This window comes from Thamnophis elegans, chromosome 3 (assembly GCF_009769535.1).
Source record: "Thamnophis elegans isolate rThaEle1 chromosome 3, rThaEle1.pri, whole genome shotgun sequence".
NCBI lineage: Eukaryota > Metazoa > Chordata > Lepidosauria > Squamata > Colubridae > Thamnophis > Thamnophis elegans.
The window spans coordinates 44,244,174-44,316,262 of NC_045543.1; the positions used below are offsets into that span (position 1 = coordinate 44,244,174).

Here is a 72,089-nt window from a genome sequence, read left to right on the forward strand (position 1 = left end):
TTTATAATCCTTATTATTATCTTCTTTATATTCCAAGTTTAAGAAAGAAAGAAAAACCCTTAAATGGAGATCAAAAACAATCCAATCAATCCAATCAAGCATTATAAAAAAGAAGGAGAATTTAATCCATAGGTGTAAGCAAAAGTGAAAAAAGAAGAAAGAATTAATCCATTCAGTTTAAAAAATCGGGATCCTTTGCAAAAGCTCCATCCGTGAAAAAATATTGGAAACAGGATAACACACTAAGTTTAATGTAGATTAATTTCACCGCTTACAGTCTTCTGTCTTCAATTTTAATTTAACTTAATTTTTGGGGTGGTAGTCTCTTTTTCTAATAATAAAATTTCCTCACCAATTCGACACACTTTCTCTTTCCACTTTCTTCCCATTCCGGAGCTGTCCCAACTTCAGCAGCTTCATTAGTTGCATTTCTGTTGCCAGAAAAAAAGGCTATTTCTGGATCTTTCAGGGACTTTGTGGTATCCCTGAGATCAGCAGGAGGTGCCCTTCTCATCACCATCTCTGCGGGACAGTTTTGGTCTGAATGAATCGTCCAGTGGCAGAAATATCGACTGCTATCTCAGAGCACCAAGATCGCACGTCGTGGCATTGCGACGTCAGGTCTCCAGGTGACTCCCAGGTGAGATTTTCTTCACACACTCATGCTGAGTTGAGGCATGAACTCCCACTGGCCTTGTTGCCAAAACCTGCTTTCCTTTGAGGTAGAAGAGCTGTTCTCTCTTTCTCTCTCCTGTTCAATTCACTCCTTGCCTCCTGTTCCTCACCAGAAAAAAGTGATACATAAAAAAACTTGTGTCCCCTTTCCAAGACCAGCCAATCAGTTTATCAATCTTTTTTCCCTGCTGCAAGCCCTTTGTGAATAAGAGGTGGTCCCCATTGATTGAGAATCTGCAAGAGATGCTATCTCCCCCTCCCAAAGACCCACCATGCCTAGGTTTGGGAGATGGTTTTAGTACCTGGATTGCAGCACTGAACAATATTTCATGATGTTACCCAAAGACACAGGGCTTTATAGGTAGGGTCAGAGTGCTGTACCTTCAGCAAGTGGGGAGATACCAGTATCCCCATTAGCCACTTTTTGAGCGTACACAAAGAAGACAGATCTTTAGGTGGGTTCAAAACCTAATTCCATCAGCAATTGGGGAAATATTCCCAATGGCCATTTTTTGAACTTGTACAGGAATAACAATTTGCTTGGGATGGGATGGGCAGCCTGGTGGTCACAGTGCCCTGTGTCCTCTGGCTTTTGTATGGGAAGCTGTCCTTCCTTGTCAGGCCCAGATCAAGAAGTATAGAGAACAATCCAATCAAAGTCCACTTCTTTTTGTTCACATCTAATAGGCAGAATCTTGCCAGACTAAACTAATATTCTTACTCTGACAAATGTAGTCCAGAATATTCTAGGGGGTGGATATCCTAACTCTCTTCCTTTATCTCTGATCCAGCTCTAGGCTATAGTGCCTTTTGTCTTGGAATTCTCCTCCCTCCTGGAAAACTGCTGCTTCATTGTAGTCCATCCACCACCTCACCCTTCACAGATACCATTCATCACAGTTCATGACCAATGCAAAAGCCCAGTCACATATGACACAAACCTCATAGCAACTTGTTTCTCTGCAGTGCCTCTTGGACAATTTGATTTTTACTTCCCCTTTGGGCTAGCATAGCTTATTTCCTTCTCCAATTTAGTAAGTCTAACTCTTGCCTACTCTTATTCCTGAAAGGGGTGTGTGTGAGGTCTGGGGCACAAACGTGGAGACAGGGTTTGGAGGAAGTGCAAGAAAGGCAAGTTGGTCTTCTGATGTCATTCAAAGCCACTTTCACTCAGGCTTCCAAGTGAGGAGTATGGCAAACTAAGATATCTCCAAGATATCTCTGCATTGCAGTGCAGACCAGTGACCTGGCAACAAGTCTAGGCCAGGGCAGTTCTCTGGGCAAGGAGAGGTGGTAAGATCACTTACTTAAAACTCTGTACCGCTGCTCCTCAAGAGAAGACTACAGGATTTGATGATGCTTGCAGCTATTTTATGACTTATAAGTGAAGATATTGGGAGACAAAGAACAGAAATCTAGGTTTCAGGCACATTAGAATCTTTTAAGAACTCTGGGCTCAATTAAAACTTCATTTTCTTAAACACATTTGGATACAATTTAAGGTTAGAGATATTCGGATCAGCAGGAGCGGGTGGGGAAATCACTTCACGAGTTCCCTTCATTCCAAATTCAGCACCCTATGAAGACCTTTCCTCTTGGGGAAAATGCCACAACATCTTCAAACTAAGAGGTGCTACCTGTGTTAATGGATCAGGACTCACTCATCACATCCTTCAGGCTTCTGGTCTTGTCCAAAGGCAAGATTTCTTGATTCTTTAAGTTACAACCCAAAGTTTTGTCATCTGAATGCAGGCTAAAGGGATCTAATCCCTGCTTGGGAAAATAAGATATGCTATTTTCAATTTCAGATTGTCAAATAAGGGCTGGCCACATTGATTGAGGGAGACAAATCAAGGTCAGGGACATCTGGCAATTGAATTGGGGGAAAAATTGCACTAATTGGCAGATGCAACTGTCCTCAATTTGCCATTGTGATGTTTTAGAGGAAAAGGGAGTAGTGAGGATACTTTGCTTTCCCAAATCATGCAGACCCTCAGCCTCTCTCTGGTTTGTCATCACTGGGGAGAGATTGAAGGAGCCAAAGATCAAAACTTGACGGCTGTGACCAGGGGGGCTTTCGCCCAGGTTCGCCTGGTGCGCCAGTTGCGACCCTACCTGAATCGGGAGGCTCTCACAACAGTCACCCGGGCCCTTGTGACCTCTAGGCTGGAATACTGCAATGTGCTCTACATGGGGCTGCCCTTGAAGAGCATCCGGCGACTTCAGCTAGTACAGAACGCGGCCGCGCGAGTGATTGTGGGTGCACCTCGGTTCACCCACATAACACCTATCCTCCGCGAGCTGCGCTGGCTACCTGTCGATCTCCGGATGCGCTTCAAGGTGCTACTAGTCACCCATAAAGCCCTACATGGTAGTGGATCTGGATACTTGAGAGACCGCCTTCTGCCAATTACCTCCCTGCGACCAATAAGATCACATAGATTAGGCCTCCTCCGTATTCCATCGGCCAGCCAGTGTCGGCTGGCAACTACAAGGAGGAGGGCCTTCTCAGTAGTAGCCCCGACCCTTTGGAACGAGCTCCCCGTGGAGATTCGTACCCTCTCCACCGTCCAGGCCTTCCGCACAGCCCTTAAGAACTGGCTAGCCCGTCAGGCCTGGGGACAAGGATAGCTGCCCCTCCCGAATGATGAATGTATGTTGCTGACTATTTTATTGTATGTTTCTTTGTCAATGTTTGTTTTCCCTTCCCCTGATTTTGTGTGAGCCGCCCTGAGTCCCCTCAGGGAAAAGGGCGGCATACAAATATTAATAAAATCAAATCAAATCAAATCAAACTAGCCATGGGCCCTCTTTCAAGAGTAGCCATGTAGATGCTCTAAAAAACCCATCAGCTAGTCTGCCCTGAGCCATTCTTTCTTTTTCAGAGAAAAAGGTAGAGAAGGAAAGGTGAATTTCCCTGAAAAGGTGGTTCCAACAACCTTGCAACTGGCTAAGATGGGAAGTTTCCTGTTTATCTTTTTCCAACCCTCCCTTTTTCTTTTGTGCTATCATTTTAAGTTAGGTACTTACTTTACTGAACTTTAATCATGCACTCCATGTCCAAGTGCCTTCATGGTCTAGTCCCCTTTGGCCCTAAATAGGCCCCATCCCATTAAGGAGAAAAGAGAAAGGCTTCCTGTCCATGGATATAGCACCCATCTCAATTAGTCATAGATTAGATGTTTCTCGTAGCCTTAGTTCTTCACAACTGTGATGCAACAGTTTTCTTGCGGTCTTAAGAATCCATAGTGGGAGCAATTGTTGAATCTTCCAGGCTGTGGGTTGTGGTGAGCCCATGGACTTTTATCGAACATTAAAAATGATAATTGTTTGTTTCAAGGTATAAATCCAAAGTTCTCTGCATATCAAAACGATGGCCAAAGCCTATGGTGCAAAGTTCAGGCCCTAAAGAGTAGTGTATTCAGAAGCCTTAGGTTAAGAGAATGTTCTCCTCGCTTGAGGTTTAGAAGGCTTTGGTATCTGGCAGGTGGCACAGGAGGGTCTTCTCCCTGGTGCCTACAAAACAGGAACCTGGACACCTTTCAAAGATGTTCTGTGAGGAGAGGGGACAGAGAAAAAGACCTGAGTAAAGTAGAGGGAATTGGGGTCCTTTCCCCCCTACTCTCTGGTTTTTGGCAGCTGAGGGCACTTTCCTTAATAGCCCTCTTAATGAATGAAGATGTCCCATGATAATGTTGCAGGATCCAATCTGGGTCAGTCACCAGGATCCAGGGTTTAGTCTTCCAAGCTTTTGGACTTGTGCTGGAGTGCATCCTCAGGTAACGTCTCTCTAGCAGTGTGTGTGCCTTGGGCTATTCTATATGGTGTTTGGTTGTGTGTGGCTTTTTAGTCATTAATTGGGGTGTTGATGGATGACTATTAAGTAATTGACTGTTGTTTTCTTGTGCTACCAAGCCCTCACCTCCTAAGTACTTGATAAGTTGATGGTAAATCAGCAGTCCTGTGCACTGACAGGGGCCCATTTCCCAGGTTTCAATCACTTCCCTGGCTATTTTTGTACCTGCTTGCCCAACAATCTTAGTAGTTCCTACGCCTCAATGTATATCCTTGTTGATTGCAAGATTAGGCAATCCAATGAGTTTGGGTCTCCTCATCTGACTACTTGTGTGTGTTCTTGCAATCTGGTGGTTAGCTTCCTCCCCATTTGTCCGACATAATCAGTCATAGTCACAGCCTTCTTAATGCCATAGCAGAGACCAGACAGACCTACAGGGAATGTGGTAGTAGAAGGAGAGGCCACAGCAGGAGAAACCAGAAGAGGTGTCTATATGCTACCAAGCCAAGCAGGAGTGGGCACTGGGTGATGGCTTTGTAAGCAGGCATACAACTTCATTCCCTCAGTAACTGGTCTTTCACCATGGTCACATTCATATCTACCCAAAGATGGTGGTTGTCTCATAGTAGAGTGGATGAGCAGTCCGTGAATCTATTCTCTTGGTTGCCTATGACCTCTACCTTTCATATGAGAAATTGTCTGTTCATTTAACAATATAAAGGCACAATCACACGTAGTACAAAAAAACAGGGAAATCAACTTATTTTATCTCTAGGCCTGCTGGGAAATTTGACCTTCCTTTTTCCACCCCTTTCTCCTGCCCATCTTTGAATGGATCTGAATCCTGTCTGCTCAAAGAACTTCATTTTTTCCCACCAGAATGAGGGTTTAAAATCCAAAATTGGCAATTGAATATGGGTGTGTGTGCAAGAGGGGGGCAATCTCTTCAAAGTAATTCAAATTGGCCTCCCTATATGCAGCCTAGAGGTCCTATAGATCTTATAGAATGCCCAAGAGACCAGTCATACATCATAGATCCAGAGCAATGGCAGAGCAGTGGGGGCTGCCATGACAAGAGCTGCCGTCCTCTCTTCATAATTCAAAACCGGCTACATCCAGCCCTTGCCTCCTCTGGCCTGTCTGCCCCTTTTTTCAAAAGAAGCATAACAAGAAATAAAAATAAAAGACCACCTTTCCCAATGTGATAAGAGAAGTTTGCAATATATGTTTGAAATGAATAAATCCTGCTTGGGAGATCATTTGGGGAATGAACTCAGGACGATCCACTACATTGCAACCAAGGCTAGAAATCTACATCATTTATTGTATGCAGCTCAGTTTTAAACTCCACCTTAAATTTTGATTTGTTACCTGTAATTTTAAGCTTTGTTATTAGCTTCTTTAACAAAGGTCATATTTAGCAGGGCATCTGTGCCTCTTTTTGAAGTGTGGGAAGCCAGGTCTGGAAGTTGAATCATGGCAACTGGGTTTATTTTCTTGTTGGTTTGAGATATTTTGCTGTCCATCCATCCAAACAGCTGCTTCAGTCTGAACAAGTTGGTTAGAGGAGTCTGAGTAAGCAGAGAGTCGTTGGAATGTACCAATTCCTAAAAGAATTATGGTAGGGGAATTCCTGCATCCATTTCAGGGTTTCTTCAACGTGTGTTTTGATGAAAACAGTGGTGGGTTGCAGGCGGTATGCCCCGGTACGGGCCTACTGGAGCCAGTCCAGAGCATCGGATACCGTTCCGGTATGGTGCTCCGGAGGGCCCGACCGACCGCCCTCGCTTCTTACCATCCTTTTATGTTTTCAGTGCTTCCACACATGCGCACAGCGCCTGCATGATGCTCCACTGAGCAGCTGGAGTGTCGTGGAGGCTCACAGAAGTGCCAAGATGCATGCACATGCTGTGTGCGTCCACATGGATGCCGTCAAGCTGGTTGGAACGGAATCCGCAACCCACCACTGGATGAAAACATCTCAAACGAACAAAAAAATAACTCCAATTGTCATGACTCAACTTCCAGACAATTCTATCTGGATGACTGAGAATCTTCACTGATATATTGCCATGCACTTTGAGGAAGAAACACTGAGGTTGGTGTGGGAATACCCATAAGAATGTTAAGGGTTGGTACATTCCAACAACTCTCTCCCTATGCAGATTCCACTCTGCAAAGGAATAGTGTTTTCTCCTTCAAATTCAGGGACTAAGCTCCTTGTATCCCCATAATCACTCTTGTGCCTGAGTTTGATAGGCAACAGGCAGTCTGGGGTTAAGGATTAACCATTCCTAACTCTGTCTATCACCTGATTTTTATTTAAGTTGGAACAGGTTACTATATCTGTACCTCTGCATATCAAGGACAAACAACGGCAACAACAAAATTCTTTGCAAAGTTTTTTTTGTAAAGCTTAAACTTATAACCTTAAGTTTTATACCTTAAAGCTGAATTGTGGGGGAGTCAAATTGTTGTGGGCAAGGAGAAACCAATTGAAAGAGAAATTCAATCAGTTCAAGCTGGACTACCAGACTTCCAAGGTCCTTTCCAGCTCTATTCTGATTCTAATTCAATTTATCACTATCCTGCAGGGCAGGACCAACCCCAAGAAATGTGTCCCCCAGCTGCCTTCTCTCCCAATTTCCTGTATAGACCTTTCACTTTTGCACCCAACCGCCATGGCCAAAGCAGAAGTCTCTTGCTGCCTTTGCTGTCTTTTTTGGACCCAGCTTCTCCAGCAAATGTTTCCTACACAAAACTCCCTGACTCTTTGGAAAGCTGTGCAGTCTTCAAAAAGCTTACTGAGTCTAAAGACTGGGATGGGTCCTTGTGGACAAGAAATGGTCAGCGGGCGAGAAAATGCAGGTTTCATGACTTATTTAGGGCGCCATACCATATCTGAGGGTTAGGAGAAGTTCTTGCTTAAGGTTTAAGAGAAGTCCTGCAGGTAGCACAGGATGGTCTTCCAACCTGATGCCCACAAACCAGGAAAATGGATAACTTTTGAAGATGTTCTACAAGAAGTGAGCAATGAAAAAGAGCTGAGTCAGGGAGAGCGAGCCAGGGACTTGATTTTCTCCTTTCCTCCACTGTTTCTTGGTAACCAAAAGCACCACATTTACTCTGAATAGACTTTGTAGTACTATACTAAAGGCTGCATTGCCTTACAGGGAAAGAGGCTTGTGGCCCAAGAAGAGGCCACCAAGCAGGGATGATTCAGAGGAGTATCTGCCGACTTGATAGTCAGAGATGCCAACTTGCTTCCCTGCTGGACCACTTAGGCAATTTGATCTTCTTTTACTCTTCAAGCCAATACAGTCTGTTGTTTCCTGCCCACTTTTAGCAGATTGAAGTCCTTGTCTGTTCAGAAGCGAATTCCTTTCTTTTTCCCAGCTCAGAGTCTGAAAAAGAGAATTTGGAGAGACATACAAGAGAGTTGTGGCAACCTCTCCAATATCATTCAAAGTCACCTATCCCACTTATCTCTTTTTCAAAAAGATGCCTGTAGTTAAATCATGGGAAGTTGTCCTGCTAGCAATTCAACTACCAACAAGTAGCAGCTTATCCATTTCCCATAGTGCCAGAGCATTCTTCAAAGTTCCCACAGAGGCTTTAAAAGAGATCCTGGAAGCAATGAGATGGTCATTCACATGCTGGTAATATTAGGAGCACATGTTGCCATCTTAACTGTTCAGTGTCCTTTTTCATTAAATGGTTCTCATCTGACCAGAAGACCTTAGCTGTAAGGAAAATAGGTATGTGACTTCAAGAGTTCTGATTCACCAAATCCATCTCAGTGGTGCTAGTAGATCTTGATAAAAAGATAGCAGTGTTTTTCTTTTCCTCACTTCTGCAAATGTTCCTAAAGCACAATTCATCTGTCTCAATTGTAATGGCTCATCGCAAATACCTGGGGAATCACTTCATATATCAGATTGTATGTCATAGAATGAATAATTAAGGAGGCTTTGCATGTCAAGAAAGAATTTATCCATAATTCTCTGGCAGAATTTTACAAGTCATTGAAAAGCAATTTATCTTTATTATAAATAAGTAAAACTCAGCACACAGTATTACACATCTAACTTTCCTTGTCCCAGCATGCATGGTTGCAACATAATGTATATGGGAGTCAGTTTGTCCTACTTCAGTCTGAAAAACCATTTCTTCATGACGTCCTTGCTACCAAAAACGTTGTAACAAAACATTATTTTTGATTTTTATTATTCTAAATGTGTCTCCCATTTCTTCAAATTCTAAATATAGATTTAATAGGACAATGTTTTATTGGTTGACACTGTACTGGATAATTTCTAGTGGTATGCACAAAACCAACCAAGTAAATAAGCTTTGTTCTGAGTTTGGAATCAATGAACTCACTTGAAATGTTTAATCATTGTAAGTGGCCTATATGCTAATGGCGAAGGGACATGGTGGCTCGGTGGCTAAGATGCTGAGCTTGTCGATCAAAAGGTCAACAGTTCAGCGGTTCAAATCCCTAGTGCCGCATAACAGAGTGAGCTCCTATTACTTGTCCCAGCTTCTGCCAACCTAGCAGTTTGAAAGCATGTAAAAATGCAAGTAGAAAAATAGGAACCACATTTGGTGGGAAGGTAACAGCGTTCCATGTGCCTTCGGCATTTCATCATGCTGGCCACATGACCACGGAGATGTCTTCGGACAGCACTGGCTCTTCGGCTTTGAAACAGAGATGAGCACCACCTCCTAGAGTCGGGAACGACTAGCACATATGTGCAAGGGGAACCTTTACCTTTTTTATGCGAATAGCATGCAAAATATTTTGAGTACAGGAAATAATGAAGATTTTAAAAAAACCTTCCTTTTTTGTATTCCTGTGGGAATAATTGCTGGGATCCTGATCAAAAACAGGCCATGATCTGCTGTGTCCTCAGTGTGCTAAACAATTATTAAAGCCAGTCACATTTAGGTTTCAGGAACTCAGATTCTGATTTAATGTTAGAAATAATTTCTAACAGGAAAACCAGATTAATAATAGAAACATTATTCAGAAAGATGATGTGCTTCCCTTTCTTAGATCTGTTCAGAGTGATTTTATGGTAATTAATCTTATGGTAATTTATTTATTTTATGAATGAGTTATTCCAGAGTCATTAAACATCAGGGGGGCAAACAAGTTGTTTATTATTACCCCATACTGAAAGTAAAGAACATAGGAAGATGTGGAGTTCAACTGCAAGAAAAGTATTTCAAAACTAACTAAACATTAAAGTTCATTATTAAACCTCCTTTAGTATACAGATGGAGGCAAGAGGCATTTGCCACAGTTTCCTTTCAATGTATTCCAGTACAACTTTTCTGAATGTTTTGGGGGTTCAAGTTTTTTCCCCACTGGGAGATCTAATAAAATTCTCAAAAGCTTTACAAGAAATTTTCAGAACATCATCGTATTTATCATTTATGTATTCCATAGTTCTGATAAATTCAGCAACTAGTTGTGCTGGATACACTATCATGTTACCATGGGGGGGGGGGATTTTGAGTTTTTAATATCAAAACATTAACGAGATGTGTGCTTGATCTATGTGGTCAAATGAGATTTATTGAATCTAGTAAATGCTCATTTGAATCCTGGCATTCTAAATTTGTCCTTTCAAGAGGACAATGTTTCCCACTCGTGATTCTGAATCTATGATTAGGAAAAATGAACCTAAAAAGCCAAAGAGTTATAACTATTTCTCAATATCCAATTTGTTATGAAACATATGATATCTAAATATTCATATCATTCAAAGTGTTTTTTCTAAATTTATTTCAATCCTAATTTTGACACTAAACCTGCTCTGCTTGCCTATGGAATTATCTTTGCCTAGACAAATGTTAAGAGAAAAGTAATCCTATTGATTCTCTTGGACCTCTCAGTAGTTTTCTGTATCATTGTCATTTTCACTATCATAGAAACCTAAAAAAATCTAAGTTACAAATGGATAGAAATTTTTTGAAATTTTCTCTTATCCTTGGACTGCTATCTTCAGAAGAAAGTGCCGGGAAAAATTCCAGCTCAATCCATATTTGCACTATGTGGTTCCTGGGAACTTTATATTTTCTTTTTAAATATCTGTATGAAGCAACCAAAGTGAGATCAAATAAGAGATTTAGAGTAATGCCCTATCAGTACACTGATGACATGCAATTACTTTTCTTAATCAGTGTTGAGCTACAATAATGAACTTTACAAAGGTCAATAAACGTGAGATCAGTCTATACAGAATGAAAAGTCTATTGATTTATCTGTTTTATCAACTGCCTTCAACTTGCTTCAGAAAGGGGTCTGCTCTAAATGTTTACTTTTGTAAAATGTGAATGCTTTAGATTCAAGTTCTTCTATAACACTATAAGCCTTCTAGACTGACCAGATAGGTCTAGTTATGTTTGAGTATACCATAAATTACTAGAGCTGTAACACTGCATACACACAAATCATCCCACCCTACTTCCTCATCAAGTTCAAGATTTGTAGTGTGCCTTAGGATATTGGAGGGAGTGGTTTAATTAATATTGTTTATATAACTGCCAAGATGGATACTGAAAGCTATTTCTTTATGTATGCGTTCCTTTATTAATTTTCTATTTGTTTTCTACGTCTTTATTATTTTTCTTTTCTTCTTTTTAACAGTTTTATTATATACTTTTCTTGGGATGTATTATTTACATAAAATCTCTTAATAAAGATTATTTTTGAAAAAAGAGTGTGACCCTAATTATGTAATCTATTAAATTCTTCATATTAATAGAATAATACAATATAATAAATATAATATAATAAATATATGATATATGATACGATATGATATGATACAATATATAATAAATATAATATAATAAATATAATAAATATAATATAGTATAGTATAGTATAATATAATATAATAATATAATATAATATAATATAATATAATATAATATAATATAATATAATATAATATAATATAATATAATAGTAATATAATGTATGTAATATAATATAATATAATATAATATAATGTAATATAATGTATTAATATAATGTAATATAATATAATATAATATAATATAATGTAATATAATATAAATTCTCAGTACTTAAAAATGAAGGCAGTTTGGAAAACAAAGCAAAAATTTGTGATGGCCACAAATTCTAAGACAAATTCAAAGATTAATTCCTAATTGGACACTAAAAGTGGCCAATTAGATCACTATCCTAGCAACTCAAAGGTAAATTGGATTCTAAAAGTGGAAGCATCTAGTTGTCAAGATTGCTGTACAGTAATCTAATTTCTTACTGCTTTCAACAAATGCAAATCTTCATAAGAACCTTCATAAACCTTTACCAAGAGTTTGATACCTTCAGACAAAAACTGAAGGAACTCATCTGTATGCTGCTTCAGATTTGCTTAAGCATGCTTGCGAAAGTAAATAAACACCGGTCTATGACTCATTAAAACATCCATGGCAAATTCCTTCATGGAATCTAACAGCTTCTTCTGAGCTTTGATGCTTAGCCACTCCCCATACTGAGCTACAGTGATTACAGACCCTGGAGTTTATCTTTTTAGCTGTAGTACTGCAGCTTTGGAACAGCTCCACTGACTCCAGGGTCTTTCTAGCACCAAACAAGTTTTTATTTTCTCCAGCTACTTAATATTTTAACATTAATTTTTATGCAACTTTGAGAGTAATTTTATTTCTATTCATTACGTTCATTTAGTTAAGAAGTTCTTAACAAAATAGGCATAACTTAAAACTTAAAAACATGTTAATTTTTTTTAAATCTGTCTTTAGAAAACGTATTTTAAACATCATGTACATAAATTAAATAAAACAAATGAAGTATACTTGGATGGAACTTTTAAAGCCTCAGATCAGGGTGGCAACTCACGTCGTCATGGTAGCATCACGTGACGTATTGGGACTTTTCCTCCCTTCGCTCCCTCCCTTGGCATGGCCAGCGCGTGATGCATCTGGCCGGCGGGCTGGGAGTTTGACAGCCCTGCCTTAGATGGCTTGGTGTTCACTGATTTTGTTCTTGGGAAGTAACTGTTTCACCAGCAGCTTTTTACCAGCAGCTTCCAGAAGCTGAATATTGTTTCCTCTGCTTATCTATTGAAGACCCAGAGTTTGGTTATTGCAACGCCACTTGGCCAATAAAGTTTGTTAAACTTCACTACAGACTTTTTGGCAAGCAAGTCAAGTCATTACCTGGACCAAATAAAGTATGTTTAAAAGCCATTCTCATATTATGCAAGACTTGTTTTAAAATTAACTTGTTGGCCTCCATGAAGATTCCAATTTAGGACAGACCTTGAGAAGAAAAACACCAAACAATGTAAATTTATTCTTTGGTCACGTCCAGTGACTTGGAGGTAATTTGTGTACTTGTTTAATCTGGTCACTCTTTAAATAGCTGCCAGTTTTCAATAAGCCGATGCTTGTTCATGGTGAAGCAATTTCAAAAGCTTTTTGTAGAGATTTAGAGTTAGACCCAAAAAATGGCAGGACATACACGTAGTGTGTTGATAATTCAGAAAAACAAAACTAAAAGGCAGCGGCAACCTTAAGGATTTGACATTAAGATTCAACTTTTTATTAATCCTCTCCACATCTCAAAAATACTTTTAAGTTTTATATCCATTCTAAACTGACTAGTGGTGATGAAATTTCTTTGCGCGTGGCTGAGGCGAATGAACTTTAATTGCCCCCAATTTTGAAAAGGCCAATGCAGTAAGCAGCAGCAGGGGACAACGCATCCATTAAATACAGTATGACCAGTATTTCATATGCAAAGTAAAATACCTTTACTCTGACAGAATAATTTGAATCATCTACTATTTTTTCTATTGAACAGGCAATTGTAAGCATGTGCAGGTGTATCATATACTTGTACTCACACTCTTAAATCTAGCTACCTGGTCGCTATGAAAAAGACTTGATAGACATAATCGAACACATACTCTTAAAAAACATTCTGTATTTCATACACCTCGCTGAATTCCTTTATCGTAATATTGATATTCCTACATCTTGAAACAACGTGTGTTTGTTTACTTTATTTATTTATTAAATTTAGTGGCTGCCCATCTTACCATAAGGTAACTGGGTGGAGTTTCCAACAGAGATCTACACCTAGGCAGAAGAAATTCCTTTTTCTCTGACCAATAAACGAGAGATAAAGTACAAAGCAGATTGGTACAGGTGGCATTTTTTGAAATTGTGATTTGTGCAAGTTCACAAATGCTCAGAATAACTATTGGGTTTGAAGGGTACGAAGGACATTGGCAATTGGGAGAAAAAAGGGCAATCAGCATCATTGGCATGTGAAAGCCTCATCTCTTCCCCTTGAAAGGAACAGCATTCGGTGGAAAATATGCACTTTTGAGTCTTCTTACACCTTGCCATTAAAAGAAAAAAAATGGATGAAAGGAAAATAGAAATGGGTTAACAACCACCAAATAATGATAACTGTTAGTGGAAAAATATGGTATTCCACAGAATACCATTTTTTTCCCTGCCGGTTTTCTTAAGTGATTAAAATGTGCCGAATGCGTGGATAGGCAATAGTTAAATGATACGTATTCATAGGATAAATATAGCAGAAAGTTAAATATAAATGACACATTTGTATAGCACAAATATAGCAGAAAGCTCAATATTTGTATATATTACTTTCAGTACTTTTTACAGTAACCTGCTAAGACAAATTGTATTATCATTCCCTTTCTGCAAGATGAAATTGAAAAAGCCTATAGTCATCTCATCAATATACGTAAAGCTTTCTAACACAAAAAGTATTCTTAGCTATTACATTATGCTAGTTATCTTCTGTCATTTCCTGCTCTAATACTTTAAAGATTAGTAGATGCTTAAAAGATGCTTATTAAAGACCTCCCATGAAAACAAACACCAACCTTAATCGAAATTGGAAGAAATATAGCACCTTTATCAATCTAGTGCCTTCACCCTGATTGACAATTTTCCTCCCCAGAGGTTATGAAGCATACTAAGAATAAGACTCACTAAAGCCAAATTAAGAGAGTATCGTGTTCTCCAAGCATAGTCACAAATCTAAGTGAGTTTAATGGCCTGTGGCAGGGAGGAAGTGATGGCCTTTTCAGCTTATATTTCAGTTCACGAAGTTGTTTTTGGTAAACATACTGAGCATCATTACAAGCTCCCCCAGGATCAGAGCAATACTAAAAGCAAATCAGGTGGGAGGCCTACTATGCTGTCACATTCTGATCACATATTAAAGAAAGCCACTGAAAAGGGTGGCTTTAGTAAACCTCAATTTCAGACCAAGCAAACTGAATTCTTGAGAGTTACGAAGAACATCTTTCATTGCAAAATATCACATACCATTTTATTCTTTTAAAAATCCTAAAGTAGATTAGAATAAAGTATGCAATGACACATGCAGCAATATACATACCTTTAATAGAATACTCTTTCCTGTACCAAAAGCAACTTTGGGATTTTGAGTTTCAGTGGAAGAATAGAATGGAGCAGAAAGATATTGCTTAAAAGGTATTCAGGATAAGTGGGTATGTTTCAGGCTACTTTTCAACTCAAAAGTGTTCTTTTAACTGTTTTTTGCTACTAAATTTTATACAATACAATACAATAGCAGAGTTGGAAGGGATCTTGGAGGTCTTCAAGTCCAACCCCCTGCCTAGGCAGAAAAACCTATACAATTTCAGACAAATGGCTATCCAACATCTTCTTAAAGACTTCCAGTGCTGGGGCATTCACAACTTCTGGAGGTAAGTAAAAAAAAAAAAAGTTGTTCCACTGATTAATTATTCTGTCAGAAAATTTCTCCTCAGTTCTAAGTTGCTTCTCTCCTTGATTAGTTTCCACCCATTGCTTCTTGTTCTACCCTCAGGTGCCTTGGAAAATAGTTTCACTCCCTCTTCTTTGTGGCAACCCCTGAGATATTGGAACACTGCTATCATATCTCGACTGTTTTGACTAACATAGTGATTGCACCAATTTTCTGAAAGTGTTGCTGTAACTTTCATTGTCCAAAGGGCATTGCATACTGTCAATATACATCAATCCTACTGCAAAAGGACATCAGAAGATACAGGAAAGTTAATTGATTAAGATCAAATAGTATCAGGCCGGGTCCCCAGTGACCAAATAGAAAGTTTGATAAACTACTTGGAAACTGTTGAATTTACCCTTAACTATTTCATTTTTTTTAATTCCAAGTCTATATCAGCTCTTTAATCTTTCTTTTGTTTCCAAATGCATGCCATTCCTTATTGAAAATGTTTGTCAATCATAATTATATAGATATTCATATTTCAGATCAAACAATGTGACTGCAAACTCCTCAGGACACAGAACTGCTTGTTTCTATTCTGTGCAATGAATGAGGATGGTGTGCGCTAGTATAACTGGAAGAATGTACAGACATAGATACTTGAATGCATGCACTTCAAGATAGTCAATCCTCAGCTTAATTAACAGGTCATAAAATTAACTATCAGCTGCTATGAATAGAAACATTTAATTAAAACTTTAATTAAAACACTGTAGTAGAGAAAGTTGATATTGAAAGACAACATTTCATCACAATTCCATTCAGTGGCTTAGAGTGACAGTAATTTGCCCAAGGTTAACCAAACAAACTTCATGGCACAACATGAATTTGAACTCAAATAATTGTCTGTAGTTCATATGATTATCCTTTGATTTCCCCACACCATCTGCCAGTAAGTTATGTTTTAGTAAAAAGGAAAACTTTAAAGGAACAGTTGTTTGCATCTGAGATATTCTACCTGAGACAGCCTCACACATGAGAAGCATCACCTTTAATGAAATCCACATATGAAACATTCCTAAGAGAGAGAAAGTCTCAATGGAGATGTTCCTGAACGTCTTATGTATCCGATAACAACTGCTGGAAACCTGAAGTTAAATTCAAGCAGATTCAAAACCCCGTTCAGCCATGAAATTCACCCAGTTAATCAGGGTCTGGCATTTACACCCAAAGGATTGTTTCAGTTTAAAGAAAAAGAGGGTTGAGCAAGAAATTTATACAGCAAATTTATATTGAAATATACATATAATCTCCTTCCTTCCTTCCTTTTCTCTTGATGAGTGCCTGGACAAGTCCTTGCAGTTTTCTTAGAAGAAAAAAATTGCCTGCTTCCTAGGACTGAAAAGAGAGGGACTAGCCCAAAGTGTCTTTGTGCAAAAGTGAGGACTATAAGTTTCTAGTCTGGTGCCTGAACTACAAGACCAAAAAGTCTGTTTTCTCTCGAATTTAAATTGCCATTTTTGGAAACATTTTAGAAACTCCGAATTCTCATGCACTGCAATATGTTCATACAGTATTAAAACGAGGCTCCCGCGTTTACCAAACATTCCTCTGGGATTACACCCCGAGTGGGCTGGGAAAAGGCCTGAGAAAGCTGTATTGTACACAGCAACCTTTTCAGTTCCCCTATCGTTGTATGAGAAGGATGGGGATGGGGGAGTGGGCTCCGCACGCCGGACTTCTCCGTCAGGGGTGGCTGCAGCCCCATTCCGAGTCGCCCCGCAACGCATAAACCTTCACCGCTTACTGGAACCGCGGTCACTCCCACATAGCCAGCTTGGCGTTCACGTGCTAGCCTGCTGCTCTTCCACGGGAAAGCTCCGCCGCCATTGGTTGGGAAGGAACATTCGAAGCGCCCCCATTGGCTGGCACGCAGCTCACACCCCTGCAGGAGCGTCCTTGGAGGAAACTGGTCTACTTCACAAGTTCTGTAATGAGATCGGAGCTGCGAGGGGAGCAGGATAACCCAGGAGGAATTGGTTTGCTAGGACTGAACGGATCATCTTTGGCAATTGCAGTAACCGCTCGCTCTGCGTATAACTCCCAGTTAGAAGGCACTAAACGCTGCTCTGTCGGGGGGAGGGAAAGAAACAATCGGAGGCCTTGAAGTGTTCTTTAAGCATCCTGAAATTTCCAGGTATTAAGTGGGAGGCGAGGAAAATGTAACCTCTAGTATACTTGTTTCAAAGTGGGCTGAGCCGGTCATTTCTCATTGTTTGCTTCCGATGTTGGCTTTACAATTGAGCCATAGAAGAAATGTAAATTTATTCTCAGATAACGTATCCAAAAGCAGTAATCCTATATCCAGGTTTGCATAGCTCGTGTTCTTGGTGGGTGGGTGAGCACGTGAAAAAGTCTAAAGTCAATGAATAGAACAGGAACCGGCTACGCTCTTAGGACGATTGAATGGAAGCTGGCGTAATTAAAAGTCGTGCATTTGGAATGGATCGCCTTGGAAACGAAACCGCTTGAGTTCCTCAAGTGGGTTGCCCGGGTAATGTATGTTATATTAAATGCTGCTTTCCGCAACTGGTTACTGCGAAATAGTTTGGGAAGGGGCTTTTTGATACTTTTATTTCCTCTCTTCTCTCCCCCCCCTCCCCCTATGCTTGGATGGATTCTCTGAATGTTAAAAGAAAGGGACGCGGTGAACTAGTTGCTCGGGGGAATTAAAAGCAGCGGCCGCTGAATAAAAAGCGACCTGACGAGTTGCGGATCGCAGGTTTGGGCTGCATCTTGGAATTTCTAGGTGGGCGAGTGAGGCCCCCGTCTGGCAACACTTGTCTTATCTGCAAGTTCGGAGCAAGCTATAAAATTTACTCGGGGTGGTGAATGATTAAGCTGAGGTTTGTGGAGGGATCCAATGGAATTTTTCCATAAACCTATCTTTAAAAGTCGTGCAAATAGCAAAAGGGTTTTAAGGTGCAAATGGATACCAATTAAGCCCCTCAGGCTTAAGAGTACTTCTTTACAGTTGTGGTATGACCTTCTAACCTTCATTTTAAAGAGTTTGTTCAGCCATAGGGCCGGCTGAAATGAATGGGAGCCCACCTATGAGAAAGCATATTGAGGGAGTGAGCCTGGTGTCCTTCAGGCAATTTCTTCCAGAAGAGCTTCTTGTGGCTCAAAGAAGGTGGGCAATCCCTGGGGAAAATGGAGATGTTTCTTGCTCTGTATCTTGCCTCCTTAGAGCTTTGAAGATAGTTTCCTTTGGCATGGATGTAAAAATGGGAGGGACTGATTTGATACTTGATTCAGATATACTCACCTACCATACCTTCTTGTTTTAGGGAATGAATTTGTAATGCCTGCAGGATGTGAAATTCTGGTATACCTCTGTCCTCTGCCCCACAGTTTGAAGCAGCAATCCAGTTCATCTCCTTTGCCCCTATGAGGTACGTCAAACATTTTTTAAGAAGCAAGAGGAATCTGCTGAAAGTTAATTATGTCTTGTCCACAATCGCTTATATATCAATAATTCAATGAGATTTACTCCCAGATAAATAGATATATATCTGTAGATGTACGACCCATATCTTTCTATATATGTATGTATATATATAAAATATGTCAATATCTTGATGTATTTAAATCACCCCAGAGAATTCTGGAGTTCTTTGTTCTTTGAGATACTGTCAGATATCCATAGTCCTTTACTTAACATATGACTATATTCTCTTAACTGTAAAGATGTATTTTGGGTTTGTGTGCCATATATAGGGCCAGTCCGCACTTCTGTATTATGAATATGATAGAGCAGAGGGTTACCCGACATCACAAATCCTTCCTTCAAATATCCAGGATGTAGATTTCTTGCTGCTGACTTGTTTGTATTAGTAGAAAGGTAAAACCCTTAGCAAGTCCCAAAATATAATACCCAATTTAATCAGTGAACTATTTTTAGTAAATACCGATAAGATAAACATTTAGTTTTAAACAAGACTGGTAATCTGTCTGAGATTGTATAAGTGGGAATGGATGCTATCATTACAAAATGTTACATTTCCACACTAAGAGTGTCAGCTTCATAAAGTTAACCATAAATCCCATTGTTCCCTTATGTTTTCATTCATTTTCATATTCCAAGGGGGCCAAGTCAGGCACATTTATAATTAGCCAAGAAGATAGTAAAGGGATGCACCACTCCTGGTTTTGTCCAGATGTACAACAATAGTATGCTTTTTGATTTTTAGTTGCTGTGTTTAAATGGGAAGGCTGCTGTTTTCAGAGGTAGCTCTTTTCAGAGGTAGTCTTGCTGGAAATCAACATGACGGCCTAAAAGGATCTTGACATACTCTAGTCATTACAATTTATGGTCAAAGACCAAAAAAGAAAAGAAAAAAGCAATACAATCCATTAAATGCAATGGAGAGCTAGCATGTTAGCGGGAGAAAAGTTAATGCTAATCGTTAAATGTTGGTGGCCTTCTACCACAGTTATAATTAATTACCCAGCATATTCTAATAGCAATTGAAATTTATCAAAATGGAACAACTTTACAGAAATATTGGTTGGTTGAGCCATTCATAAAATGTGCATTTCAAGCCAGCCCACTCACTTAATAAGGAGGACAAACATTAATTCATAGTTCCATGTATGGTATAAAAAGGGTAGCTTATAAAATTGTCCTGATGGCCATATCCAAGCAGGACAGAAGTGTTAAGAGTAACATCCCTTTTAATAATATCCCCTTCCAGACATGTAGGAGTTAAAAAAAACACAGTGCTTGCTAGTGTAAGTGCCTTCCTGTGCAGAACAGAGAGAGTATAAGAATTCCAATTATGTCTCGATAAAAATCTGCTGCAAAGGCCCCCATAACAATGGGTTGAAACTTTGAGTGTGCAGATCCATATCAAGGATCCTTTGTTTGACCTCTAGCATGGTTTTCTCTAATCCAAGCATAAGTAGTGAATGAGCTGAGAAGTTTGAGTTAAAAAGTAAAAAATCCAAGGATACATTTTCTTGTAAGAGGCAGAAAGGATTGGTTAAATCAAGAACTCAACCCAGAAATTTAATCTTAGATAATATTCAAATTTTCCATAGTGTCACAGCCCACGTTCAGCCAAAGAAATATGTTTGGCCAGGATCAATGTACATAAAGCATTCTGATGCATTTTGATTGAATTACTTCTGTAGTCTTTACAACTTTGTTTACTTATTTCCTTTGATTTGCAAAAGCAATTCCTAGACCAACAATGGCCTCAGTAGTTTGATACTCTTCTCTCTGCTTCAAAAAGTCAGCATAATGACCTAAATTGCATAAATTTGGGGTATGTAACTCTATGGTTATCTAGGTTTTTGACTGATCAGAAATAGGAGAAGTTGATGAGAGAAGAATAGAAAAAAATGGATTTGCTTAACAACCATGTGATTCGCTTAACCACGGTGACTCACTGTACAACTATCGTCAAAACAGTCATAAGAATCAAGTCTGTTCATGTGCCTCGACTTAAGACCAAAATTCCAATCACAATTGTAATCATAATTCAAGCTCCTTTAATTATAAAGCTTCTGGTTTCTCTTAAGATCATTTATATTTTATTATTGTAATGTTCATATTTCTTAGAATTAGGACTCATCAGGTAAGATATCTTTTAACTGTCTGTAAGCCACCTAGTATAATATATGTGAAATGGGCAGCTGTATAAAATTATTTTATAGGGACTTGGTAGCTCAGTGGCTAAGATGCTGACCTTGTCAATCAGAAAGGTTGGTAGTTCAGCGATTCAAATACCTAGTGTCATGTAACAGAGTGAGCTCCCGTTACTTGTCCCAGTTTCTGCCAGCCTAGCAGTTCGAAGGCATGTAAAAATGTAAGTAGAAAAATAGGAATTACCTTTGATGGGAAGGTAACTGTCAGCCTCTATTTCGCTATTCGCTTTTGGCTGCCATTGAAACGGGGAGGGGGGCATGGTATTTGGGAGGGGAATATTTGGTACAGGAGAGATTGTTAAGAGGGAGTTTTGTTCTCACCATCTACTGCGCATGCTGATGGCTGGTGCTTAGAGTTGGTCAACGCCAACCGTCCTGCATACCAACCTGATGATGCTTCTTGGAGATGCAACCCACATGACATCTGAGGGATTTGCAGATTGGACAATGGGATGGGGGTTGCCGGGGGGAGGGGGGTTGGACAAATATTGATATGTATGATTTCACACACTTTTGCCTCAGACCTTGTTTTACTTAGTTGCTATCTTTTCATAACCACTCTTAATTGTGCAAAATGGAGTTAAGTGGTTTCTTTCTTGGTTGCTGAAGGAGGCTGGTTTGACATTAAGCAAGATCTCACTTTCGCACTCATCCCGGAGCTAACACCTTCTGAGGGGAGTGTAATAAAACCAAAACCTTCAAGGAAATGTCCAACCCAGGCAGCGACCAGGAGGATGACATGGGGGTGGCTGGATCCTCATGTCCCTTGGAGATGGAGTGGATGGCAGAACTGATTTTGGAGGAAAGATCCGTCTGCCCCAGGTGGTCGTTGGGAGTGGGACAGAAGTATGACCCTGAGGAAATTCCAGCTGGAGTTACAACAAGGCGACATCGGCGACTGGCAGGTGCCTGGCAGGAAGCCAAAGAAGAGGATCTCATGATGTCCCACGCTATGAAACTCTTTCAGGAGGCTTGGGAGAGATGACGTTTTCGTGAGAGCAGGTCCGAAAGAGAAGCTGATTTCCCTGATCTAGAGGAGAGACCTGCAGAAGACCTGTCTCGCCCACGGGGGCAGACAGTGGAGCTGATCAGGATGGGGGAGCCCTGGCAGCAGCAGCTGCGAGAGCCCCTCCAAGGGAAGGAGCCCCCCCCCCCCCCCCGCAGATGCCGGATGGCAAAAGTTCCTCCTCTTGGTGTGAAATTTGGAGGTGACCCAAAGGTGCTAGGTTTTTCCCTGGTCCAGGTCTGGGATTTCATGCAACAGTTCGGAGAGGATCTCCCCACCGAAGAAGCCAAGGTAAGAGTTGTTACCATGGCGTTGGAGAAAAGGCGGCGGCATGGATTGTTGCTCTGCATAACGATGACTCCCCCCTGCTGAGAGACTATAATAGGTTTATGGCCACCCTGAGAAAAAGCTTTGATGACTCGCTCACCGAGCGAAAGACCAGAACCAAAATGAAAACCCTTACTCAGGGAAAGAATCCAGTGGCTGAATACATCAAAGAGTTTCATAAACTATCCGTTTATATGTGGATATTGTCAGAAGAGGCTTTAATGGACAGTTTTATGGATGGTCTGAACAAAGATATATACCAGAACTTTCACCGCTATATAAGGGGTGGAACCAGTTGTAGAATTCCCTCCCATTCTGAGGGAAGAAGAACCCTCCTCTCCATCGGGGGAAAGTGAAACCGATTCCGATGACAACCATCTTGTAAGTTCCCGATTGGGCCCCATGACCATCCCAATAGAACTTAAAATGCCCTCTACTGGCACCCAAGCAAAAATGCTGGCCCTTTTAGACTCTGGATGCACACATTGCATTATTAGCCCAGAAGTGGTGGAAAAAATGGGCTTAAGACTGAGAACTTTGAAAGTCCCCATTGCCTTTTGCCAGTTGGATGAGTCAGTAGCTGGGGTGGGGGCTCCTGACCATTTTGTGACTGAACCAATAGATATGTGGATGGGGGATCACCAAGAAACTAAGTTTCATCGTTGCACTTGGGATGGATTGGCCCCTCATACTGGGCTTATCCTGGTTATGGAGATGGAACCCACACATCAACTGGAGGAAAGGGCGGTTGCACATCTGATCCGCTAAACCCCCAGAGGGAAAGGGGAGGGTCTCCCACATAGCCAACGCTGAACCTAATCTGTTTGCTGCGGTGCAGGAAAAAATTGAGGGGGAAAAGAAAATCCCAAAAGAATATTGGGACCTAAAGGACGTTTTCAGTGAAAAATCTTCTGATAAATTACCTCCCCACTGTGCAACAGATTGCAGCATTGAGATCCTCCCAGGAGTAAAACTCCCCAAACCCCAAATTTATTCAATGACCTCACGCGAAATGGAGAAATTACAGAAGTTTATTGACAAAAATTTGGAAAGGGGGTTTATAGAACCTGCTAGGCCACGGGTGGCTGCTCCTGTATTGTTTAGAGAAAAGAAAGATGGCTCTTTTCATTTATGTGTGAAGTACAAAAACCTCAACAGTGTTTGGGTAGAAAATGTAAACCCAATCCCGCTCATTTATTTATTTATTTATTTATTAGACTTATATACCGCTTCATAGGGCTTTCAGCCCTCTCTAAGTGGTTTACAGATTTTTTAGCAAATTGAACCAGCCACAGTCTGGGTCCTCATTTCACCCACCTCGGAAGGATGGAAGGCTGAGTCGACCTTGAGCCGGTGAGATTTGAACCGCTGAACTGCAGATCACAGTCAGCTGAAGTGGCCTGCAGTACTATACCCTAACCACTGCGCCACCTCGGCTGTTCTTTCTCATGAAAGACATGTTGGCCCAATTGGGTAAAGGGAAATTTTTCACGAAATTGGACCTAAGAGAGGCCTACTACAGAGTCAGAATCAAAGAGGGAGATGAATGGAAAACTGCTTTCAACTGTTCTTTGGGATGTTTTCAATTCAGGGTATTCCCTTTTGGTCTGCAAGGGATGCCAGCAGTTTTCATGCAATTAATAAAAGAAGTTTTGCATGAACACCTGTACAAAGACGTGATGGTCTACTTTGATGACATCCTTATCTACATGGAAACACGTGATGAACACGTGACTTTAGTGCAATCAGTACTCAAGAAACTCCGGGCCGCCGAACTTTATGCCAAATTGTCTAAATATGAATTTCATCAAGAGAAGATTGATTACCTTGGCTACCGCATCTCCCACAATGGCATCGAGAAAGACCCAGCAAAAGTCCAGGCTGTCATTGAGTGGGCACCTCCTCGCACCCGCAAACAATTACAGAGTTTTTTGGGATTTGTGAATTTTTATCGTCAATTTATTCCCTCATTCGCCAGCATTGCTCTGCCCATTACAAATCTCCTAAAATCAAAAGGGGAGGCCAAACCCAGACCGGGTAAGCCTTTGAATTGGACTATGGAGTGTCAAGCCTCTTTCAAAAAATTAAAGCGACTCTTTGCAGCTGAACCTGTTTTGAAACACCCTGATATGGAGGCACAATTTATCGTTCAAGCTGATGCCAGTGATGTGGCGGTGGGGGCAGTATTACTTCAAATGAACACTGATGGAAAATTGCAGCCATGCGTGTACACCTCACATAAGCTTACAGAGACAGAGAGGAGATGGGCTATTATGGGAAAAGGAAGCTTTTGCCGTCAGATGGGTTTTGATGACCTGGCGACACTTCCTAGAAGGGCAAAACACCTTTTGAAGTATGGACTGATCATAAAAATTTGGAGGCATTGAAGACCCCGCGTAAGCTATCTCCTAAACAGGTGTGTTGGGCACAACACTTCAACCGTTTCAACTTTACCCTCAAATACAAGAACTTTACCCTCAAGTACATGTCTAGGCTTCCCCAGTACAAGAGCTCTAAGCTGAGCGTTGTTCACCAGTCATCCCAGCAAAAAGTCTGGCTGCCCCGGTGGTTACTAGGAGCCAAGGCACAGTGAATTTAGAGTCACTATGGACCTAATGTACAAACTCAAGGAGGGCCTTGAGTCTGATGACTGGTTCAAGAAACATTCAAACGAATACACCATAAAAGATGGAATGACTTGGGTAGTAGTTAAATTGTATGTTCCTGCTAACCTGAAACCTATTGTTCTTCAAAAGGCCCACAATTTGAGAATGGCGGGCCATTTTGGTTTTGTAAAGACTTTGTATTTGATTAAAAGGCAATTTTGGTGGCCTTCATTGAAAAAAGACATTGAGTCCTACATAGCCAGTTGTCCCATTTGTGCAGCTGCAAAATGACCACCAGGGAAGCCCCAGGGCCTTCTCCAAAGTGTTGCCCACCCTGAGGCCACATGGAAGGAGATATCGATGGACTTCATTGTCGAGTTGCCAAAGAGTCTAGGAAATACCATGATTTTATCACCGACCTGTTTTCCAAACAAGTTCATTTTGTACCGTTCCAAAATCCCATCAGCTAAGTTTTTAGCTAAGTTGTTTATTTCACATGTGTATCGGTTACATGGAGTGCCTGAGTGCATAATTTCGTATAGACAGGTCCAATTCACCTCTCTCTTTTGAAAGGAGTTTCTGAAGTTAATTGGCTCTGCCCAGGGGCTAACCTCCGCCCACCATCCTCAGACTAATGGGGCTTGTGAACGGACTAATTCTGTTTTGGAACAGTACCTCTGGTGTTTCATCAATTATCAACAAGATAATTGGACTGAGCTGTTACCACATGCTGAGGTGGCGTACAATAACTCTGTGCACAGAAGTACAGCTTGACCCCTTTAGAGTTGTGTTTGGCCAGGACTTTGTACCGATTCCTGAGTTACCTCAAGAGAAACCACAAATTTTGTCCCTCTCTGAGTGGAGTGATCAACTTCGCCAATTTTGGCCCATGACCCGCAAGGCTATGGAGGCTGCTCACCAGGCGCACAAGAAACAGGCTGATAAAAAGAGGGGGAAGCCTAAAGAGTACAAAGTGGGGGATCGAGTGTTTTTGTCCATCAAGTTTCTGCAAAACACCCAAAAATAAACAAAACTGGGAACAAAGTATGTCGGTCCATTTCCTATTGTCAAAATCATGACTCCTGTTTCTTTACGATTGGAGTTGCCAAAGAACCTTAATCGGATTTATCCTGTGTTTCATGTGAATCTGCTGAAACCAGAGCACACTTCTTCCTTTCGTCTGCCTCAACCTGCACCTCCAGTTCCTCTTCTTATTGAGGGAGAGCAACATTTTGAAGTTAAAGAAATCTTGGACTCCAGGAAACATAGGAGTCGAATTCAGTATCTGGTGTCCTGGAAACATTTTCCCCCTCCCATACTGAATGGGTTGACAAATCTCATGTTAGGGCTCCTAGACTTTTACAGAAGTTCTACGCCAAGTACCCTGATAAGCCTTGATATTATTTGAAATGTACATATTTATGTTGTCTTTTCTATTGTTTTTTGTTTTTCCTGCAGGGATGACTTCTCTTACTGAAGAAGGGCCGGATGTCAGCCTCTGATTTGCTTTTGGCTGCCATTGAAATGGGGAGATGGGCATGGTATTTGGTACAGGAGAGATTGTTAAGAGGGAGTTTTGTTCTCACCATCTACTGCGCATGCTGATGGTTGGTGTTTAGAGTTGGTCAACACCAACCGTCCTGCATGATGCTTCTTGGAGATGCAACCCTCATGACACCTGAGGGATTTGCAGATTGGACAATGGGATGGGGGTTGCTGGGGGGGAGGGGGTTGGACAAATATTGATATGTATGATTTCGCGCACTTTTGCCTCAGATCTTGCTTTACTTAGCTGCTATCTTTTTATAAGCAGTAAAAGTACTCTTAATTGTGCAAAATGGAGTTAAGTGGTTTCTTTCTTGGTTGCTGAAGGAGGCCGGCTTGACAGTAACAGTGTTCTGTGTGTTTAGACATGCCAGCCACATGAACACAGAGACGTTTTTGGATAGCGCTGGTTCTTTTGGCTTCGAAACGGAGATGAGCACCGCTCCCTAGTGTTGGGAATGACTAGCACATATATAATATATATCATAAGTAGAGATTGCACAAAGCATTCTGGTAAGCTAAAGGATGTAAGGGAGTTACCTCACCAGGTATATCTGGTGACATTTTATGGGTATTCTTAGTATGTTTTCAAAATTCCAAATTGACCAAAGGGGCTGGTCTTTAATGTAAATTTAACCGCTTCTGTATGAAAGATCTGTAGATGAAAATACATGCTACTGAAAAATACAGGTAGTCCTTGGGTTATGATGGCAATTGGGACTGGGATCGCATCGCTGAGCAATGTGATTGTAAATGGCAATGTCATGTGACTGCATCACTTAGCAATGGCAATTCTGGGCAGTTTTGGTTGCTGTTGTAACCCCAACACATTTGGGTCATTAAGTGGGACGAGACGGAAGTCCTAGGTAAATAGCATGGGGTGCTCTAGGGGGGTGGAGACTGGGGAGGACCTGGGAAGGTTCGTGGAGAAGCATGGGCAGGATGGGTAGGTACTGCAAGTAGAAGAAAAAGCAAGACCAAATTACTGGAGTGACTTGTGGCCTTCTCTACCGCTTTCCTGTTGAATTTGCTTGTGGAATGCCAACAGGGAAGGTTACAAAGGGCAATCAGATAACCAAAACTCCCTGCAACATTGTAATTGTAAACTGGATTGTGATTGTGACCACTGAGGTTCTGTGGTGGCCAGAACTCTGAGGACCAGTTCTATGTCCACTGTTTCAGTGCTGCTATAGCTTTAAACAGGCACTGAATACATGCACATAAACTGAGGACTATCTGTAAATTGAATGCACTTGTTAAAATGTGTCAGGAGCTATTACAGAGGAGTCCTCTGCTGTGGTTGTAAATAATAAAGAAACTGATATTTAAAAAGAGGAAGAAATAGACTTCAATAGGAGCCAACAGCAAAGGGTCTATTTGCTTATTGTGTTATCTATTGGCAGCACCTTTCGCTTTGAATAAATTGCTACTGATTTCTAAAATATCTTCAGGATGACTAATCATTTCCTATAATTGGATGCTTTGCTATTCATCTTATGCGGTTATGATTTGGTCAGCACTAGTAAAGCTCAGGTGGCTAGCTCGCATGCTAGCAGCATACCACTGTTTCCTTCACATGAGTGGAGCAGTTGAAAAAGGTCCAGCCCACAATAGAGCCAGCATCGTGTTGAAGTTAATGTGTTGGACAGAACTGGGGGGAGGGGACAGGTTTACAAAGCTAGAGCTCAATGAGTGATATTGGGCCAGTGTTTTCTCTCTCAATCTAACTATCTCCAGATCTGTTGATAGGATGAAATAAGGAACATCTGTGCATGTGCATTCTTGTGAATCCTCAGAGGACATCTGGGATATAGATCTAATAAATAATATTACCATCTCCCAGGAGAGCTATTGATGCTGAAATGTAAGGAAGGTCCATTTTCTTGTGTCAGACTTGCAACTTGACACGTAAACACCAGCTGGCTGGAGAGAGCTATTCATAATGTCTCCAAAAAGACAGTAATGTCACAGGAAGTGTAGAATAGGGGTTTTTTGTCTGCTCTTTGTGGTTTTCCTGAAGTTTAACGCTAGGGGTGAGAAGAGGAACTCTCTGGAAGCCCTACTGCATTCATTTCTAGTGTTTAAAACCCTGTGAAATTGGCCTAAAGTGGCAAGTAAAATTTAGCAGCAAAATGACTGAATTAAGAGAAAGATTGGGAGCCACTATGGGTTGCATGATGTAGAGGAGAGGGAATTGGATTGGAAAAATAATGCTGTTTGCCTTTCAGATGCCTAATGTTCCTCCCCCGCTCCCCATTTTTGGAAGGAATTGGCACAGATAATTGCACCACTGAAAACCCAACTATTTCCTACTGAATTGCAGCTGTACAGTTTTAAGGTGCTGGAAGGGTATAAATTGGTTGCCAGGAATTACATTTGGGTCATAGATTGGAAAATACTTTATTAATGAATACTAAAATGCAAGAGTTACCCTTTGCTAGGGTTGAGCCGAGGTGGCGCAGTGGTTAAATGCAGCACTGCAGGCTACTTCAGCTGACTGCTAGATCAGCAGTTCAGCGGTTCAAATCTCACCGGCTCAAGGTTGACTCAGCCTTCCATCCTTCCGAGGTGGGTGAAATGAGGACCCAGACTGTGGGGGCGATATGCTGACTCTGTAAACCGCTTAGAGAGGGCTGAAAGCCCTATGAAGCGGTATATAAGTCTAACTGCTATTGCTATTGCTATTGCTATTTGCTGTATGCCTGCAATAATATGCAAGTATGAATAACCCTGCTGCTTTATGAGCTACAAGATGATTATTTCTTCAACCTGCATTCCTGGAATTGGTCCTTTAGTTAACTCTTTGAATTAATGCTTTTGCTGGGCCATCCTCTATATTCTTCTATATCCAACTTATAAAGCCTTTCTTCCCATCAGCCCTCTCCCATGCTTTAAAACACCACTTCAACTTGAATTGCCTCCACAGTACTAGCCACCCTCATTGGCAGCAAGAGGTCTGTTCTCCATCTTTTCCCTCAGTCACCAACTTGCTCATACCAAGTGTTGCACCTCCTGGACAATTGTCCAGAGGCAGCACTCTGAGAGAACCAGCAAATTGACTACTATATCCTGTTAATTGGGTCCTCGGTCTCTGGGCTGTGGACTGGGACCAGTCCATGTCCTGCCAGGAATTGGGCCACGCAGGCAAACAATGCCCCCATCCATGCACACATGATATCCAGACAGCATGTGAAACCATGCCCAGCCCACGGAAAAACCACCCTGCGTGGAGCTGGTCCCTGGCACCTGAAAGGTTGGATCTCTCTGTCCTCTGTTGGATCATAGCTGGATAGGCCTCAAAAGCAGCAGAGCCAGATTTTCTTAGACCATTTATGTCTAGCTCTTTTAAAAATCCCAAATATAATATAGCTAGCTTTAGGCTGCTACATCTCATAAATAGACTTAACCTACAGGGGTACTTTTAAAGTACAGTAGTATAGTCTTTTAAAAACATCCATATTTTTCCACAAACCTGTTCCTTCTGTTGCACAATAGATTCTGTGGAAAATATAGATTTGGCCAGCTTCCAATTATTGGACTTGGTGATCCACTCTGAAATTGGATCTTATTAGCTTGCAGTTGGCAGTCTTAACTTGCTGTGACATTTAAAGTTGTGGTTTTTGTTTCTGTTTTAGTAAGAACAATTAAAGGTAATTTGATCTTTGAATGTATGAATCAGAACAAGTCTTCTGGGAAAGACTTTTAGTAACAAAAACTCATCAAGACTTATAAGCAGGCTCCAGTATAAAATGAAGCATATCAGGAAATAATAGCAAAAATGTTTGTTATTCTGCTTTAGCTTGAAGGTGGTTAATTATATGTTAGAGAAAGTTACTATGTTACTAAAATTCACTTTCTGCTTTCACTTTCCCTGAATGCCACTGGCATATCTGTCAAACCGGATTCCAAATGCAATGGCCTTCAGGCTTTTATCTTACCAGAAATGATTGCCTTCTTATCAAACAAGAAATCGAATTTTATCTATGGTTCCTAACCTCAAACAGGTGGCTTTTCTGAGCAAACTAGAATGGTTGACGCTATGATTTTCAATTGGGCAAAAATTATATACCATATGTTTATGGTGAGTTATGAAAAATCTGGGCAGTGTTTCATAAAGATTCAACAGAGGAGGTATTGCATATACAATACCTCACAATTGCTATACATTAAGGGCGAATGTATTAGAGAAAATGCATGGAAAACTACTCCTTTGGATTTTGTACTGCATATCTTGTGACCTTATCCATTATTAATTATCTTCATGGCAAAAAGCCTTTGAAATTTCTTGGAAACAGCAATGTATCCAAGAATATAGTTTGTTTAGGCAACCATTTCCAAATATACAGAAGGAGGTATCTGTTGGTTTGATTCTCTAAGAACCTGAGAGAAAGCCAGTGGTTTTAAGGTGTCTGTTCTATATAGCCGAAGACAAAGCAGGCATTAATAAAAGACATTTCGGAATTTGGCATATGCAGTTTTATCTGTTGGCTGACCTCTGTGTGTATGAGTCAAAGTTTCATGGATGAAGAAAGCTTCCCATTTGCAAAATGTTCTACAAAAATTTCAGCAATTTTGAATTAAATACCTGGAGTAAAAATTTGTTGCATGAATGATTCTTAGTCACTGTGAGACTTATTTGTTCATTTGAAATTGTTTGGATTGCAGCCTTCCTTAATCCAGGGTGTTCACATTATTAATATAATCCTTTTCTTGTTTGTGCCTGGATCCTGGCAAAGTGAATTTGGATGTACTGTGACTCAAATTCATTGACCTAGTTACATTGATGCAAATTCCTGAAATTTCTCAATATTGTTGAACTGTAAATCTGTGAAGTCATAGGTCTGCTGTGGCTTCCGCTCCAGTTAAGAAGTTGGGGCAGTTCTTTCTTACTGCAGTCTATTCTGTTTCCTGTTTCCAATAGTTAGAGGAATTGAGAACTTGCTGTAAAAGAAACGCGAGCCTTAGCCTCTGGCAGTTGTGTTTTACTGGGCTCTCCAAGCCTATCCATGCTTTATTGCTCTGCTGGTTTTGAATACCTAACCATTCAGAATGCTCCAAACTGGAATGCAGTTTCGACCAAACTCTTTCTGGGTTGCAGGGTGAGTGTGTGGTAAACTATTATGCCACTTATGTTGCCTTGTGATAGAAGAAAGAGAGATGTTTTTTCAGTAGAGTATCTGAGGCGGATTTAGTATTGTAATGTTGGGGAAGGTGTGGTTCCGTGATATGAAAGAACATATGAGAATGCCATGATCAAGTAGAAATTTGAATTCTGGGTCTTTGTTCGGGGAAATAGCATGATGTGAAATGACATGAAACACAGTTTTGATCTACTAGTTGGATCTTCTGTTGAAATCTGCCAAAACTTGGTTCAGATCGTACACTTTCTCCATGGAGGAATTCCTATTTCTGAAAATGTGAATATGCCATTTGGTTGCTAGATCAGGGAAGACATATCAACTTGTAAGTCCAACTGTTCTGTTGCCAAACGCTAAAAAATTGAGTTGTACATCCACATTTCTTCTTGTACTTCTGACCTGTGTCTGATTGCCTTTATCAAGGATATTAAGCAATAGTAAGGCTGTGAGCTTGATATAACCAGCAGAGTCCAGTATATATTTGATGAGATAACTAACAATAAAAAGCTTGAAAATGAGCAGGCTTTGATAAAACATGTCATCCCCAATTGGGACTGACTGTGGCCTGCTATGTGGCTTTGCAACTGTTTAATGTGTTTCTTTAATTTTATTTTTTATTTATCCCCTCCTCCAGAATCCTGGACTCTTTTCCTCAAAAGCCCAGAATGGCAGTGGATGTAGCCATGCAATTCTACCTGCGGGCGCCCTCTTTGCGGAAAGAGAGTTTTGCCTACAAAATAGCCCCAAAGATCAAGACGCCTTTGCGACCCTGCATCCATGTGAACAGCAGCCCTGTGCTGAAAGAGCTGGGGTCAGAGGTCCAAGCTCTGCGGAGGAACCGGGTGAAAAAAAGGGTTTCTTTTGCAGACAGCCGTGGCTTGGCTCTGACAGTGGTGAAAGTGTTCTCAGAATTTGATGACCGCTTGGATATTCCCTTGAACATCACAGAACTAATAGACAACATTGTGGGCCTGACCACGGTGGATCACGATGACTTTGTCTTGGATTTCATACAGCCTTCTGCAGATTACTTGGACTTCCGGAATCGCCTCCAGGCAGACTGTGTTTGCCTTGAGAACTGCATGTTGAAAGATAAAGCTATTGTGGGTACGGTGAAAGTCAGGAATCTGGCATTTGAGAAGGCCGTCAAGATTCGGATGACCTTTGATACTTGGAAAACCTTCATGGATCACTCATGCCAATATGTGAAGGACACCTATGCCAGCTCCGATAAGGATACATTCTCCTTTGATGTTAGCTTGCCAGAACGGGTTCAAGCCCATGAAAGAATTGAGTTTGCAGTGTGTTATGAATGTGATGGCAAAATCTACTGGGATAGCAACAAGGGGTTCAATTACAGGATCATACGCTCTGAACTCAAATCAGCTCGAGAAATTTCTCAGCCTTGTAGTGAGACAGATTTTGGAATTGCCTTTGATCAGTTTGGAAGCCCCCGGTGTTCTTATGGTTTATTTCCTGAATGGCCTAGCTATTCCGGATATGAAAAACGTGGCCCTTATTACTAAATCAGAGCCTCGGGATTATATTTACTGCACAAGAATGAAGAGACAGAGATAGAAAGCCCTCTTGTGGAGGTGGCTGCAGAGTACGCAAAAGAACTGAAGTTTGTAGTTACAGAATGGAAACAAAGAGAAATGTTAAAACTCCTGGCTGCAAAGGTTTTTAGGGCAGATGCTCTCTTCATGTTCCTTTGAATATAAAGAAAAGGAGATGGTCTCCTGTGACATGGCTGCCACAGATCAAATTCAGCACTTGGTGCTGTCGTTTGGGCCATTTGGTTTCTGTGCATCCTTTGAGATACATGACAGTATTGTGAGCTGTGCAAGAACAGATTCCCCCCCCTTTTTTTTTCCCTTCTGTATTCTGGAATCAAACTTGATATGCACCTTTCTGATAAAACCAACTCTCTGAGAAGAAATGCAGGGATGAGCTAAGCAGTCTTCCTCCTGCCTTAATCAGATTGTACAATCTGTGAGAGGCTAAGAGTCGCAAATGGAAAAGACTATAATTTTAGCTCAGAAGATCCTTTGCTTCCTTCCATTTTAGGAATTGCCTTGTTTATGGGAAGATTCCAAAATGCTTACTCACCATTCTGCCTGTATCTCTCTTCCTAAACACATATGTACATTTCTTTCAGTGGCTGAGCCAGACTAGCCCTATGTAGCCTAGTCACATAATCCACCCTTAACCAACCTGGTGCCCTCAGGATGTGCTAGACTTTAGTTCCTATGATCTCCAGGCTGGACAGTCAGTGGCCTGGAGAAGGCTGATGTAGCATTTTGGCTTCCACAATAACTAATAATTTTATTTAGGTGATTTTATTTATCTCCCTCCTTTATTAAGTGGTGGTGGACTGTTAAGAATAAAATTGTTTTTAAGTCTTAACTCCTCATGACACCATCTTATGTACATTTAATTTTGTTGGGGCCTGCTGGGCTTAAGTCATCTGGGTGAAGAACATTTTAAAATTTCATTTTGTTTCATGAATTTTATAAAATATCTATAAATTGAATGTTACTGACATAAATAAGATATCATGTCAAATAATGGATACCCACTAAGTCGAGTTTTCTGTTGCGCTCCTCAACACTTATGCTCAGTAAAAGAAGCATTTTAACTCAGTGGTAGGACAGACATTTTGATGCTTGATCTCTCTAGAGCTTAATAAATCAATTGTTTAATACAGCATAGAGTAGGCTACAGTCTATTAAAAAGCATAGAAAACACACCAAAGTCTAAAAAAAAAATTATTAGACAAAGCTGAAAGACAGAAAACAGGAAGTATATGCATAAAAACCAAAAGCCTAAAGGGAAACTGGAAGAAGGTGTGGGAGCATTAGATAAATGCAGGGGAACTTAGAGATTAGTCTATAGCAGACTAAATCTATCACAGTACAGAGGACTATAGAATGATGAAGTAGATGCTCATTGAAGCTGCTTTATGCCAGAGCTCATCGTCTGGTGGATTTTAAGCACTGCTATGCAGAACCTGGCAACGAATGTTTTAACAGAGTTAATATCTGAAAGAAGTAGAAAGATGTAGAATTGTCCTGTACACTCTGGGTATTTGTAAAATGATGGCAAGTGAGCGTAGTAGGAATGTCTCTGTAGTACAGACACTGGAGGAGTACGTGCTCTGTTGTTTCTGTGTGTCTGGAGTCATAGGGGCATGGTCTCTCTTAGTAGGGGATCTTCCAGTGTTGGCCTTCAATGGCAGCTGAAGTGAGGGCAGAAATTGTGCCAGAGTGAATTAAACAGCTGTTCAAGAACCCAGGAGCTTTATTATAGAAAAGCTAAAATCTAGTATGAATGAATTCTAGTGATTACTGTGTATCAAACATGACTCCTCTTTATAATGAAATCAGTGTTCAAATTCTTGTCAATTTCTCCTAACCAATCTATGCAATGGGCTAGATTGCCCACCCTTTTGACAGATATCCTGGTCTTTTCTTTGTTAATGGGCATATGTAGTATGAAATGAAATATCAATTTCCTATGTTCTTGAACTCTGGTAAAGTTGAGAGGGAAAGATGGTTAACCAAAAATAGTAAATCATTCCCTGCATGCAGAGGAAAACAATACAAAAATATTGCTTCATCTTCATCAATTTATCACTATTTCTTTTCTGAAATATTTTCTCCTATTGGCAGAAACGGGGGGATACCCATATGTTATCATTTACTGGGGCCAATCTTCTCTGGTTCTTGTTTAACACTAAATAAAGTCATTTAGATTTTTTAACTTGGATTATAAATCCAACTCACTAGAAAGTTAACCCTTTTCAGGGCTTGTTTGTGATATCTATAACAAAATGGTGAAATTACTTGAAAGCTCAAAGATATATGTACTAGAGTTTCCTAACTCAACCTTAAAGCAAATCAGCTGTTATGGTGATTGAATAAGGAGCCCCATAAATGGTTTTGCTGAATGTGAACTAGAACTGAGGATTTTAGATTTAGTATCTAAATATTCAGATGACGTTCTTATGTTCCCTGTTCTATCTGGAAAAAAAATCTTCATTTGGAAAGGAGTTCATGCAATTTTGGAAAAGCAGCAGTAACCAAGCTTGATTACTTAGCATGATGCAAGAGCCTTGCCCTGGAATGTTAGCTTGTGGTTAGAAATTGGGAAAGTCTGTCAACATGCCATAGCTTGTTTCTTAAGAAATATGAATACCCAACATTTCCTTAACTCTCTATGATGAGTACTGTCATTTCATTTGCATGCCTTCAACTTGAATTAAGACTTGGCACTGGACTTGTTAGAAACTGTGTATTAGAAACCTCAGCACAAATATCCAATTGGTCTTAGTTATTGCTGCTTTAATTTTTTTTTTAAAAAAACCTGCAGACAGTGTGATCAGCAGTTGCAAACTTGTTATGATAAAGCTGAACTTGATTTCTCGTACGTGCCGTGGGTCTCTTTTTCACACTGCCATTTGAAAAGTGAGAAAGGCTTCTTTCGCAACGGGGTTTATTCTGAGGAAAAGGATTTTGGGGCTGAGCCATTCTGATGTGATGACTAATACTTTCTGTGAAGGGAAACTGAATCCTTCGGTTGGTTATATGGCAGAAAAAAATCATCTATTTTTTACTTCCCCAAGAAACAAGCATGGACATCTTAACTGCTGCTTTAACTTAAATAGCAAGATATTCAAAATCATTTGGAAGTGAAGCCACTGAACACAGCAGTACATATAATCAAAAGAAATATGTATCATAACCTTTCTCTTCTTGAAGGCCTCCAGATGCTGCAGGAGATGATGGGATGATTGTCTGCAGGGTCTGGGAGGGCTTGAGAAGCAGGAGAAAGCTAATGTGTAAATTTGTAGTTAGAAAGTAGACAATTAGTTTAAATTACAAGTTTGGGATTGCAAGTGGGAAGGTTACTATAGACTACAAGAAATGTTTTAATCCTTGTGTGTATTCAAGAAATAATCCCCCAAAGTCATGTGCAAAATCCATTCCTTCATGCAACTCCTCAATAAAATTGCAAATTGGCTGTTCACAATTGCCTTTCATGTTGACTTAACATGCCAGTAGAAAAAACAATTTGGGGAAACTTAATGCATTGTCCTTAATCTTCTGATAAGGACTATATGTCACCCTATTTAGAGAAGGTTTCTTCCTGTAGCCTTGAAACATGCCACATCTTTATAAATCTAGATCCTACTCAGATGGTCCATCCTTCTGTATTAATCCTTCATATTTCCACTGTGTCTAGGGATTTGATATAGGACTGAAACTTCTCAAATAACAATATTGAACTGGAGAATTCTGGACAAATCAAACATACACCAGTTGAATTGTTTCCATCCAATTGTTTCCATCTGGATTCTATATATCCCATAACTCAAGGTTCCAAAGGCCTTATGCTAAGCTGCAATGGCTTCCTCTGATGGTATGTAAAACTATCCTAAAGGTTTCCAAGAAAGTAGATCAAAGTATCAAACATCATGCCAAAGGGGCAAGGACACAATTTGCTGAACTCAGAGATGCAAAACCTGAGTTTCTTGGTCTGAATGTTCCTCTGATTGAATTTTAAAAACATGAGTAATTTTAACTATAACTAGTGCACCACTGCACAAAGTCATAGAAGCTTGCTTGGTTTGGCTTTGTTTTGTGGATGGCCATTGGGTTTGTAAACCAAGGCTTATTGAGTCACATGTAAATCCAAATAATTTGCTTCTTTAGCAGATCTAGTTTATTTTTGATGTGACTAGAGAGAAAGAAAAAAATACTTGACAGTGTGAAATGCATACCCAAGATGGCTATAAAAATGCACTTTTATTTCAGTCTTCTTTCCAAATTTCAAAGCCAACTTCTTGGACTTTTGGGTTTTTCTTGCCTGTATGAATGTAATGAGAAATAGTCCATTTTTTGCTTCAAGATGCCCTGCCTGTTGTTAAATATATTTTTTACACAACTGAAAAATGCACTTTACAATCACAATGGATTTATTTTGTGTAGTGTTTTTTGAAATGTTTTTATCTGAGAGCAAATAATAAACTGTTACAAATAAAACATCCATTGAGTTTTGCTCTTCTTTCAAACAGTGAATTAAAGACTTGGGGGAAAAATACTTGACAACTCATGATGAGACAGAAAATTTTACAAAAAAAGAGTGCCAGATTTGGAACTTGTTCAAGATCAATGTTTCTTAAAGTGTGGTCCTAGGATGTACAAAATCAAAATTATTTGCCAGCTTACATGAAAAGAAAGCAGCAATGAATGTGTCTGTTTCATTTGTAATATAGAAAATACTGATGAAAATTTTCCATTTTTAAAAATGGAAAGGGAGCCAGAGAGAAAAATGTTTAAGAAAAACTGTTCCAGAAGAGAATGAAACCTTCAAATTTACTTAACTGGGAGTAACTCATGTTGAATCCAGAGGGACACAACTATGGTAGATATCTATAAAAGCACTAAGGATTGTTCTTTTTTAAATATATTTTTTAAAAGTCAAGAATAGCCCATTACATTCTAGAGCTGGTCCACGACGGTTTATGCAGCTAAACATTTTGTCACGTTTTATATTGCTATTAAGAGGTAAAACCTCACTTTTCTAAAATGTAGAAATAGGAACTACAACCATTAAATCAGTTTCATTGTATTCAAAAAAGTTTTCTAGGACAGGAGTATAGGATTCAGGATTTTATTAGTATTTATAGGCCGCCCTTTTCCCTGAGGGGACTCAGGGCGGCTTACATAAAATAAGGAAGGGAGGGTACAGACAATAGACACAAACAATACATAGAAGTAAAATAGTAAGCAACATTCATTCATCATTCGGGTGGGGACAAATTATCTCTATCCCCAGGCCTGATGGGCTAGCCAGGTCTTAAGGGCTGTGCGGAAGGTCTGGACAGTGGTGAGGGTACGAATCTCCACGGGGAGATCGTTCCAAAGGGTCGGAGCTACTACTGAAAAGGCTCTCCTCCGTGTAGTTGCCAGTCGGCACTGACTGGCAGATGGAACTCGGAGGAGGCCTAATCTATGCGATCTAATTGGTCGCAGGGAGGTAATTGGCAGGAGGCGGTCTCTCAAGTATACTTGAACCTCCCCCAGTTTTGTGGCATACTACAACCATCCAAAAGAGTATGTGCTGTATATATAACAATTACTCAGTGTTATTGCTTATTTCACAAGAGTTTGACCTACTTTTGGGTTGTTCCAGAAAATTATTCTGCCCAAAGTTATGGCTACAGATGGCAGATTTGGATCAATACAAAGTCTCATGTGAAGGGGACTAGATGAGGTTTGGGAAGAAGAGCAGCACTTCTAAACCAATTTTCTGCATAGGTGTGGCTAGAAGGAAGGCACCTGAGATGCTGGGGAACAGAATTGTGGCTATATGGATTCTCTAAACTAGCCTACTGCTCAGATGCAGTAGAGATAGAGTCACACAAGGAGTATTAAAGTCAGAGACCTAGGAAAAGAAGATGAGGCATCAAATTACCAATGTGAATTAGAAACAAAACTATCAAGCAGACAGCCCAATAACAACAAAAACACCCTCAACAGCAAAACTATCCAGGGACAAATGCAAAGAAACAGATTATCTGTTTCCAGTTAATTGATTTGAATCTTCATCTCCTGTGGAATCTAAGATTTCATTTGGTGCACTGCCTTTCTCTGTGGTGTTCCCCTTACATTCTCTAGGCAAATTTTGCTAGATTCAGTATGTTTTTAAAATTGTCTAGCTGATTACCTACCAGTATATGGTCTCATGAAAAAAAACCTGGTGTAGGGTGATTGGTTGATTGATCAATTGATTATTGGCCATTAATTCCTAGCAACTCCAGAGCTTAAATGAGTAGTATTAGATCGGGTAATGGAAAGGCACACTCAGGCTAAAGGCAACAACAGCTCTTTATTGTAACAGAACAAGTATGTACAATCCAGCAAAGGTTGAGTCTGACAACAGCCCTTTTGACCCTTTGACCAATTTGATTAAATCCCTGTTCCTGCCGGAACAGAGGACCTTGGTGGAAACCATTATAACTGTAGCTAGTATCTAACACCCCTCCACTTTTAGATGGAATCATCCTACTGGTAACGTCACACAGGTAGGCGGGCTTTTTGGTAGCTCTGCCAGACCTGCGCAGTTCAGTCGGAGGGTGTTCTTCGGACAGGCCAGATGGACTTGTTTGCTGTCCAGCACCGCTTGGTGGAAACTCCTGGAACCTTTCACAGGCCGCGGCTGTAGCTTCTAGAGCCAGTTCGCTCAGAGCTTATTGCGGGCCTGCAACACAAGTAGCTAAGTATCCGGTGACTTCGGCTAACTCAAGCAGGAGTTACCTCTGGCTGCCTAAGAGTGGAGTTGGAGAGGCAGCCACAGAGTTGGTCAACGTGCCTTCTCCAATTCCAACCATCCTCGAGCTCTACGAGATAAGAGTGAGGCCTGGTGATGCCACTGTGGCAGGAATCCACAGAGTTCCCCCAGCGTAGTTGTGGGCGTAAACCGAATCCCTTATGCTAAAATTCCGAATTTTTCTTGTGGAGTCAGGGGGCGATGCGGCAGAATTGTTTGAGTGTAGCCAGTCCAAGTGGGACCTTAGCCGGCGACCCATGAGAAGCTCAGAGGGGCTTCTCCCTGTAGTGGCACTTGCCGTGATGTGTTGAATTAGCAGATAATGGTCAACCCGTGTTTGCCAATCTCCCGGGCCCATCCTAGATAGGACCTCTTTTGCAGATCTCACCATTCTCTCCGCCTGACCATTGGAGGCCAGATGGAATGACGCAACCAGGGCATGTCTGACATGTCTGTGCTGCTAAGTAGGTCTCGAATTGCATGGCCATGAATTGGAGCCCGTTGTCAGAGACCAGGACGTTGGGCAGGCCGTGTGTGGAGAAAAGTCTCCATAGTACCTTGATGACTGCTTCTGCCATAGTGGAGGTCATCAGGACTACCTATCAATGTGCACTCTAGACCATGGTGCTTGAGGTCACTCCTACTTCTTAGCGGGCGCTTCTGGGGGAGCTGGTCTGGACTCCTGGCATGGTGTGCAGGTAGCCACCCATTCTTTGATCTCCATGTCCATGTTAGGCCACCACACATAACTCCTGGCCAAAGACTTCATCCTGATAATTCCAGGATGCCCTACGTGTAAAGCCTCTAATACTGCAATGAGCAGTTTAGGTGGAACAACGACTCAGTTCCCCCACAGCAAACCGCCATTAACAACAGACAATCCATCTCTCTTGCAATAGTACATTTTGAAATCAGACCCAACAGGCCCCTTGGTCCACCCCCTCCACACCCAGTTCAAAACCTGTTTGATCGTGGAATCTCTTGCAGAGTGGCGAGCAACATCACTAAACGAGATGGGACCAGTCTCTAAGCAGTCAATACGAAGGACTGGCATCTCGGTGGTAGGGTCTGTGTGTAGCTCGTCGGCACTCTTGTTGATACCAGTCACTTCTAGGTCCAGGGCTTCGAACCAGTCAAGCCCCAGGAGGCTCTGCAGGTCACTGCTGACCACCGTCACTGGGAGCTGGCCGCTGAAGTTGTTGAAGTTCACCTGGAAGGTGCCCTGGCCCACAATGGGGACTCAGTTCCCCTGGCAATCATGAAGGCAGATGTCAGGGGTGCGTAGATGCTTCTTCTCCAGGCTAGGGATAGCCTGCTTTAGTGTAGACCACAGCATGATGGTCAATGATGACCCTGTGTCGATCTCCATCTCGCATGGGGAGCCCTCGATGAGGACTGTGACCTTCAGCTTTTTTGACCATCTTGTGCGGACTTGGCTGATTGAGGTGTGGTAGGTGACTCTGGTGTTTCCCTCTGAGTGCCATGTTGGTGGATGCCCTGCCCCTTTGTCGGGCCTCTGCTGGCAGTTAGGTCAGCTTCTTGGCTGCCAGGTCATCATGGGATGCTTGCTTCTGCAAATCTTGGTGATGTGCCCCTTTCACTTGCAGCGCTGGCAAATAGTGTCGCAGAAATGGCAAAACGATCTGGCATGCTCTCCGCAGCTAGCGCAAGGCGGGAGACGCGGTTTGAATTTGCACACTGGCTTGGTGCGGCTACTTTGCATGCAGCAGCTGTCATCTTCGTCTTCTGAATTCTTGGCCTCTGCAGCCTTGCGATGTGCGCGTTGCTCTTCCACGTGTCTTGCGGAGTGCTTTGGTGCTGCAGGGTTTCTGTAGACTTGACGGCCGATTCTGATGCCCTGGCTTTGTCCAAGGCAATTTGTAGAGTGAGGTTAGATTTGGCAAGTAACCTCCTCTGTAAATTAAAGTCCCGCACACCGCATATGATGCTGTTTCGTAGCGCCGTAACATACTCGTTGATTGTTTCACCTTCCTTCTGGTTGCGAATATTAAATTCGTGCTGACGGACGTCCTTAGATGGCTTGGGAGCGTAGTGAGTCCTCAGCGTCTGTTGGAGCACTGACCAAGCGAATGATTGTAGCGGCATTGGCTCAGAGAGATCTTTGGCAGTTTTGAACACTTCCTATCCATAGTAACCGAGGAACATGTTCTTCTTGCGGCCTTCAGAAAGGCCCATGAGGTCGTTGGCTTCGAGGAAGCAGTCAAACCTCAGCATATACGAGTCTCAGTGCTCGGTGACTGGGTCATATGGAGTCAGTGGGGCGTGCATGGCCATTTTGTGTTCTGAGGGCGTTTTGAGTTTGCCGCTCAAAAATGGCTGCTCGAAGCCACGCTGAGCTCCGGGTAGGATTTACTTGCTGGATTGCTAGGCTCTTTTTGGTTCACCTAGTTGCTTTCCAATCCCACCTTCGTCGCCAGTGTTAGATCGGGTAATGGAAAGGCACACTCAGGCTAAAGGCAACAACAGCTCTTTATTGTAACAGAACAAGTATGTACAATCCAGCGAAGGTTGAGTCTGACAGCAGCCCTTTTATAGGGAGCTGTCAGACCCTTTCAACCAATGAGATTAAACCATTGTTCGCGCCGGAATAGAGGACCTTGGTGGAAACCATTATAACTGTAGCTAGTATCTAACAAGTAGGGTATTGAATTTTGAGATGACATAGCTTAGTCTCCTCCCCCACATTCCTGCCCTATAGGTTTCAGACCAGAGATGGTATATAGCATGTTCTGACCAGTTATGGAGAACCAGTAGCGGAAATTTTGAGTAGTTTAGAGAAACGGTAAATACCACCTCTGACTGGCCCCACCCCATCTATCTTCTGCCTCCCCAGGCCCAGCTGATCAGGAGGAAATGAGGATTTTGAAGTAACCTTCCCCTGGAGTGGGGAGGAAATGGAGATTTTGTAGTATCCTTCCCCTGTCACATCCACCAAGCCACGCCCACCAAGCCACGCCCACATAAGTGTTAATGAAAAAAATTGAATCCTACCACTGCTTCAGACAGAGGGGTAGCAAATGACAGTTTGGGATTACCTCAAAAGTACTTGTGCAAAGGAACTTACACAAAAACATCCAAATAGCACAGCAAGGAGTTTTGTACCATACTTTAAAAAGTATCATGGAATGGATGTATCTGATTAAGATGCCCAAACAGAACAATTACAGCAAGAGCTAACATGCTTAGATAAAGAGACAGTGTGATGTAATGGTTAGGGTGTTGGACTAGGATTGGAGACCAAGGTTCAAGCCTATCCTTAGTCAAAGAAACTTACTAGGTGACATGATTGCTTGGTGTCATAAAATGAAGAGGGATATTAATGTAAACTATTTAAGATCTTGGAGCAGAGATTGAATATGAACCTGTTGGTATAGAAATGCAGCTATATTTGTCTTCTGAATTTTTTTTAATGGGGAGAGAGAGAGAAGATGAAAGGTTGTAACCATGAAACATTGGAAAATTAGAAATGAATTAATAAACTTGAAAATTCCATGTAAGTGGTACAATAAAACCCACATCTCGATTAGCATGTATAGATAGTAATCCGTGAAAAAATTCTGCTGGCCTCAAATACATGATTCCAATGTTTCTTTTGCACTAAATTTACATGGTTAAATTTGTAAATAGCAGCTCTTGGATCAGGGTAAGCAATATGGCAATTTTACAACCTGTGGACTTCAACAAACAGAATTCCTAAGCATGGTTGGCTCAGGAATTCTGCGAGATGAAGTCCAAAGGTTGTAAGGTTGTCATAGTTGCCCAGCCCTGTCTTGGATGGACTGCCATGCAGGGGCAGAGTTATCTTAAGATCTCCTTCTTCTTTTACGGTCTGGTGAAAATGGCTCATTTGAAGCTGAGCAGAAATTCTTCATGGAATTTCAGATCTGAAAAATGTCCTTCTGTGCATGCAATGCACATGGAATACGAACATTTTGATTATTATTCCATTTTGAATTTACAGACCAAACCAAATGATTGTTGCAATTATAAAGACCAGGCATGCTATGGGTTATGTGGCTAACTTAAGTAAAACTTTAAACTGGAATTAGCAAGCTTATAGTAGAAATCCCAAGGTAATCGTCACTCAGACAAATCTACCAACAATGCAGCTTCAACGAACTCTCCGACATTCATCCATCAAGACGATCTTGATGGCATGATATATGCAAATGATGGCTTGTGAAAAGTCCCTGACAACTGTCTCCTGAGGTAGAGTCAGTTATGACATTCCATAGCTATCTTGTCAATAGACTTGAGGAAAGCTATTGCATTCTAATCCAGAAAGCAATTTTTTTTGGCCATTAGAGAATAAAAATTGTACTTTTTTATCCTAGCAACAGCAAAATCTTGCTATCTCAATTTTTCTTTTGTATGAAGATCCATGTGGTGCTCACGCTAGGAACATATGGATTCCTTGCCTTCAGTGACACAACCCTATTTTGTAAGTCTTAGTTGTTATTACACATTTTTGGAATAATAGGCTTATAGTAAGGAAGTGTTACCTGCCAGAAGGGAAAGGTTTGAAATGTAAATCAAAATACAAGATAAAAGCGATAAGCACAAGCAGGTGTTGGGCATCTAACACAGCAGGTAATACATGTTGTCAACAATTTCCAAGGAAGCTGGAGTAGGGGAGAATAAAATTACAAAGCAAATGTGGTTTGACAGTTCAAGTACCAGCCTAAACCTGGGAAAACTCATTCTTGCTCAGACATGAATCCCATTCTACCCAGGGCAAGTCTTTTCACCTGTTTTATCTCATAGGCAGTGGTGGGATTCAATTTTTTTACTACCGGTTCTGTGGGCATGGCTTGGTGGGCATGGCATGGTATGATGGGCATGGCTTGTCGGCTTGGCAGGAGAAGATTACTGCAAAATCTCCATTTCCTCCCGATCAGCTGGGACTCGGGAGGCAGAGAATAGATGGGGGTAGGGCCAGTCAGTGGTGGTATTTACCAGTTCTCCAGTTCTGCTGAATACCACCTCTGCCCTGCCCCCCGACCTATTCACTGCCTCCCGGGTCTTCTTTTGTTGCCCTGCACAGGAGAGCGGAGCTGGAAAGCAGGTTAATGGGGTGGGGAGGGAATGGGGATTTTGCAATATCTTTCCCCGGCCACACCCACCAACTCCCGCGCACCAACCCACGCCCACAGAACCAGTAGTAAATAATTTTGAATCCCATCATTGATGTGTGTTTGTGTGTTTGTGTGTTTGTGTGTGTGTGTGTGTGTGCTGCTTTTACAGAGGATGGGGTTTATTTTCCTTATAACACAAACACCATATTTAAGCTAAGTTCCTTCTAAAAGACAGCACACACAGTGTGAATCTTTGTTAATTACATTTCTTGAAAAGTAGAGACTGGTGGAGAGCTACGGTAGACTTACCATCTCCAGAACTGGTCAGAACCTACTGAATACCACCTCTGCTCCCAGGGCTGCTATATGAACAAAATGTTAAACATATTGGATTCGACTAGGCAGACTCTGGAAAAAACTCCTTAGAATAAATCGTGGCACGACAAAACCGCGCTCGACTAAAGCGCGCCCGATTAAACCGCGTCGCTGATGTCATCAGCAGGGCGACAACAGCGAGCGCAGAGAAAGAAGGGCGCTTTAAATAGCGCTTTGAAAGCAAGCCGATTCAAGTTAAGGTAAGGGTTAGGTTTAGGGTTAGGTTTAGGGTTAGGTTAAGGGTTAGGGTTAGGGTTAGGGTTAGGTTTAGGTTAAGGGTTAGGGTTAGGGTTAGGTTAAGGGTTAGGATTAGGTTTAGCGTTAGGTTAAGGGTTAGGTTTAGGGTTAGGTTTAGGGTTAGGTTTAGGGGGTTAGGTTTAGGTTTAGGGGTTAATTTTAGGTTTAGCGTTTACAGTGTGCTTTTTTCTCCGCGCTGTTGTCGCGCTGTGATGACGTCAGCTACGCGGTTTCGTTGAGTGCCCTTTAGTCGAACGTGGTTTTGTGGTGGAACCAAATAAATGGGCCTGTTGTAAGCTTTCACCCAACCTAGCATATGTTTATTGGTGAAATAACATGCAGAAGGAAATTCATTTGGGATGAGGGTAAAATTACAATTAAGATCAGAAAGAAAAGGAGCAGAGCAGTGAGATGAGAACTCAGATACCTAACTTTATACTCATATCTCATGGCCTTCCATCACTGCACTGAGAAGCAGGAAGAGGCATATAAGAAGATTAGCCTCTCCCTGTCAGCTGGCAAGCATAGCTGTGCATGAAAGATCATCGCTGAGAAAGATTCACATGATGATGGCAAAAAGCCAGGACTAAAAGTAACTTCCTTTTAGAAGTAAATCAAAGAAGCGTTCTCTCTACCTTGTCCTTGGGGTAGGGGTCGAGGTTCTTTTCACCGGTCTTCCAAAGCAAGATTGAGTTTCTACAACCCCTTTGCAGTAGCCCCCTCTGCCTTTTGTTTACATGTGGGCATATAGTTTTGTGTTCCATAAATCCCAGCAAATATTTTGGAGGTTTTTGGTGCTTGAATATTTTGCAAAATTTCCTTCAAGATGAATCTGACTCTTGGTTACCACAGAGACTGGTCCGTGTAAAGGTCTTGCCAGCAATAGAGAGGTTTTGCTTTCTTCTGAATTTGCCTTGTTTTTGTCTAGTTTTTCTTTTTCAGCATCTTTGTTGAGTCTCTAGCTTTAGTATCCTGCCCCAATACTAGCCAAGCCAACTAAGTTTTAGGTTAACCAGGTGCTGTACCTATAGTTATTGCAAATCTCAGATCATGATCATGTGGAGCCCTTTGTTTAAATTTTTACACATTCTCAAATATTCCCTTTCCTAGAGCTAATTTATATGCACTAAAATATCTAGATGGTCCATGGAAATCCATCCAGTGCTTTGCAAGCTATTTTTAATGTAAGAAGCTAGGATCGATATTGCCTTGATTAGATACTGCCTTGATTAGAACTCTCCTCAACCTGAAAAACAGTCCATTAGATTCATACTGGGATTTATTTATTTTCGCTTCTGTGCTTTGGAATTTCATACTTAGGTTTAGCTAGAGCTGCTAAAAAAATTACCACTGTCAATGGCCTCATTTGGGAAAGACCCAACAGAAAAAGATGGATCAAATGATTCTACTGAGCACTCACGTCAATTAAATCTAATCATCTATATAGGCTGCAGAAATCAAGAGCTCAATGGGAGGCAGCAGAGGAAATATAAAATGACTTTAACCTTTTTCTGCCATCTATGGTAAGATATCATGGATAACTTGATCATGCAAAATGGATTTTTTTCAATTCACAATAATAGCAATAGCACTTAGACTTATATACTGCTTTACAGTGCTTTACAACCCCTCTCTAAGCAGTTTACAGAGTCAGCCTACTGTTCCTAACAATCTGGGTCCCCATTTTATTCCCCTTGGAAGGATAGAAGGCTGAGTCAACATTGAGCCTGGTGACATTTGAACTGCCAAATTGCAGGGAGCCGAGAGTCAGCAGAAGTAGCCTGCAGTACTGCACTCTAACCACTGCGCCTCCATGGCTCACGAATAACTCTACTTTAGACATTTAAATATGGCAGGCACACATATATCTGGCAATTCCCTTCCCTTCCCACAGCTTTCCAGTCTACATTTTTAAAATATGAAAAAGAAAAAAGGAATGATCAGAGAGAGATATGGTGCTTGTTTGGCTGGCTTCCAAGGGAGCTGGTCTAATTAATTGAAATAATGAGAATCAATGTGTATTAGCCTGGGTAGCCATGTGACTATCTCTGAAAGTCATCTGCCGGAAAACAATTGGGCTTCCTGTGCACATGGTTGGCCATGTTGGATCAGATCTCTGGCTGCTGGAGCAGATGGGTACAGGTTTGATCCAACAGGGTTTGCTTATATTCTTACGTTTTTTATGAGATAGTTCTATCTCTGAACATTTTGACCAGCTTTTCATGATGGATCTATGAGACGTTAACTGTATTGAGTCACATTCCACTGTCATTTTTTTCTTTTTTAGAGATTGAGATTTGAAATGTAATTTACTGTCATTGCCCTTGGGTTTGTTTCTAGGTCACATGAGTACAAACATTGGCAAAAGCTGTTTTGAAGCATGCTGCAGAAATAGGACAAGGAACAAATGTGTGTTTTCTCATGGAGTTTTCGCATTCATACTGAGCTTTTTGTGAAATGCCTGCTAAATGCATCAATTTTGGAGGAAAGTAAACAAAATGTATGACTTTCTCTTCTGACTGACATGAAATGGCTCTTTCCTCATCACATAATTAGAGTTCTTGTCAATTAGACTTATATTTGTTTAGAAAGTAATCTAAATATACATTAAACATCCACTGAATTCTATATAGCAAAGGAGAAAGTTGTGAGGAAAGGCTAATTTGTCATTCTATTATGCAAGAAAGGAGTTAATTGGCAGTTTCTTTGTAAAGCAAGCAGCTACATTTCCCAGAACAGAGAGGCAGGTAATAGTTGGACAGATAAAAGGAAGGGAGAAGAAAAAAGAGAAGGTGATATTTTTAAATCTTAATATTTTAACAATGAATATGTGGGATATTTTTTAAATTATCCAACAAAGAAAGAAACAGTGTCATCTCAGTATCCCTTTTCTTCATTGCAGAAAAAGATCACCAAAATGCTGTTACTCAGACTAAACACTATTGTACAAGATGTTATTCATCTTAGTAGAAGCCCTTTTCTTTGAAATAATTATTAATTACCATGGACAGCAGGCACATTGTAATGATTATTTGTCTATTTAGAATTATCAAAGGACTAGGGAAGCTGTCTAATAAGACTGTGACATTAATCATGTCCTTTATATTCTATAAAAGAAAAACAGTGAGAGTTATGCAAAATTGGTGAATTTGAAAATTGGATGTTCTGGAGAATTCGAGAATGTTCCAGAGCCTATTGAACCTCGTGGAACATGACATCTCCTGGAGGCAGTTCAGCCTTAATGAGGTGTTCTGAAGGTGAACCAATCCCAAAACAGATTTGCTTAATCTGGAACTCCATGTCTAGAACACCTTCAACCATTTTCAGGTGGAGAATTTACCTCTGGGGGTTTCCAAGGTATCTCTGGATCTTGCCCTACTATAATAATATAATATAAAGCTTTCTATCTGAAAGTAACTAATAGCCAGGAGCAATGTCTTAAAATGACTGGTCCAGTTACTGGAAATCCTGGTTGCCTGACATACTTCCCAGGTTAAACTGGTTCTTTATTGCTTGGGCTGCAGTATACATTCTCTTGTCTTGCCCTCTAAACCTTAACTTGGTTTGAATTGACTTGGCATTTGGCTTATGAACTGATTTATTAACTACTTTTCCATGTCTCTTTTTAGTTGTAAATAATCCTGTTTTGAAAGTATATTTTTATAATTGCATCTTTGCTGCTGTCAACAGGACAACTGAAACTATAAATATAGCACAGTTATGTTCTTTCTCCATGCCAATAATCAGTATGTTACACCTTAGTCCTTTCAATGTCATAGTTTCCCAACTACTATCTTATCTGGGATATCCTGGTGGTGTATATAAAGTTTCCCACAAGAGTATTCATCATGTCAGCAGCAGCAGATCTCATATTACACTTGACACCTTGTCTGGACCACTGTTACTCCCGAAAGAAAATACTGTGTGGTGATTATGGAAGTTGGAGTCTGGATGAATGATTTAGATTATAGAATGAATATAAGAGTTGGGAAGAAAGAAAGGAGTCCATTATGTGCAATCATATCATTTTATCTGGGATGTTGGTTCATTCTACTTACCTTTTTTTGTGCTTTTCATCTAGTCTTCAATTGACAAAGTAGTGTTATCAATTTAAGGATAGAAACACCATAACATTGAGGAAGGAAAGTCATCTCACTTCCTCAAGCTTTTTGGTGGAAAGGAGGTTATTATCTTTGTGTCATTGGTCTCTCCCTGTGTTTTCCTCCATCGTCAGAGTGCAGTGGGCGTCTCTCTGTGCAGCACTTGATAATATGTACGTATTTTCTCAAGACGATGTAGACATTGTGCATACATGAAGGACATGAAGACTGCAGGCCTGACAGTCAGCTGGTTTGAGGCTGTAGTGCATTGCTGTAATACATCCATGTACCCACTACAGCTGATCTTCTTTTAGAGATGAAGAATTCCCGTTAGTGCCAATAAAGAAAGAGACAGGCAAGAAAGAATAAGGAAAAGCAGAACCATGCCAGGAATTCCACCACTCCAGTTGTTGCCACATGATGCAAATCACATTGCAAGGGAAGAGCTGCCACAGTTTATGCATTCTAATTTCATTAATAGGGGCAACTATATTATGGTTTTGACAGCTGGTCAAATTTATAATTGGATGATCTGGATGCTTCTAAAATAAATCACATAGCTATTATACTATGTCAAAACACATTCTCATTGAGCAAAATTGGAAAGGTTTATTTTTTGGGGGGAGGGGTTGTCCTTCAATTGGGAATTGAAAGGCTCTCATTAGATGGAAGCTGGAGTTTCCTGGCAGCTCCAGGAGACACCCAATGAATAAAATTTATCATGCAAACAATAGGACAACTGACTGCCAGATCTTCTGCAGTTTCACTAATCGAGGATCTTGCCTGGTATATTTTTAATTCTTAATAATGGATGGGAGGCCTTCATCACAGGTTTGGGAAAAGAAGATTAAGCTTCTAGCTCTCTAAAGCAGTTTGCCATGGCCCATGTTACTATATTGAAGTGTTCAATTGGAAAATATGTCTTTGGTAAAGTGGAATAAGGTAACTCCTTCAGGTGTATTAATAAGGTGACCAGATGTCCCACATTTGGCAGGACAGACACGCCCTTCTCATAATTTTTCCCGCGTCCCAGGCCATTCCCAAAGATCCCGCTTATTTTTGGTGCCTTCTTCGACTCGATCCCCCGCCCATCCACTGCCGCTTGCATGGGTGGGGTAGCGTAGCAAGTGAGCGGGCGGATGGGCGGGGGAGGAGCTCGCCTTTCCAGCGCCACTTCCGGACAAGCTGTGGGAAAGCCTCCGTGAAAAGAGCCACCTGGGGCCGCTGCTTCTCCGAACTCAGAGTAAGCGACGAGCGGGGCAAGTGAGTGGGCGGATGGGTGTCCAGGCGGGAAGAGCCGTGAGCGGATGGTGGTTTTTCTTTAAAAAAAAACACGCCGGATTCCTTGAATGCCCGCACATGTGCGCAACGCAGCTAGGCAGGGGGAGCTCCGCTTGGGATGCCCTCCATAGCCGGGTTTTTTTCTTTTATTTTTTTAATTTAATATTTTTTAAATATTAAATGAAGCCGCCAAAGCCCAGAATCCTTGCCTGCCCAGCTGAGGTGTGCTCCGAGCTGAGGGGGGGAGGGGAGGTGCCGCTGCCGCTGTGAAGCCGGCAAAGCCCAGGATCCTTGCCTGCCCAGCTGAGGTGTGCTCCGAGCTGAGGGGGAGGAGGGGAGGCGCCGCCCCCTCTGTGAAGCCTCCAAAAGCCCAGAATCCCTGCCTGCCCAGCTGAGGTGTGCTCCGAGGGGGAGGAGGGGGAGGTGCCGCCGCTGCTGTGAAGCCTCAAAGCCCAGAATCCCTGCCTGCCCAGCTGAGGTGTGCTCAGAAGACCTCCAAGGTCCCCTCCAGCTCAATTGTGATTTGACCAGAGCCCTGGTCAACAGTTGCAACACCGACATTGTGGAATGAGGGCTGCAATGGCTATTGCAAGCCACTAAATGGACTTTCCAGCCCCTGTTGTCTTCTTAGAGAGAATGCAGAATACCTGAGTTGGAGGTCATCTAGTCCATCAAGCAGGAGACCTGATACATTTCAGGCAAACTGTTGTACATTATCTTTTTCAAAACCTCCTGTGATGGATCACCCACAACTTCTGGAGGGAAGCCGTTCCACTGGTTAATTGTCCTCACTGTCAGGAAATTTCTCCTTAGTTCTAGTTGCTTCTCTCCCTGGTTAGTTTCCATCAATTGCTTCTTGTCCTTCAGGGGCTTTGGAGAATAGGTTGACCCCTTCTTCTTGGGGCAGCCCCTCAATATTGGAAGACTGCCATCATGTCACTCCTAGATCTTCTTTTCTATAGACTAGAAATCCACAATTCCTGCAACTGTTCTTCATATATTTTATCCTCTGGTCCCCTAATCATCTTTCTTGCTTTTCCCTGCACTCTTTCCAGAGTCTCCATGTCTTGAGACTGATTGATTGATCCATCTCAAGTAGCTTCTATCCACCTCAAGCCACAAAGTGTTTCCTCCAGGCTCTTATCACAGATCACTTATGTTACTAACTTATCAGCTGCAGTTATTCACTTAAGAACTGTCAACTGTGGCAAGAAAGGTGGTATAATGGGCTTAGTGACAAAGTTACAATGGCATTGAAAAAAGTGACTGATGACCATTTTTCACACTTAGCGACAGTTGCAGCATCCTCATGGTCACGTAATCAAAATTTTGATGTTTGGCAACAGATTCATATTTATGATGCTTTCAGTGTCCTGGGGTCATGTAATTGCCTTGTGTGACCTTTTGACCAAAATATAAAAATTTTAATCAAGCTCCCCCCCCCCCGCCCCCGGTCAATGGGTGCCCTCTTTACCAATCTGAAAATCTGGTCACCTTATGTATTAAATAAAATTGTATGTTATCTTACTTTCTAACCAGTAAACCAGTATTCTATCTAGCTTTCAGAAGTGGCTAATATCCAAGTCAAACCACAAAGAGCTTTGGAAGTGATACAATCTAATTATTTTCCTGTTAGATCCTTTCAAGCTCCAGCAACTAATTGAGTTGCTCAAGGCCTCCAGAGATAGATTCCTGCTTGCTTCAGCAATATTCCCCAAACCAAATAATTTTTTTTTGAAGTAGTCAGCAATTGCTAAACCCTGTAATGTATACAAATTCCAACATTGTGTGAGAATTTGTTTTGATTGCACCTTATCTCCAATGCTAAGTAACATTTACTTATTTTAACAAGGGATGATTTGGAACATGTTCTTAATTTGAGGATTTCAGAATGAGTTTTCATATGTTTTTACAAACTGTACATGCTTGCATAGGATTTCTTTAGTCTTAAAAACTATTAGCATGGCTGCCAGTTGAGTCCCTCACATTTCAGTTCTCAATACAGATAGGACATTGTTAGTAACTGTCTTGGTTAATCAGAGTTATGATGGTGATGAAAAGTTAACTTTACAACCCACCTCAAATTTATGACCTTCACAGATCTGTAAAGCACAGGAAGCTGAAGTAAGCAACTAAGTACAATAAGTAACAAGCATAGTCACAGTTTCACTTGTGATTGCTTTGCTTAGTTATCAATTTGCTAAAAGAGAATTACATGTATGTTACAGAGCAGTCAAATGATAAATAGATATTTTTTTCAAATCCCACCCACTTCAGAAATTGCATTGGGTTTTATCTTTGTAAGCTGCCCAAGTCACCATGACTGAGTTGAATAGCCATATATTTTTTTCTTATAAAAAAATAATAACATGGTGTTTCTAGATTAATGCATACCACTGTGCAGTGGTTATACTTGGAAAAACATACCACTAGAGTAATGACTCAGGAAAGAAAAAGTGTCTAGAGTAAATTCTGCACAAAACTGAAATATGTGAGAAAAGTAATTTCTGTGCTTGTTTGAACTTATTTACCTTCATACAATGTTGTTGTATTTGTTTTTTTTATAATATTTACAGATTGCAAGCTGGACACTTTAAAAGTAATGGATCTTTATTTTTACATATGACAACTGTAGCAAGACTATGCTCAAAAGTGGAAAGGTTTGACACCCATTACAATGGAGGAATGGTTAGTGAAGATGATGGAACTTGTGGAGACTGCGAAATTAACCTTTTAATTAGAGAAGACACAATATCTACATTTATGGCTGACTGGAAATACCTTATAATCTTTGTGCATGATGATTTGTGGTTTCAATGACTAGGGGAAAAACCCCTGGATAATAGAAAAAGAATGAGCTTTTTAGAGTAACAGATTATTTGTAATTATATTAGATTCAAGGAAACTGGAAACTTCTTTCTGTATCTTTTTATTCTTTCTTTCTACACTTTTGCTTTGTTCTTTCTTCATCCTTACTTTCTTTACTGCTTTTTACTCTTTATTAGTTTGTGTAGTTTTTACGTTCTTATAAAAAATTTAATAAAAAATATTTTAAGAAATAAAATTTACAGAATTCACATTTCTGTAACTTTTGGGCTTTTGCAGAATGAACACAGACACAGCAACTAAAACATGCCTGGAACAAGAAAAAAGTCACAATGATAGTTGGTGACATCTCTGTCCAGCAATTCCTTTTTGACTGAAAGTTATTTGCAACTCGGCTAGGCTCACTTGCCAAGAGAAGTTGGTCCAAAGTATTGGTGCCATCCCTGAAGACCAGTGCTTTCTCCCAAAATATAAACTGTTAGTTTCTTATGGGATGAATATCTCAAACATGTCAATATTGGTTGGAGAAGATAGCCTTGGAGGTACCTGGGCTTTTACTTGTACCTTTAAAAAAAGTAGCAATTCTCAACAGCACAAAACTATACTAATGTTAGTTAGAGTTCTGTAGAGAAGGCAAAATAAGCAAGTATTACATGATTTTTTTTCTCTTTTTCTAATTATTTGGGACCTTGCTTTCAGTTAAATGGTGTAGCTAAAGATAATATATGCAGAAATGCTGTAACATGTCTATTCTGGGCTGCAATATTTCTATCAGCATCATGTATAGAGAAAGAACAGGAGAAGGAAGATGAAGAAAAAATATGGCTGCTTTATGAAAATGGTGACAGCAGGAGAAGAATTGGCTGAAACAGAATAGTTGAAGCTGTGGATGTGATTAGGAGTTATTGATGATCTATAGTAGAGCAGCAAATGCTGCTTTGCCAGCTCTCTGCCCCTACTACACACATACATAACAAGTCCATTTGGAAAATACTCAAGGACAAAGGAGTGATTGTGACTTCATAATAGAACTATGTCTATTTATATCCTATATTCATTCTGTAGTTCTCCTTTGGATTAGTATGGAAAGCACAGAAAAGGCATCAGAATGAGTCAGCTGAAAATAATTACAGCAGGACATAAGAAAAAAGGGAAGGAAATATAGCAACATCTACTTTACACCACAACAATCTACTGGAGGTGCTCAAACCTAGCAAGGCTGTGACCTTTTAATGACTTTTAATGCCACCTCCCTCTCAGTATAAAAAGCCATCATGGCAAACAAGCCAATTGTCAGGTCCACCATCATCTTCTATGGTGTCCTGCCAATATGCTACAGGGGGATGGGAGGTGGTGTGCTTGGGATTTTTCCGCTTGTGCGTTTGCTTGGGAATTTGGGAGGTGGACTGTCTTTGGAGATGGGATAGACTTCTTCCCAGACAGTTTTTGCCAGGTTCCAAGGTAGTTGTGTCCTGAGTATGAACTGTTATTTGCCTACTACCTCAATGTTCTCAAAACATCTTCTCGGCATCCCTTTGGACTGGTCAGGGGGTTGGGATTGGGGAACTGAAGGAATTGTTTTATGCTTTGCGTGCGAACCTCAGATTCTGCCTGACTTTACTGCATCCAGTTTCCCTCAGTAAAAGTTCTTCTGAGTCAATTCAATGGATTCAAGAGCTTTTCTTTCCTGACTGGGGCAGGTCTGACTTCAGTGAGGTTGCAATATCTTTTGAGATTGCCACCCTGGGCATTTTTGATAAAACACCTTAAGAAGCCTTTGCTCTTGTTCCCTTTCCTGATGTCCAGCCTCTCTCTTTCTTTTTATTATAACCTGCTCAGGAGACCCACCTGTACATTGCTAACTTACAAACCTTAGGCACACTGAAGGCACCCATAATCAATTAAATTCAAGGTAAGACAATAACCTGTAGCCAGCTCTCCTTCCCTCCCATATTTGACTTGAGAATCACAATCATGGAATCTGGCTCAGAGTTTTTCTGTTATGTTAGTCTGTAAATATTTACTGTGGAGTTAAAAAAAAATCAGTAGCAATCATTAGTGGTTAGATAAAATCAATCCTTGAGAGGGATTGATGCCTGTCCGAGAAGAAAGTGAAGTCACATTCCTCTGCATTTCTTTCTCGCCAAATATCTCAATTCCCAAATCATCCATAATGTCAAAGAAAGATTTGGGTAACTTGCTCGCATCTTGGTATTTAGGCGGGAAATCTTCTTATCTTTCTTAGTGTCTATCACTCCATTCCAGTCACCCAATAGTATACAGGAACTATAGTCCCATTGTACTAATTTAGCATGAAGATTTCTATAGAATCTATCTTGCTGTTGATTGGGAGCATAAATTCCCAAAAGTAATGTCTTTTTCCCTTCTAAGATTAAGTCTAAAGCAATATATCTTCCGAAGGGATCTGCTTCTATTAATTCAGCTTTCATGTCTTTTCTTAAGTATACAACTATACCATTCTTCTTTTCCATAGCAGAAGCTACAAAATGTTGACCAAGTTTTGAGTTGATCAAATATTTTTGATCAGTTGACTTGATATGAGTTTCTTGCAAACAAATTACATCGTTCTTAAACTGTTTGAGATAATGAAATATTTTCTTCCTCTTCTGTGGAGAGTTCAGTCCGTTAACATTCCATGTTAAATCTTAGTTGTCATCTTTGGTTGGTTGAAGCATTTTTAGAGCTTCCTGCACGGCCTGTTTAACCTTAGGTCTAGCTCCTCCCATTGCTTCCAGATTTGTTGTTGTAGATCCTTGATCGATGGCCGATGATTGTTGATGCTGTTGCTTTTTAGCTTGTTTCTCCGTACGTCTAGTAGTCATGCGGCTAGGTCTTGGTTCCATAGCACCTTGCACTTCTAGAGAAGAGAGATGCTCCATCTTGTCTGGTGGTTGTGTAGTTTGCTGTCTATCCTGTCCTTCTTGTGGTCTTTCTCTAGGTTCAGATGGTGCAGGGTGTCCGGCCTTCAATATATTATAATAAAAATCTCGGCTTTCCATACAGCGTTGAGGCGGTATCTTTGCTTATCAAATGTAAATATGATGCCAAATGGTGCATCCCATCTATACTGTATCTGACGATTTCTGAGTTCTTCGACCAAAAAAAGCGTAGTCTCTCCTGCTCTTAACATTGAGGTGGTATCTCTTTCAAAACAGCCAGGTCTTGACCGCCATTTGAAGCTTAGTGTTATAAGATGCTTGCAGTACCATATTTCTAAACTCTCTTGTAGTAAAATATATAACGATGTCTCGAGGAAGCTGCTTCTGCTTTGCCAGCCAGGAGTTAACGCCGGTAAGCTTTGTCCATTCGCCAATCTTGATTGGTCCCTGGTCTTCCCATCAGGCGGTCAAAAGCTTCCGATAGGGTCTGTTTCAGGGTTCTCCTGTTTCTCCTCACGCAGCCCCCTTACTCTTAATGCAAACTCCATTTGTCGGTACTGTAATCATAATAATTTCTTTTTCAGCATTTTCCACTTTTTGTTCCACCACCTCTGTTTTCAATGTCAAGTTAGCATTGGCATCATTAAGAACCTCTAGAGTATCTTCCACTCCAGAAATATGTTCTGTTAATACAGTTACAAGACTCAGCATGTCGTCTCTAATTTTATCAACCTTAGCCTCAAATTTCTCATACAGCTCCTGTTTAAGTCCTTTATTTCACTTTTAATTTCTTCTTTCATTTCTTTTATTTCCTCTTTTCTCTCCTCTCTATTATCTCTAAATTTATCTTCATTTTAATTGTCTTGGCATTAAGAGCCTCGCTTAGATTACTCAGGAAAAATTCTTTCGTTAACACATCCCCAGCAGGGGCGTAGGAAGCGGAGGCTGCAAGCTTTGTGCCAGGCACTGAGGATGTGCCCCGGGAAGTAGAGGGTGACGACTTCAAGTTAATATTTGGTGTTTTGAGGCCATTTCAAATTTATCTGCCTGCAGTTAATAAAACTCTATTGCCTAAATATGCAGCTTTAATAAAGAGGCTTTATTTTGAAGTTTTAAGGCTTGGCAAAACTTTCAGTGAGTAAACATTGTAACAAGACCATTCAGCAGATTCATCACCATTTAACTTCCAAATAAGCAAGGGTAATGAAGGAGTAAAATTCTTCTATTGTGAACCAAAACAGTGATAAGCAATCTCTTTTGTTTTGAATTCTTGTGAGGATTAGCAGAAAGTGTTCGTTATTACCGGAGAAACCAGCCTGCTCGGCGCCATTTTAGAAGCTCTGAGTAAATAATTTTTCGGAGGAGAAAAAGAAAAGAAGCTAAAATGTTGATAAGCAATTATTGTCCACAGTAAACGGATCAGCTCGTGATAAGAATAAATCAAACAAAACTTAGAGCAGAGTGGGAGAGACCTACTTTGTCCTGCACAAGGCAGTTTGAAGTTCCCAGCACGGACAGCCGTTCTGCCTTGGGCTAGCCCCCTTTCCTTGCAAGCACAAAAGCTGCAAAAGTCGAAGAGCATTTGCCAGCAAAACAGTTTCTTCTTTCCTTCTTGCCTGAAGGATAAGAAAACCTGATAAGACGTCAGATGGAAGATCCTCTAAACAGGTACGTAGCCAGGAATTCGGAGGCAGCTGATTTTTGCTGCCCCCCACCAGTAGGCTCCTCCCAGGAAGTCTGACATACTGGTTGCCTGACATACTTCCCAGGTTAAACTGGTTCTTTATTGCTTGGGCTGCAGTATACATTCTCTTGTCTTGCCTCTAAACCTTAACTTGGTTTGAATTGACTTGGCATTTGGCTTATGAACTGATTTATTAACTACTTTCCATGTCTCTTTTTAGTTGTAAATAATCCTGTTTTGAAAGTATATTTTTATAATTGCATCTTTGCTGCTGTCAACAGGACAACTGAAACTATAAATATAGCACAGTTTATGTTCTTCTCCATGCCAATAATCAGTATGTTACACCTTAGTCCTTTCAATGTCATAGTTTCCAACTACTATCTTATCTGGGATATCCTGGTGGTGTATATAAAGTTTCCCACAAGAGTATTCATCATGTCAGCAGCAGCAGATCTCATATTACACTTGACACTTGTCTGGACCCACTGTTACTCCCCGAAAGAAATACTGTGTGGTGATTATGGAAGTTGGAGTCTGGATGAATGATTTAGATTATAGAATGAAATATAAGAGTTGGGAAGAAAGAAGGAGTCCATTATGTGCAATCATATCATTTTATCTGGGATGTTGGTTCATTCTACTTACCTTTTTTTGTGCTTTTCATCTAGTCTTCAATGACAAAGTAGTGTTATCAATTTAAGGATAGAAACACCATAACATTGAGGAAGGAAAGTCATCTCACTTCCTCAAGCTTTTTGGTGGAAGGAGGTTATTATCTTTGTGTTCATTGGTCTCCCTGTGGTTTTCCTCCATCGTCAGAGAATCACAATCATGGAATCTGGCTCAGAGTTTTTCTGTTATTGTTAGTCTGTAAAATATTTACTGTGGAGTTAAAAAAATCAGTAGCAGCAGCAGCTTTATGGATGAGGGATCACTGTACTTTTAGTTCCACCTGGTAGAATTTCTGTTTTGGAAATGGAGAGAAATGATGGTGGTATAGGAATATATCTACAGTTTGAGACCGTGAGTTCTAGTCCTGCCTCAGGCACAAAGGCAGATGGGTGACCTTGGCTGGTCAATCTTTTTCAGTTCTTCTTGCCAAGAAGACTGTAGTGACATGTCCAGTATTCACCAGGAATCAACACTGATTTGAAGGTACAAAAAACCAGACTTTGGAAATATGGAAGAGAAATCAGTGGTCCTTTGGTCAGTGCAATAAACAGGATAAGGCGGATATTTCAACTGGCATACTATGAACTTCATGAAAGGATTTCATGCCAGGGAGGGGAGAGGTTTCTATGGGACTTGCTGTCTCATGTGCTATAATATTTTGGCTGGCATTAGGTACTATGAATTGTGACTTGTCATGAAAAGTATTCCCTGTTCACAAGGGACAAAATGTGCCTTGCAGGAACTCGTGAAGGTGATTCATCTTTCTCCTCTCCATAGTCAAGGAGAGAGGATTGACAAAAGTTTCTTCTTGTACCCCAAGAGTCATCTTTGCTGGACTGGGATTGAAAGGCAGAGAATGAACCTGAATATTGCAGGAACTCTTCCAGCAAGCTGAGTTCAATAAAGTTGAAGACACGTATGTCACTGCTCAGCCCATATCAAGGTGCAAGTAATTACACAATGATTAGTCATCTCCAATGATTTCCTTCTTGAAAGTTGTAGTTTGCAAGTATCGTGATGTTTGATATTTCTTTTAGTTCCAATGTTGGAAGCATGTACATTACTTTTAATAATGGTATTTTTATTAAAGGTTAAAAATACAAAGATCAAAGCTAAGATGAATATTTAAAGTAAAAAAAAGTGCAGAGAAAAAAGAACAAAGAAGGTGTGTGTATGTGTATATACGTATGTGTATGTGTAACATATATATTTTAACATTAAGCAAATAAATCAATGTTATACCCTCTTACTTTTAACACAGTAACTTACCATTTTCTCTAAAAATACAAAAATTCTTCCCATATCTTATCTTTTATCTATAAAGCCTTGTCATTGAGTCCTGGTCTAGAAAACCTACTAAGAGCTACTAGAAAGAAAGAGAGAGAGAGAGAGAGAGAGAGAGAGAGAGAGAGAGAGAGTGAGAGAGAGAGAGAGAGAGAGAGAGAGAGAGAGAGATGTAGATGTAGATGTAGATGTAGATGGTAGAAATAGAAATAGATATAGATAGATAGATAGCTTATAATTTTTTTGCTTTTAAAAAATCTTGGTTTATTCCTTTAAATAATATTCCCAAAACTGTTTTTATTTTTTCTTTATTTTTCTCAAGAACTCCTTCATGAGTATAACACATTTCTTTTGTAAATTTCAAGATAAGATATGAGATTTGAATCTAATTTTAAGAAATGTTATGGATTAAAGAAAAAAACGAGTTGTCCAAGTCACTTCTGATTTGTTGTTTGGATGTTCCTTTCAGTTTTGCTTGTAAATCCTGCATAACATCATTTTCTATATTATATTTTCTCATTTTTAAATTCAAAACACACTCATTCTCAGTTGTATTCTCTTCTATTTTCTCTTTTATGGTAGCAAATCTTAAGAAAAATTTCTGAGGTTAGTGGTGCCAACTATTTTTGAATTCTTTCAATGTTAAAATATTTGTTTTTCCATTCTGTATTAGTGGGTCTCTTCTTTAATTTAATCTTTACTTCTTTTCGGGTTGCTCTAGTGTCCAGCCTTCTGAGTTTCCTCATGTTTTTTCTAATCCATTATATTTCTTAAACTTAGATTCAAAATCTCATATATATTTTTCACAGTTTCACTTTCACAACTATAGGTATCCATGGGAAACACCACAATGTGGACTAATCTGCATTTAATTGCCAGGCAGCATCATGCAATAACTGGGAAGGAACAAGACTAGGTTCTGGGTGTAACATTCACTTGTGATCACGCAGCCCAGGGCCCCCCGTTTTTCCTACAAAGAAGAAGCTTGTTTATTTTTTTTTATAACATTATTGGCTGCCCCTCTTGCCACAAGGCACAACTCTTATGCCTTGACCAAGTCTGTTTCTGCAGTGATCAGGACTGGAAACTCACACCCGAACTGTCATCTGAAGCTTCTTTCTCATAAGAACATGTAAAGCGAGAAGAATAGAGAAGGCATGCTAGTGTATGAAATTTTAGCTGCTGTAATTTGAAAGACTGTGTGTGTGTGTGTGTGTGTGTTTGTGTGTGTGTGTGTGTGTGATGTGCCTCTTTATGAAACATGCCCTCTCAAGTATCTAAGGTTCCACGGCGGCGGCTGGCATTCTTTTCTGCTTAGCCTGAAAGAGCAAATAGGGTGTGTTTGTTGTATTTTTTTCTACTAATCAAACAAAAGACACCGAAGATTTCCTGCTGATTTCCTCACTAAATCTCCAGATGAACAAACTTCAGTGAGTCAATGACAACCTATACAGGAAACTCCAGGAACTCCATCAACTCAGGCATGCAGTAATCAATCAGAGCTAAGCAGGGTGTCATTTAATAGAGAGTGTGGAGAGTGAACCAACATTTTTAATAAATGGAACATTGATTCCCCTAGAACAATGGGCGCCAGTGTTATTGCTTTGTCATTTATGCCCTGGGGTAAATGTTAACATTTCTGGACTCCAACTTGCACTGGAGAACTAATACTAAGTCAAGTGGTCTGGCAACAATACTTGCATGGCATATGTCCCTTATATTATATACCATTCATCTGAATACATCCTTTATTGCTTTTTCTTTCTGTAAATAAAAATCTGGCATCCATTCTTCTGTCGTCCGTCCGTCCCCCTCCATTTTTTTAAGACAACAGAGCTTATTCCAAGTATGGCCCCAATAAATTACACTTGAGCATTGTCTCCCTTATACCTTGTGCAAGAAATGAATGATAGAATGTTTTGTCTGCTAGAAGGAAGAAGCATCTTTAACTTTATCTGACTCAGAGAAAGAATCCAATTCATTCGGGAAAGAAGCATCTTCCAGGTTTTCCTCTCCGATGCTATTTCTGCTCATGCATTTAGCCTGCAGACAAGAGTTCCTATTAAATTGATTTCTATTTCTGTTTCCTTGATTTTGACTGCCAGGTCTAAAGGCGAGTAATATCACAGGGCTGTTCTATTATGCTAGATAGTCTGTTTCACCCCCTAATTGGGGTGGGGGGTGGGGAGCCCGGGGTCATTTCACAGTAATTATAAGAATTGAACCTGAACAGCGATGTTTGGACAGTCCTGCTCAGAGGAGGCAACCGAGGGCAGGCGGTTGTTGCAACTTGATGGAGTAACCTAATCCAGTGAAAATGAGAGCAGGCACGTGGCATCCAACATGTGACTTTGGCACGCAGTGGTAATCTTACTCTACTCTATTGGCCTTCAGCTCATGCAGTTAAAGAGCCAGAGAAAAGGCACAACCCAATTTTAGATGGGGGTCTATGAAGGATTAGCATTGGCCTGCCAGTTATTTAACAACATAATCTGGAGACCATGGTAACTGATTCTCTTGCGAAGGGCAGCATTTGGCGCTCCTCGGTAGCTTCTTTCGTTTTAGCAGATGCCCATGGATAAAAGCATCCTGAGTCACAGTTGTTTTCAGTCCTAATTTCGAACACGGTATTAAGAAGGATTTATAGCAACTAGAAAAAAGCTCAGAGAAAAAGTAATAATATTTCAAATGCATCTTTTCCTGCCATAATCCCCTTCAAATGGGTTTGATTTACAGCTCCCACAATCCTCAGCTAGTATGGCAAGTAGCTATTATTTTGGCTTTTTAAATCTTCTTGTCTCTGTAGAGAACTCCATTAGCAAAAACATTAACTTCTCTTGTGATATTTATAGCAAGCAATGGGTCTTTAAAAATTCCTTTCCTGTCTTCCCATTCTGTTTCTAACACCAACATCTTGCTGGTGTCCTTCTTGTACATCTTTCTCTCACCTAAGCCCCCTTCCCAACAGTGGTCTCCCCTCTTCTGCTAATCTGGCATCTCAAAAGTGTCTTGTTCTTCAAAAAATGTCTTAATTTCCTTTATTCCTTCATATATCAGTTTCCATTGATCTATGCAATCTCTCTACCCTTCTCTTCCTTTATTATCATTTATCCTCCCAAACTTACTGAAAAATAAACATCTGTAGCCACATCAGTCTCTATCCACCATCAGGGAATCTGCAGGGAGACTTTAAAAAAGTCAAGATGGCAGCCACAGCTATACAATCAAAGCCTTGCCCTTTTTGATGTGCATGTTAAAAAAAGGGTGTGGGCTTCAGTAATTTGGATGGAAGTACTGACTGGATTTTTTTTTTGACCCCTTATACAAATGCTTCTGTTCACTATCCTTTCCTTACCTGCTTTGTCCTATACTTTTTGACTGTTTATATATCCAATTTCTTGGTTGAGAGATAAAGCCATTTTTATTCTTACTCTACCAAGCATAGAAAGAATAATCTCATAAGTGATGCTATATTGCGTAGTGAAGATTTCAAGAATTAAATCTTAAAGCAGAGATGTAGGGCTAGTGTAAGATTATTCTGAGATGGGAATCAACAGAAATCTCCTATAATGCAATTGTGATCCATCTGTTTTTTTTAACTTAGCCACTGTCTTTTTAAAGTGCCTTTTAAAATTGGGGCTATATTTAGAGTATCCAAAATGGCAGCATCCATGCCATTAAGAGAAAGATGTCGGCAGATTCAAAATTCTGTAATGTATAAAATACAAAACCTGCTATTAAACCAAAGAAGGGCATCACCAAAAAGTGACAAAAATACACTGAGCCATAGACATGAACTGTTGATGGCTGTGGAGCAGTGGTTCCCAAACTTGGCAACTTTAAGACTTGTGGACTTCAACTCCCAGAATTCTCCAGCCAGCTCCCAGAATTCTGGGAGTTGAAGTCCACAAGTCTAAAGTTGCCAAGTTTGGGAACCACTGCTGTGGAGAAATAAAACTGAAGAAGTTCCCATGCTCACTGTTTGTGCCAACTTTTGGCAGCTAAAGTCTTAAAAGTGAGATTTTTGATGATTGTGAGATTGTGTGTGAACGGTTTTTTTTCATTAGCCAGATTTCTATCAAAGCTCCGCTTCTGGACTCCCATCCTTCACATCCCCAAAAGCAGACGCAGGATGAGGCCAGGAGGAACCCATTTCTTGTACTTCCTTATTGGTCAGGGCAAGGGAGAGTGGATGCCTCAGTCCAAGTTTTCTTCTGTGTGAGGATAATTGTAGGCTGTACTGAGACAGTTTCTGAGGTTGCAAGAGAGAGTTTGGGAAGAAGCAAACAAACATTTGCTATGAGAAAATGCTCAGGTAGTATGGGAATGGGATGAATAGCTACAAAAGAGTGACAGAGATCATAACTCTGACAATATTTATCTAGCTCCCCTATTCCAGTAATACCCAAATAACCAACTACTAATCTTGACTGAGTTGAAAACACAGTAGGTCTTTCATTCCTAATAAGATTGCAAAAATCTAGTCAGCCACTAGATAGCATAGATATATAGAAAACTATGTTTGCTGCCATCTTGTGGTCACCATAATTTTTGTGGCCTAGATTTTGGAGCCCGGTCACTAATGATTCTTGCAGGAGTGTAGATTCAAAGTAGTTAGTGGGCATTAAATTCTCCCTTTATATTTGGTGAATGCTTGGAGGTCAGCCCCCCTCTGATGGTAGTCCTTGTATACATAACTGGCCTTGCAAGTGTGATCCACATCAATGTTTGCGTTAGGCAGATATGGGCAAAGTTCTCTATTCAAGTATGTAATTGGAGGGAGGAAAAGTGCTCTTTCCATTGCTAGGAAGTTGATTTTTGGAAAACTATATAAAATTTACATTCTATTATCACCTTGGATCAGGAAAATTAATCATGTTCAAAGGGAAGTTGTAATAAATTAAATGCTGTATCTCTAGTACAGGAGTATTTCATCTGCATTTTCAATAGCAATCCAGCTTCCATTTCTGATTTCCTGGTTGCTGCTACTACCTTGTTCTATGGAACTGAGTTCCATCTGATGGCACTGAAGAATTTGAAGTCATTGACTGTGAAGTTAAAAAGCAAGTTCTGCAAATTCCTCTCTTGGTTCGAATAGCTTAGCATAATTTATGTCTAACCATATGTCAACTTGATGCATGGTGCAGTTTTAGCTAAATACATAGGACCCATAAAAACAGAGAAAATGTTCTGTAGACTATGCCTCTATGCAACTTTGCAGAAAAGTTTGTAGCCCTTGCCTCTGTGCAACCATGCCCATCCTCTGTGCCTATATTAGGAAATGGGATTATGACATCTGAGAAACTGAAGGGCTATGAAGTTCCCATAAATTATGAAAGAATAACCTATTAAACTTTCCATGAGTTTACAGGAACTTAAAGCTAAAGATGTGAGTTGCATAAAATACAGCTGTAGAACATTTCCGGTATAGTAATAGCTAGAAGAAAATGGAACTTAGAAAACTCAAAAATGTCAGAATAAAAACAAGGCTGAAGGTTTTTTTTAAATAGGTGTGTGTGTGTGTGTGTGTGTGTGTTTCCTCCATCTCTACTACCCTCTGCATAGCACATCAACAGCAGTCATGGTTCTGAATAGCAGGATTGGGGTGAATCTGTTGCAGAATTCCATTTGTCATCTCTTTGTCATCTTCCTGTGTCGCCAACTTCAACACATTCTGTTACAACACAGACTGGAGAAAGTTCAAAAGGGCAAATAAAACCAGTGTCATATGGGAAGCTGCTTGTAAATAACATATTTCTTTAAACTTTTTTCTTTTTGTATGTCAAAAGATGAAAACTGCCAGGTTCTTCTGAGTTCTGTTCAGGCAATACTGAGAGAGAACTGAATCCATTATTCTACTATTCTTTTATTACAACCTCGTGCTATACCAGGAGGACTATAGAGTTAAAGCATGTGTGCAGTATTGTCAGCTGAAAATTGTAGTACTATTGTACAATTCTGAATGACATCTCCCACTTTATTTTTAAAAAATGCTGGATATTGCTTCCATCAGCCCCTGGAGGATATAAAATTGGCTACATCCATATACCATATTGTACTTGTTTACAAGCAGGTAGAGTTAGGTTGACATAGGAAAGCTTCAATTAAAAAAACCTTTACTCCTCTTGTACAAACCTCTGCCTCTTGTTGTTCATATCCAGCTCTTTAGAGATGAAAGCCAAATGGAATAAAATCTGATTGGAGAGGAAGGGCATAATCTTCAAGCTGCCCTTGAAGTGCATCCGGCGACTGCAGTTAGTTCAGAATGCGGCCACGCGAGTGATAGTGGGCGCACCGCGGTTCGCCCACATAACACCCATCCTCCGTGAGCTGCACTGGCTACCTGTTGATCTCCGGGTGCGCTTCAGGGTGCTGTTGATCATCTTTAAAGCCCTTCATGGTAGTGGATCTGAGTACTTGAGAGACCGCCTTCTGCCGATTACCTCCCTCCGACCGATAAGATCGCACAGACTGGGCCTCCTCCGAATCCCATCCGCCAGTCAATGTCGACTGGCGACTACACGGAGGAGAGCCTTTTCTGTTGCAGCTCCGACCCTGTGGAACGATCTCCCCGTCGAGATACGCACCCTCACCACCGTCCAGGCCTTCCGCGCAGCCCTCAAGACCTGGCTCTCCCAACAGGCCTGGGGATAAGTCTTTAATTTGCCCCACCCGAGTGTTGAATGTTGAATGCAAGTTGTGTTTTTATTACTTTATTTTGTTCACATATTGTTTATTTTGAATTGCACCCCCTCCCTAATGATTGTAAGCCGCCCTGAGTCCCCTCAGGGAAAAGGGCGGCCTATAAATCCTAATAAAATAAATTAAAAAAAATGTTGTTCTGGAACAGCCTATAGATGCTCCTCCGATCCCAGCTGACCTACCCATCCATCTGACATCATCTCTGATGATAAATGTAACAGATTTTGCCTATCTCCTTACTATCACTGGGTGTTGTTGGCTTAAAGGGGAACACATTACTTTAAGAACAACCTAAATCTATTTTATAAGCTGCAGTTGAGATGAAATTATAAGGACATTGTAGTCAAGACATATTTGTGCCATGCTTAAATACAAATAGAGAAAGGCCCTAAGAATTTCTACAGATTTGCATCCGATATAGGAGTTGACTACTGGGGAATTATTTCTAGCGGCTTTGCTGTAGGGGTTCAGTTTTATTTTATTTATGTATTATTTCAAATATCTCCTGTCTTTTCAACTATAACTGTAGGGCAGCAAATGTGTGCATATGTGTGTATTTTACTAATTGTATTTCCAGTACAGGTAGTCCTTGACTTACAACAGTTCATTTAGTGACTGTCCAAAGTTACAACAGCACTGAAAAAAGTGCCTTTTGACCATTTTTCACACTTGTGACCTTTGCAGCAGCCCCATGATCGTGTGATCAAAATTCAGATGCTTGGTAACAGGTTCATACTTATGACTGTTGCTGTGTCCCAGGGCCATGTGATCCATCTTTTGTGACCTTCTGACAAAGCAAAGTCCATGGGGAAGCCAGCTTCACCTAACAATTAACTTATCAACTGCAGTGATTCACTTAACTGTGGCAAGAAAGGTCGTGAAATGTGGCAAAACTCACTTAACAAATGTCTCACTTCATGACCGAAATGTTGGGCTCAATTATGGTCGTAAGTCGAGGACTACCTGTATAACTAAAATAGATTAGCTTGAGAAATTGTGATTACCCCAAAGTTGCTGTCAGCATTCCAAATTCATCCAAAATTAAATCAGAGTCCAAGGCAGAACTTTCCTCAAACTTCCAATTTATTAAGAGAGACATGTTGGCACATCTGTGGAAAACCCAAATCTGAAAGCTTCCTGGGTTTTCCACCCAGTTGAAAGTTCATGATCTTGCCCCACACCCACAAGTCAATCACATGGTCCAATCTTCCTCTGTCACTCTGGAATTTTCACCCATCTAGTTCCGGTCAGGTGTAGAGGCGCAGAGGCGCAGAAGCAAAGAATAATCTTGGGCTTCTAGAAAGGAATGTTTTATTTTGACAACAACACATTCTACTCCTTACTATTCCCCCTCCCAATTACCCCACTAATGAAACAGCATAGTAAAATAGTAGTGTGTGTGGCAGGCCAAAGATCCGGAAAGGAATCAGCTGCAAGGCTGACAGTTACCCAGTGACCTTCATGGTTAAGTGGGACTTGAACCTAGTTCTTCATAGACTGATTAATATAGTGTCTTCATCCTCTGCACAGTATCTTCTAAGTAGTAGAAGTAGTATCTCCTAATGATTTAAACATTGACTCTTAAGATGATTTACATAACAGATTTATACTTCTCATCCCCAGCAGCAAAAAAACTTATTTCATACCTGACAAACTCTATCTCTTTCAAAGTTATGAAAGAACTATTCACATGCCTGATTAACAAATTTTATAATGAAGTTTAGTTTGAGAGATGGTCAGAACAATCTTCTGAAGTGAACTGTTAGTCCAGCTGCTTTGACCTCCATATGCTCCATTTGTTTGCAGCTTTACTGTTGGAAAAACAGTTGATGAGGAAGAGGGAGGGGCAACCTAGCTTGGTGGATTGAAAGGAGGTGTATGCTAACAAAGGGAAACAAAGGGCCTGTCACAGTTCCCATGAGGTATGAAGATCTGGCATTATTCCCAGTGTTTTAATACTTGCACGCATCCCAGAATGAGCAGAATGCTTGCAAGATTGACTTGGCACCACTGACAGTGGGTCTTAAAAATTTGCAAAAAAACCCACAAAAAAACCCAGAGTTCAGACTTGCTTATTAGATCACTGCTTAATCATTTGGGGGCTTGATTAAACTGTTAGGCTTTCCTCTGGAATGTTGGCAAGTTTTTCCATGAGAATCCAATCTCTTTCTGAAAGCTTATCAGGCACTCCAGAGACTGCAGAGTTATTGAACTGGGCTCCTTGTGAGCTGCAAAGACACTGTCACTGGTCTTGGAAGCACAGCCTATAATGTTCATCAAACAGTTGGAGTTCAACAGGAAGTTTAAAGCATAATACTGAAGACATTAGTTAAAAAAAAATGCAGATGTACTTCTGCTCAGTGCTTTTCAGTGGTGGGTTTCAAAAAATTTTGGAACCTACTCTGTGGGTGTGGCCTCCTTTGTGGGAGTGGCTTGCCGGCCATGTGAGCTGGTGGGAGTGGCTTGCCGGCCATGTGTTCTCTCTCTCTCTCTCTTCTTCCTTTTGTCTCTGTCCCTTTTTCCTTTTTCTTTCATCTCTCTCACTTTTTCTTTCTTTTTTCTTTCTTTCTTTCTTCTTTCTTTCTTTTCTTTTTCTTTTTTTCTTCTTTCTTTTTTTTCTTTTCTTCTTTCTTTTTTCTCTTTCCTTTTCTTTTCTCTCCTTTCCTTTCCCTCTTTCTTTCTTCTCGTCAGTCTCTGTGTGTGGTTGTGTGTGTGTCAGTGGTGGGTTTCAAAATTTTTGGAACCTCTTCTGTAGGTGTGGCCTGCTTTCCGGGTCCACTGGTGGAACCTCTTCTAACCGGTTCAGTAGATTTGATGAACCGGTTCTACCGATAGGTGCGAACTGGTAGGAACCCACCTCTGATGCCTTTGTTTCAACAAATACTTTGTGGTCTTCTAAAATCCTTATACTTGTACAATACCTCTTTTTGGAGAAGTCTCTCATTTTCTAGAAGCTGATTGGGAGTCAACAAGATGAGAATGTTGGCTACATAATATGATGGTGTACCCATCATTTGTCTAAATGATGGGTATACCAGGAACAAATGAAATCAAGAAATAGGTTCATCTAAGTGGACAAGCAAGTTCATAAATGCTGAAAAGCAAATTCTGGAAAGTGGTGAGGTGGCATTACAAAAAATGTTCCTGTAATTAGCAAAAAACTTTAAACCTGCCCTGCAATTTAGTGTTTACAACTTAATTTCATTCCCACATTATTGTTTCATGTTATTAGCTGTTAGAACTATACATGAAGTCTTCTGTGTCTTTTTCAGCTTTTTCTATGAACCATGAATTAAAATAATCACAATAAACTCATATTACAATGAATAAAATACTTTGATACATCACTTTGCTTTCATATTACTATTTCTGTTCAATATTAGAAAATGTATTTTAATTTTTAAAATAACTTTATCCTATATTCTCTGTATCATTGTCATTTTCACGTACAGCAATGAGTTTCAGTTTTCTAATATTGAATCCATTTTTTGTACCAAGATGAACTATTAATATTTGCTGATACCAACAAGTTTATTATTTCCTTTTTTATTTTTGCCATTTTTTTTAAAAAAAACCTAATTTTAGGTAATAGGCTCCAATGGATTCATGATAATACTGGGCCTGGTTAGTGAAGGGAATTCTAAGGCTACATGCTAGATTGTTAAATTGAAAACACATCCATGAATAAAAATAGTAGCCAACTTGTCTGTCTTACTGCTAGGAAAATGGCATGGATGTGTCCATGAAGGTCCACAGTGATGAAGCTCCATTCAAAGGAGATTTTAAATTTGTCTTTATAACTGTCCCTCACATTATTTCTTAGAAACAATTGAGGCTGTTTGCTTTATTTACAGTATTCAGAATTTATCAGTCATGAAAAAATATTGTAGAAATGATGATGTGAGTAGGCAACAAGCAACTCTGTAAATCATATTTATTGATAAGAGTTTTGTAACTGCTAGAGACTGCTATAGTAAAAGGAGAGTGAATCTCTCAGTAATTCTCAAAATTAGAGAAAATCATTCATTCATTCATTGATATTTTAGATGTACTTGAAAATACTAGTAGCAGAAGGAGCAGAAATTCCTTCATTTCTCCACTGTGTAAGTTAAGTCTCTCTCTTCCCATTCTGACACCCCGATAATATCAACCATCTATTTGTTTTTTCTGAGCCTAGTTGGACCACTTCTGTCAGTAGGAAATAAAAATCAACATTTAGCTAATCTCCTTAAATATTTCTAGAAGGAAAAAAGCAAACATTCAGGAGGATGCACGCAAAAGGCGGACCCGGAAGCTGAAGCAATCATCCTCAAGCCATTCCTTGTAAAGCAAACAGGAGAGAACTGGCTTGTGGATTGTGGACTGTGGACAGAGACAGACTAACCGGTTTGACTTGTTTCTGCACAAATAGCAACAAATCTGAAATACTTTATTTGAAGGTGCTGTCGTCTGCACTTTTGTAGTCTATATTCAGAGGCATGAACCTACAAGTGCGTATGCAAACACACACATAAGCCCATAAAAGTATCTAGATGCTTAAGAGTTGTGTATATATGTGTATCAGAGTCTCAGGATTATACTCTGCACATCTGATGAAATAGGGGGTAATAGGTGAGAGCTCGTGCATTAAAAAATGTGTTACGGTGCCACAAGACTTTTTATTTACTTTCTAGGTAGCAAAATTTTGATCTTTCCTTTTACAAGATCCAGTTCTCAAATAAAATATCCCAGGAATGAAACACCAAGGGTGCAAGAATAGGGGAAAAAAGGCTAATAAGAAAAGCAAATGTGTCAGCATAAATTCTGTTCAAAAGGCATGCAATGTGGATTTAGGGTAGACTAAAGCACATATAATAAAATGGTAAATCCACCCTTCAAATGGACATTTCCTTATATTTGCAAATAACCAAGCAGCTGGTAGTCTAGAAATTAGGACAACCATGACCTGGATGATTGAGAATCTCCATAGATACCTAGAAATTAAACTTTTCCCCCTGGTGGGTTACG

At 40.4% G+C, this 72,089-nt stretch overlaps 1 protein-coding gene across 2 annotated transcripts; it reads left to right on the forward strand.

The window, feature by feature from the left end:
• The first annotated feature begins 17,109 nt into the window (after positions 1 to 17,109).
• Positions 17,110 to 37,632, forward strand: PPP1R3B (protein phosphatase 1 regulatory subunit 3B). Of its 2 annotated transcripts, none has more exons than XM_032214558.1 (3): positions 17,110 to 17,451; positions 18,605 to 18,709; positions 32,223 to 37,632. In XM_032214558.1, exons 2-3 carry the CDS (start codon positions 18,705 to 18,707, stop codon positions 33,112 to 33,114), a joined length of 897 nt encoding a protein of 298 aa, XP_032070449.1. In that variant the 5' UTR covers positions 17,110 to 17,451; positions 18,605 to 18,704; the 3' UTR covers positions 33,115 to 37,632. The 2 variants fall into 2 exon arrangements, with proteins under 2 accessions (XP_032070449.1, XP_032070450.1); XM_032214559.1 differs by lacking the exon at positions 17,110 to 17,451 and adding an exon at positions 17,476 to 17,808.
• The last annotated feature ends 34,457 nt before the right edge of the window (positions 37,633 to 72,089 follow it).